Source organism: Lepidochelys olivacea (genome assembly GCF_965140295.1).
Source record: "Lepidochelys olivacea isolate rLepOli2 genome assembly, chromosome: 3".
Taxonomy (NCBI): Eukaryota; Metazoa; Chordata; order Testudines; family Cheloniidae; genus Lepidochelys; species Lepidochelys olivacea.
Window position 1 is genome coordinate 103,580,484 of NC_140413.1, and position 72,089 is coordinate 103,652,572.

At 43.3% G+C, this 72,089-nt stretch overlaps 1 long non-coding RNA gene across 3 annotated transcripts; it reads right to left on the minus strand.

The window, feature by feature from the left end:
* Positions 1 to 7,566: 7,566 nt before the first annotated feature.
* Positions 7,567 to 40,566, minus strand: LOC311518824. 3 transcript variants are annotated; one of them, XR_014711124.1, is made up of 4 exons: positions 40,483 to 40,566; positions 17,543 to 17,701; positions 14,611 to 14,664; positions 7,567 to 7,872 (listed from the first exon to the last, which is right to left on the minus strand). It is a non-coding gene; the product is annotated as an uncharacterized lncRNA (long non-coding RNA). The 3 variants fall into 3 exon arrangements; XR_014711126.1 differs by having other exon boundaries at positions 17,543 to 17,704; positions 40,483 to 40,564; XR_014711125.1 differs by lacking the exon at positions 14,611 to 14,664 and having other exon boundaries at positions 17,543 to 17,704; positions 40,483 to 40,564.
* Positions 40,567 to 72,089: the final 31,523 nt, after the last annotated feature.

Sequence of the window (72,089 nt, forward strand, 5' to 3'; positions counted from 1 at the left end):
ATCATTTTCCTAGCCCATTGCTTTAGCCATGTCACCCCTCTTATTGTATCCCTCCAGCGGCTCTCTCTCTCTATCACATCAAACATAAGCTACTTGTCTTCACTTTCATGGTCTTTCCACACCCAACATATCATCTCTCATTCACTATTGAAAGGCCAACTGCCATCTCCAATCAGTCAGTGATGCCAGCCTCCATCACACATTTGTTACATTTTCAAACAAGCACCTTCATGCCTTCTCCCATGCTGCCCTTAACTTTTCGGGGGAGCGCCCCACAAAATTCTGAAAATTTACCTCCTCCTCCTCTAAAACCCACCTCAAAACTCTCCTTTGCTGTGATGCCTACAAAAAACTTGACAATGAATAAGCTGCTGGTGTGCTGAGAACCCTGTCTTCCATGCTGACCAATACAGTCTCATTGTTTCCTGGTACTCCCCTGCCTGTCTGTATTGATCCATTGTCTCTTGTCTTCTACTTGAGATTATAGATTGGGACCAGGACCATCTTTTTATTCTATGTTTGTATATCACCATGCACAAGGGGGTCCTTGTCCATGACTAGGACTCCCAGAGACTGCGGTAACACAACTCAATCAATAATAACCATGGTTTTGAAACATTCCCCTTGCTCAGTTTAAAGAGATCAATTCCCCCTCTTGGTTTCTAATAGTGATAGAAGTTGTGTATGTGGAATGAGAAGAAAATCTATGGACTAGATTGTGCAGCAGCCCTAGTTGGTGTAGAGGCACTGAATCCTAGCTAGGCATGGTTCCCCCAGGCACACAGGAGCGGACTTGCTGCATCACAGGGAGTGAAGCCTGCTTTCTCTTCTACTTCTGGCTGGCCTGGTGGCCAGTGTGGAAATGGGGTAGAACCATGGTAATGCTTTCTGCTGTCCCTCTTCTTGGGGGAACTACAACTGTACTTGCTCATTGTTTGGCAGTGTAAGTGTGCATGGGAAGGATACTTTTGCTCTCCTTCTCCCTACACAACTGTGCAAGGAGCAGGTCGAATCTGGCCCCACATGTTTTGTTTTCTACATCAGTAACAATTCTGGCTAGGAGGCTACAAGCAGAATGTGTCCCAGGAAAATTTTAGATCAATGACTTGGCCAGTTATGTTTACATGAAAGTGAGACTAGAAGCACACCAGTTTATCCTGGTCCATCAAAAATAACCCACTGAGCCATGACCATAAAAATAAACATTGTACTTGTCTTGTGTTGGTGCCCATCTAAATAATTCAATAAACAGCACCAGCTGCAGTATCCAGAAACCCTGGATTCCTCTGAAATGGATGGTTCATGTGGCAACTTTTAAAGTATGAATCCAGTACCTGACTGCATTGAAAATTAGAACAAAAGAAACCACTGAGTTTTAGCATTTAAGGAAGTAAGCACAGGTGGGAAAGATAACTCTGAGATTTATTCTGTCTTGATGACAAAACAACAGCGATGCAAGGCATTACAATGTTTACATGCCCTTTGTTTAGTAACATCTGTATAACTCATTAATTTATGTTCCATTTTTGGCCTCTCTCCACTATTTCCTATCTGAAGTGCTATTGAGACAACTGCCCCCCCACCCACCTCAGTTTCCCTGAAAGCAGCTGGACTGTTGAGGTTCTGCAGCATAGGTAGGGAAAGAAGCCCAACCTCCAGCACCAGTGCCATATTCTCCAGGGTCTCCTTGTATTCCAGTACACAGAGGAGCTCAAGGACAGGATCTGTAATAACATAAATTGTGCGAGCCAGCAAGAGCAGATGTTAATGGGATTTTGGGGCAGCCATAGTGGCTACCAGTGCAGCTCTACTGTTGTTCCTCTGCTTAGAGATGAGGGAGAAATCCTCACGTTTGACTCCAGCAGAGTCCCCTCTCCCAAACCTATTCATTTAGCCTTGGTGCCAGAAACCATGATTTGTCCTAGTGAAAATAATGATGTCACCAATATGGCTAGAGCAACTTGTAACATTTGCAAATACATCATGTTTTCATGGCTTGACACATATATAGCCCTTCTGCCAGGTACTGTCTCCAGTAAAAAGGGCCAGGTTCAATTTTCTAGAGATTCCTTCTGAAACCCTAAACAATAATGGCTCAAGCCTCCACCCAGAAAACTGGGAAATTATAGCTACCAGCCTAGACACCATTGACAGGCAATTCTTCCCCACTTGTCAGCACTGAATCCAGGGGTTTAAAACAAAGAGAACTTGACTAGGGGGACAAAAGAGGAGACAACAGAATAAAACTTTGGAAAGCCAGCAATTAAGAAATTAATAATATCTATTAAGAACTCCTCCCATCCCCACAGTGTTTTAACAATAGTCCCAACCTAAGTCCTCCTCTGGTGTTGTGAGTGGTTAATGCACTCTAGTTACTTCCTTTCTCCTCAGCTTCCCCACTCACAGTGTGATGACCTGGGTTGGTGGTATCAAAGAATTCTGGCAGGTGAGTCTCCAGCCCCTAAGGAAAGGGTAGCCTGGGCTGCTTTCCTGGTGCTACCACCTAACCCAGATGCAGTGATTTCAGCTTTGCTTGCTGAGTAGGGAGATCCACTCTGGAGTCCTTCAAATAGGCTGTTACTCTCTGCTGCTTCAGCACAAACCACTTCAGCTCTGCTGTGTCCACTACCTCAAATCAGCCTCAGTTCAATACTGCTGCCTCAAAGCCATCTGCTGCCTTGAAGGTCCTCTCTGGAGAAGAATCACTAGTATATAGGTCCCTTAACAGGGTTCTTACTGCCAGAGAGGCACTTAATGGAAGGTAGGAGGCCCTTACCCAAGTGTGCCTGACTGTGGTTGCAATCTGGCTGACCCCTCACCTTAGGCACATTTTGTGTAGTTCCTCTATCCTTTCATTTCCCAAAAGGGACAAGAGAATGTTAATACTCCCCAACGGAAAACTTCACTGTGTTTTAACCAAAATGCCCCCAGACTGTCAGAGAACTGAAATGGGCCTGGCCCATTCAGCCATTTCCCCTCACTCACCAACAGTGGGCTCCCTCCCCTACAGAGCCCATCCTTCTGGAGTACTGAAGCAGCTCTGGGCCACTCTTCTCCAACAGGTGTCAATAATGAGCTCTCTAGTCTCTGTCTTCAGCCACAGGGCTTACACATGTACCATGGCTATTGTGCCCCTCTATATGACCTAAATAAATATAACAATGCTGGGCTTCAGTCAGCCCTGCTGGCATAAGCCAAAGCACAGGGCTGCTGCAGCAAAAAGTTTCCCTGGAGGTGGTTTGTGCTAGTGCAAGGTGTCCAGAACCCTTGTGCCCACAGCTAACCAGCATGGCACAAAGATGTGTGTGTGACACTAACTGGGGAGGGGAAGTGGCCAACGTAGCCAGAGGAGTGGGTCCATTCAGCGTGGCACTCAATTAGACTCTACCAGCAGGATTCCTATGAAACTCCTTCCACAGCTTAAAACTGTCCTCCCCCTTAAGAACAGCTCGGGGAGGCAGTCAATGCAACCAGCACCTGCCCTTCCAGAGGGTGAACCCTCTGAGGTATAGCTAGCTCCTTCCTAGAGGAGTGATTTGAAGCATAACATATAACCATGCTCTGCGACATACATCTCTGTACTTGTATTGGAGGTTTCTGATTGTGCTCTGAGGACCTGATCCTATAAACTACCCCAGGTTAGCGCTTACTACCATGGCTAATTCCATTCAAGTCAATTGGCCTAATTCTCATTTAAAATAAGGCCACTTTTACACTGCTCAGGGAGGGCAAAGAGGCCTTGATGTTGGGATAAAATTCACAGCCACTTTAAGTTTCCTTTACAGTGATGGGGTCGTGTAAAAGTGCCTTGAGTATAAATGGGAATCAGGCTCACTTGTCCAAAAACATGAACATGGTTGGTATCTTTACCTAAAAGCCTAGGTAAAAATACAGCCTTAGAACATGTACAGTTTGGGCACAGTGTATTAATTATAATACAACAAGAGACACAGACAACAAACCTCCAGTCTTTAATTCTGTGGTATGCTTTCTTCACTTTCTGATCTCAATCTATTTTCATTCTTTGATTTTCAATAAATGCTTCTTTTTGTTCTTTAAAGTTGGCAAATCTGTGTATGATGGAAAATAACTTGCAGCAGTAGAAAAACTGAAATGCTGTGACATTTTGCGGTTCACCCAGATCAGTAAAGGGTTCTGTCTCCACGTATCCTGTAACTATAGGGGCCTTTGGCTGCAAAGCTACGGTTCTCTTCCATGACACCAGTACCTAGCCTATAAGCATAAGTCTCATCCTGGCTATCACCAGCCTTGTTACTCTTGACAGAGTGATACCAACAGCACTCCCTGTCCCAGGTCTCCCTAAATACATCCTCCCTGAGTTCTTAATTACCAGACACTTGGATCATCCCCCTCTGGTTTGTCATCTCCAAAGGCATGAAACCAGCCCCTCTCCCCACCCCACCCCCATACCAGTTAGCATACACACCCCACACAGTTTGCACACCAGAGACCTGCTTGGAGTAAAAATAAACAAAAAGTTTATGTAATAGAAAAACCACAGATTCAAAGACGAAACAGTAAGGGACTGCAAACACACAAGTTATACAGAAAATAAATATAAAAACACACCCTCAGGCTTTACACTTTCATAGTAGATAAAATCCCATTTCTAATAAGTGTTACCTATTGCCTTAAAACAGCTCACCAGGTGTACTCCTTGGCTATAGGAGGGATCCAGTGTTCACAGACCGCCTTCCGCCTCTGTCCCCCAAGATCTGGATGGTCTTCAGTTTAAGATCCTCAGTCTCCATTGACATTCAAAGTGGGGAAAACTCTCTTCTTTCTCAGTTTCTGAAGACTAGAGCTTCTCTTTTCAGTTTCAAGCTGTTCCCATTTGCTTTGATGGTTCCTCATTTTTTTGTCCTGGGCAGGACAATGGCTAGGTGCTTGAAGTCAGTCTCCTCTGATTGGAGAGGTAGCCCCTTTCTTACCTTATTGATTCGCCGCTGCCCTATTATGACATGATGCTGAAGTCACACCACAGTTACAATTTTCTGCATATACACATATATATCTTCATAACAATAACCAGTATAGCTATCTCTTAAAGACTATTGAGTTTGGTGCATTAGAAGCTTTGATATACTCTTGCAGTCAAATAACATAGTATGCAATCAGTTGGGTTAATTGCTTATTTTGGGAGGTTTGAACCTTCTGTTCCCTCCTAGGAGGGTCTGGATCCTGAATGTCACAAATTCCCTCTATTTATACATACTCACTATTTATTTATTTATTATTCAGTGATTCTCCAGTCAGGATCTGGACCCCATTGTGCCAGGTGCTAGGTTACTGCATTTTATGTGACAAATTAAAGAAACCCATTACAGAAAAGTAATAGTTATGGCTTCTAATTCAATGGGTCACATTGTTACTTTCTGTGTTCACTTTGGGTCAAGTAGTGGTCTCAGTTACACTAGTAGCAACAATATGGAAAAACATCAGTTTATTTATGCTGGCATAAGTAAGAACAGAATTTGGCCTGTGTATAAATACTATAACTTAAAGAAATTATTCCTAGTTCCTACCTCCAGGGAAAAAAAAACACAACCCTATGTTGTTCTGTGGGGGAGGGTGAAAGGCAGGATACTAGTGAATCCAGTAACAATACCGTGCACCCTGATTTTTAAAAGAATTCAACCATCTTTTAGTATTAGCCAAAAGGGACATTGCTTAGCTTGGCCTCAAATGTCCTCCTGTCCCTTTTATTATATTGGTTTCTAAGCTCCATGTAACTTTTACAGGGACTGAGGGAAAGGAAGAAGAGAGGGACTGGTTAAAATTTCCTCCTTGATTAAAAATGTATCAGTGCCAGCCAGAAGTGCCACCGTAATAAGCAACTCTACAACTAAAAAGAAATATCAGGTGGAAAAAATCCATCATTGAAGAAAGATATTTTCAGACTTTCCCTATAGAAAAAAAGTTAGAAAACTATAGCTTTTTTGTCTTTTTTTTTTATTCTAACTGCAATTATTATTATTTATATTACAGCAGAGCTGAGAAGTCTCTATTAGCACTCATAACATTTTCTCAGCATTGCTGATTCTGGTGCATGCTGACTGCAGATATCAAAGGATTTCCCCGTTTATGTACAACACTGGACATTACTAAGGTGTTCTCCTTCCTCTGAAGCATATGATGTCCCATCTAGTGACACTGAGACCACTTAGAGAGAGATAAAATGAGTCTGCTCTACAGCCTTAGCTAACAGCCAGTTGGCTTTTAGCTCACGCAGTAGAGGCTCATGCACTAAGCTCCAGTGGTCCCTGCTTCGATCCTGCCCACCGACCATAGGCACCAACTCTGTGGGTGCTCCAGGGCTGGAGCACCCATGGGGAAAAATTGGTGGGTGCTCTGCACCCACCGGCAGCCAAGGTCCCCGTCCCCGCTCTCCTCCCCTCCGTGCACCGCGTCCCCACTTCTCCTCCCAGCACTTGCCACCGCGAAACAGCTGTTTTGAGGTGTAACAAGCTGTGGGAGGGAGCGGAAACATGGCGCACTCAGGGGAGGAGGTGGGGCCAGGGCAGGGATTTGGGGAAGGAGTCCAATAGGGGAAGGGAGAAGGCAGGGGCTCGAACACCCACTGGCGCCAGGAGAAGTTGGGGTCTATGTTACACATTCATGGATTCCAAGGCCAGAAGGGACCACTGTGATCATCTAGTCTGGCCTCCTGTATAACACAGGCCATGGAACTTTCCCACAATAATTCCTAGCGCAGATCTAAGGAGCTTAGCCCTGCTGGCTGTGCTAGACTATCCCAGGCCTTGTATACAAGGACTGAGATTTGTATCTGATCACTGCAGAAAAAAAAATGGTGAATGGCAAAGCTTCTTTTTCTCCCCTCCCTGCCATGAGTACAAACACAAGGACTGAAATAAGTTGGTGCACGGTGTATTACATTGTGTAACATTTCAGACACCTTTGAAGTCATCTGATAAGGCTACATATTAACACTTGGCTGATTTACGTTAGCATTTGGCTATGGCGACATGTACTCTTTGCCCCACTGTATTTGTCTACTTGCTTACAAAGTATTCATTCCAAGATTGGTGACGCTAATATGGAAGGATAGGAGAGTGGATGGAAGCCAAGCCTGAGATACTGGCAGGTATCAGACAAGCAAACAAAAGGTAGCAAACAGAAAATATTGATTGGCATTTAAAACAGGACTGTAATTCCAAGGTACGGTACTCAGCTGACTCAATTTTTTCCCACACAAATTCACTAAATCATTGTTATAGGGCTAGGCTTTTTCAAAGAAAAAATTTTATTCTTCGCCCACATCAGCATCTTGGTATTGTTTTAAAGCCTGTTTTCCCCCTTGTTTTGAACCAATACATTAGTTAGGAAATCCAAGCACAAGAAATTCTGTTAATTACAAAGAGGTTCAAAATGTAAATATTATGGTTATGAAGGCCATATAAAGAAAAAGAGGGACAGACATTTTTAAGTGGAGAGAGACATGCTTCATTATTGTTCTTAAAAGTTGATGAAAACATTGCATAAACAAACAGCTGTTTTGTTATAATTAAAACATTTCTCTCCAGTCTTCTAAATCCAAGAACAACAATACAGGAGAAACAGAGGGAGAAACAAACTTGAAACAAACATGAAACTGACCAGTCTAGTTTTATTGTGCAAACTGAGTGAAAGAATAAAAGTTAAACAAACAGTATGATTGGTGACATAGATTTGAAGAGACCGTCTTCTCATGGGTCACTTAGTTCACCTATCCATTTTCTTGAATCATGGTGGAATTGATTTCATGCTTCCGAAACTATCCATGATCAATGGGTTTTTCAAGTCTCACCTTGAATATCTCCAGCAACATTCCTTGCAGCTTGTTCAAAGATCCTGGCAATGACGATCATAAAAGTTTACGTAAGATTTAACCTTAACATCCTTGCAGCAATTTAGGCTCATCAGTTCTTTCCCCTTCGACTAATGAGAACAATTCCCCTTTTTATTGTATTCCCTTAAATATGCATACAGACAGTAATGCCTATTCAGCCTTCTTTTGTCCACATATATTCTTCTAATCTTTTCTCATGCTGCAGGTATTATTTACCAAAGTTTTCAGCATATTTGTTGTTCTCCTCTGAACACTCTTCAGTTTGTCTGCATTAAAAGACGATGCCCAAAATTGAACCCAGTGCTGTCAATTGAGGCCTAGACAATGCAGAGTATAGTGGAATAATGACCTGAACTGTTACATGTAATGCTCCTATTTCTACAACACCTACAACATTTGTCTTTTTTTTTTAACTCCCTGTAACAGCATCACATTGTTAATTCACTCAGATAATCATCCACTATAAACCCCATGTCTGTCGTTGGGGCACTTACAGACTAGCCAGGATTTCCCAGTTCCATGGGCCAAATTATTCCCTCTTACTTTCCTGGGTGAAAGAGACAAAAATCATCATGGATTCCTGGCCAGGGGACTCAAAATGTGGGTCAGCTGCCAAGGCAGCATCATTGCATCTGTCCCCAGACACTGGAGATGGTCCTCTGTGGGATGGGAATCTATGCATGGGAAAGGCAGAATGGGAGCCTGCACACAAGTGCAGTAAGCACATTGTTACCCCAAGAAACTACCAAGGAGGCCACTGACAAAACACTATAGCACAAGTCCTCCGCAAGACCACTTTTTGCACCATGGATCTTGCCTTTAGGGAAGGTTTTAGGAGTAACTGTCAGCAAAAGAAGCCCTGCCTGAACTGTGCTGACAGGGAGATGGGAGAGAGTTGCAGGGGGCTGGGATCCAAGGCACAAGGAAGCAGAGTCTCTGTGTGGTTCCTTTTCTAAGGGGATGTCTACACTGGCAAGTTTCTGTGCCACAAGTTATACCACTTTTATTCAAGCGCTGGAATTAAACCGCTGTTGCATGTCCACACTGTGCTCCTTGAGACACTGGAGCACATCCACATTAGCAACTCTTGCAATGGCAAAGAGAGCAGTGCATTGTGGTAGCTATCCCACAGTGCAACTGGCCACAGGGTGCTTTGGGAAGGGTTTGCAATGCCTCATGGGGCAGGCAAAGCATTACATGATGCAGGTTTCCCAATACCATTGTTCCATGGGCATCCTATTGGCTAACTGCTTTTCAGCTGAAGTGGGAGGTCGGGGGGGGGGAGGGGGGAGAGTGTGACAGGGCATGTGTGCGTGTGAATGGGACGGGAGACAGTGTGTTTTGGGGGACAGAGAGTGTGTCAGCATGCTGTCTTGTAAGTTCAGACAGCAGCACGAAGCAACCAGTCCTGAGGGAGGGGGAAACCCCGACATCAGCCCCCACCTCCCTCTCTGGGCTCTCTACCCAGCAATCTCTCTCTCTCTCTCACACACACACACACACACCTCTGCCTCTGCCTCTGTGTCCAACAGCATGAGCATTCCACATTAATGGTTTGCTTTGTGTCCTGGAGCAGATCAGCACAGCACACAAAGGCTGTCAGAAATGGTGCTTTGAACGGGGAGGGGCTCATGTCACCAGGGCAGCTGAGTTCAAAACAACAAGCAGAGCGGTCACTTGAGGCATGATGGGACAGCTCCAGAGGCCAATTACAGCACAGAAAGCAATCAAGCGTCTACACTGGCAGTAGAGCACTGGAGCCTCTGCGCACATAACCTTATGGCTCTTGTCGAGGTGGTTTTTTTGCTGCGCTGCAACTGAGGAGTTTCTGCACACAAAGTGGCTTGGCAGTGTGTACACGTCTGCAGTTTGAGCGCAAAAAGCTGCTTTACTACGCAGAAACTTGCCAGTGTCAACAAGCCCTGTGATTGGCACAAATCTCTGGAGATCTCCATATTATGGAAATTCTCCCTCTTCTCCCCAGTGGAAACACAATGATGAGAACGGCAAGATGTTTCATGTATTCTGTGTGGATTTTCCACATAAGAGACCAATCTAAAATCAAATCGGGTCATTCCTATGTATCCTATATGGTCATTATGATATGAAGCTTGGAGGAGCCTTTCTGAAGCAAGAAAGGCAGGAACAATGTGCCTAAGGGCTAGTCTAAACTGGCAATGCTTTAATGTGGCTTGTGTGGTCACGGCACAGTGTTGGGAGAGAGCTCTCCCAGTGCTCTCAAAAACCCACCTCCACGAGAGGCATAACGACCAGCGCTGGGAGTGCGGTTCCCAGCGTTGGTGCTCTGTCTACACTGGTGCTTTACTGCGCTGAAGTGGGCTGCGCTCAGGGGGGTGTTTTTTCACCCCCCTGAGTAAGAACGTTGCAGCGCTGTAAATGGCCAGTGTAGACGAGCCCTAAATAGGCTTCAGTTAATATTGTTGTCCCTTTGCTGAGCAGTAGCAGAATTCAGGCTCTTGCAGGTTGGTTTTCTGTGATGCAGAGCCAGGTATTTTCTTAGTGTAGTCTAAACAAACAAGTCCTGTTCCCTTGAACAGGGCGGTAACAAATGGCAGCAGAGGCAAATTCCTCTTGCAACAAGCTCAGGTCAGGCATCACTGCAGCATCTAGCCTCAGACTCTCTCCAGGGTGTCTCACAAATATCTTCTGCTTAACAAACTGTCTTTTTTCCCTCCCTTGGCCCCTACACCTTACACCTGGCAAACCACTACTCCCAGCTTGCTGACTGAGACCAAATATTTTGAACTTTCTGAGCTCACTTTGTGTTCCAGATGTCCCTATTCTATTCCATAGGTTCTTATGGCATGCTCATCACCATAACTTACACAAATACCCTTAATGACTGTTTGGGAGTGGCTAGTGCACAGAGTATTAGCTCTTTTTATAAGCTGGAGACTTATTCATCAAAGGTTCTTAACGTACAAGTCACTCATACCTTTCACTACAACATTGTCATAAAAAAAATTACTAACTCTGGTAAATTTTTAGAATCTGTTGTGCTGGAATGATTGCAAATAGGGCAGTAGAAACACAACCTAATCTCTTCCTGATAAAAGGTGTGTTATAGTATCAAAGGAATGTATGCTCTGTTACATTTTGAATAATAGCATGGTTGTGATCCATGCTGATAAATCAAAGTGAAGGTTAACATTTATCAAGAGCTCACACAGCCATACTATCTTTCCACAACTGCATGAGTTTGGAACTGTGTCATGTTAACTTGGAATTTCCTGGCCTGCATCAGAGGCTTTTTGTTATTTAAACAGGAGAGAGGGGTGTTGCATTTAATTTCCTCATTTTGTTTTGTTAAGAAAAGTAAAAGTATCTGTCCTATAAAATTTACCCAGGAGACCACAGGAGAAGATTTATATTTACAGCTGTCTGAGGTGGGAAGGGAAAAGAGATGCTGAATGGGAAAGAGAAGAAAAGGAAGAAAAAAAGTGTGAAATATGTTAGGAATGGTGAATAAGGGGATGATGGGGAAGAAGAAAAGAAGTCAAGAACACAAAAAGCAGGAGGTGGTCAGGAAAAAGAAGTGACATAAAGAAACAGGTCATTTTTGTTATAAATCTATGAAAATTTGAAGTCCAATATCAGTCAAGTTAACATGTATCTCCTACTCCCAAAACTTTGAAGTAATGAGATAAGAGGCCAGGAGATAGATCGGGATTGGTCAATTGCTTTGTGGAAGGCAGGAATGGAGTATGCAGCCTCCAGTGAGGGGATCTGGTATTGAAGCAGCGTAAAAATAGGAAGCCCATTCTCCTGAAGTGACTCCTGTCTTGAAAATCTTGCCTTTGGGAAGTTGTGGGTTCCCATTATATGGTCATGTGTAGAAAAGGTGAGACCACGCTCAGGTGTGTGGGAATCCTCACTAGCAGCAGCGGAAAAGAGAGGAGGGAGAAAAAGAGGTTAGACAAGATTAATACACCAGTCTTTCAGCACTGGTTTTGATCACAAGTGAAGATGAATTTGGAGTGCTCTCGTCCTAGACCCTACAGTTAGTATTTGCCCACATCACCTAACCAGTACATGCCTACAGTTTATATATTACTATTGTTGTTTGTACAATAGAGGTCCCAACCAGCCCATTGTGCTGGTGCTGAACAGACTCATAGTAAGAGACCGTCCCTGCCCTGAAGAGTTTAAAATCTAACCAGACAAGACAAAGGGAGGAAGAAAAGAATCCCCACTTATTAGAAGCTGGAGAACAGGGACATCTAGTCAGTGGTAACCAGGGCTTCTCAATCAGCTTCAAAGTGGCTGCTAGGAAATTTTAAGTTGGCAACCAAACTTAGAAGATACTTGAAAATGTAACCTACAGGTGACAATATCTGGTCACAAAACAAACAGGAAAAAAATAAAGTCTCTCAAAGTAAATGAATAAATCTCAGCTGTACATCTGAATACTTACTTTAAGCATCAATTATTTCAATTTAGCTGTGGCCCTTTTTAGATTTCTCAAAAGGAATCAGATGTTCTATTGTGGTACTATTGTGATTTGGCCTCGCTTCCCAAAAATCAAGAAACCTGTTTCATAACCCTTTGCAGACTAAAATAGTGGCAGACTCTAATCAGGAGTCTCATTGCAGGAAACAGGCCTTCCTACAACAGGAAGCGTAGGAGAAACTACTGGAGACAGCCGTGCAAACCAGCCAATTTGCCAAAAAAAAAAAAAAAAAAAAAAAAGACAAAATGGCTGTATACTGGCAACTCCTGTAGCAGGAAACCTCTGAATTAAGCTCTCAATCTGCACAGCAATTTAACATGTCATCTGCTTCCTGGCAACTGATATTTGGAATCATTTGTATATTGCTTTTCAACTCTGTCTCATAATCAGTGGCAAGTGATCTCTTCTGCAAAAGCAAGAAAGCCAAGGGCTTTTCCAAATTCTACCCAGAACAAATATTTCTAACCCCTTTTTTCCTCTGTTTTCATCAGTTTATCATTTCTAATTTTGGGGTTTGACATTCTTATTTCTCCTCTGATTTGGGTCCAGGGTAGATTAAGTCACAGCATGGTGCCTGCCAAGGCAAACTGTGATATCCATGAGATAATATAAAAGAACTTGATGGAAGCTAAAAATCACATTCTGCAATGAAGGCGAATAGGAGACTAATGGATTCCCTGTGATTTCTGCTTAATGAGAACATGACAGAAGACTAGGATACTTTGATTTTAAAAAAAGGTCCTTTTCATTTTTCAAGGGCATGAGTTTCAAAAGGGACTAGTAATTTGGGGTGCTTTACTTGAAATAACTTAAGGGAACTTGGTTTTCAAGGAGTCTCAAGTTAGTCAATCAAAAACCAAGGCATCCAAAACCATTAGTTACGTCTGAAATCTTGGCCCGGAACAATAAACACTACAGGCTGAGACTTGCACTATTTGGCCAAAGAGGACAGCTTTTCATGGTCAACAACTGCAATAGTGAGAAATACACTGACCCCGTGCTCTGCTACCTCTAGCTGAACTGAGGCAGAGGGTCCAAATCACCAGTCCCAGGTAACACTCTCTTATCAACCAAGCATAGCAGGGATAGATAAGAAACCAGTCCCAGAGGTTTGGGAGCCTCCAGCCAGCTCCACATACAAAGGAGAGTAAGGAATCCATTAATCCTATGCCACAAAAGAGAAAGAGCTGAGATACTCAGTCCCACCCAGCGGAAGCCCCCTGAAGCAAACGAAGAAAAGAGGAGCTACTGAATGATAGTGAGGCTTGACAGACGTGGTTACAAAGTAGGGTCACCAATTACGAGGTGTTATATGGCCACCTTGGTTATGTCTACACTGTGATAAAAAACCTTCAGCACCAATCTCAGAGCCCGGGTCAGCTGAAAATTGCAGGGTAGACATTTGGGCTCGAGCTGCAGCCTGGGCTCTGAGACCCTCCCCCTTGTGTGATCTCAAAGCCCAGAGTCCAGCCCGAGCCACAGAAGTATACACTGCAATTTTATAGCCCTGCAGCCCATGAACCAGAGTCAGCTGATCCTGAGCCAGTTGTAGCCATGCAGCAGGTCTTTTATTGCAGTGTAAACATCGAGTTTGCAACAGCCCCCTGAATGGGTGTGTAAAGGGGACATTGAGAGTGCAAGATGCCTCCTCCTGATCCTGGACAGCCAGCCAGTGCCTTAAAGCAACAATCGAGTCCAGGAGAAGGCATTCCTTTCTTATGGTTTCTGCAATATTTTTCACTGTCACTAATTGTTCAGACTGTTTGCAAACTGGTGGCCGTGCGAGTTTGCCACTTGCATTCACCCTATGCAATTGCTTGCTCACCCAAGTCCAATGATTTTGTTTCTGTTAATTCCCTAAGCTTTATAAAAGAAAAGAATACATTTGTGACTCTGAAGGTGGGCTGATGGTAGAGCAGATTGCCAGAGGAAGAAGGAGAGAGAACAGCAGATAAGCATTCCAAGAGAAAATTTTAGGCCATTTAAAATCTGTTCCCTGTCTTCCTCTGCAAAAGAAAAAGCAGCTTATTTGGCTAGATCCATGGAGCCCAGATTTAAAAACACTTGGCTCCTTCCTGACTGAAAGAGGGAGAAAGGTGTAGCTGACTTTACAGTTTCTTCTCATATTCATACAAAGCAATTGAGTTTGTATGCAGAGTTTTGCAACAGTCAGGCATGCTCCAAAACTGACTTGGGTCACAGATGCCATTGTCCCCACTGTGACTCAAGGAAATCCCTGGAATTCAAGAGATTTGAGGCAACATCCTACCTTCCAGAGATTGCCAGACCTCCTCAGACATGGCGAATGATCTGTTGGAGATGACTGAGAAGACAAGGTATTTATACAAACATTATTTTAATCCTACCAAAGGTTTGGGTTTGTTTCAATGTTTTGGTCAGAGAGCCAGTCCATTTCTTATTTTATCCAATCCACCCTTCTTTACAGGGGACACTACTGATATGATAAAAGGGACACGCCAGCCATATTAAATGAATATCAAGCAAGACAGAAGAGACTTCTTCAGAAATCCTGCTTTCTTACAAAATGAGTTTTGCCAAGTTTACAAGAATCATGAGTTGAATTATCCAATTTGATCATGAATGTTGCACATTTTGGTTCAAAGAAATGGTGAATAAAGTTTGCAATATGCCTTAGACTATGTAAACAAGTGGCATAGAGGTTGCTCTAAGTCAGGGGTGGCCAACCTGTGGCTCCGGAGCCGCATGCAGCTCTTCAGACGTTAATATGCGGCTCCTTGTCTGGAGCTACAGGCGCCAACTTTCCGATGTTCCGGAGGGTGCTCACTGCTCAACCCCTGGCTCTGCCACAGGCCCTGCCCCCACTCCACCCCTTCCTCTGAGCCTGCCGTGGCCTTGCTCCTCCCCCCAGCCCACAGCCTCCTGTACGCCATGAAACAGCTGATCAGGAGGTGCAGGGAGAGAGGGGAAGGCGCTTACTGACAGGGCTGCCAGTGGGTGGGAGGCGCTGGGAGCGGGGTCGGGGAGCTGATGGGGCGCTGCTGACGTATTACTGTGGCTCTTTGGCAATGTACATTGGTAAATTCTGGCTCCTTCTCAGACTCGGGTTGGCCACCCCTACTCTAAGTATTCACAGAACAATCTGCCTGTCTCTGGTTTGTTTTTTCCTCCTTTGATTTTCTCTTTTAGAGTGCTATTCTTTGTTTTAGTTATTTGGTTAGGTTTTAATTTTTTTCCCCCTCAACAAAGAATCGTAGAACCACTTTCTTATAGCCATGAACTTTAAACATCTGGCCAGAAGTCTGTATTGATCTTCAACTGATTGTACTTAAGCCAATACTTCTGAAACTAAAGAACTCTATAATCACCTATAATTGCTGGACACTGCCACTGAAGAAAGGACAACATGAGTGGACCTAAAGAATTAACTGGACTTGTATGTACCCTCAGTGTATGTAATAGCTGCTTCCTAAGTGGATGGCCATGAGACGATCAGGAAGAAGGTTTAATGGACAATCAGTGATTCAGCATAAAGGAACTAGATGATTCAGTTTATTTAATAGGTCCTGTTTTCCTTTTCTTTGTTTCCTTTTTCTCATGCTTGTCTATTTGTCCCAGAATTAATTGTTAGGATGGCACATAGTTTCATGGAGGAGAGTTACTCTAATTCAGAGGTTCTCAAACTGGGGATCAGGACCCCTGGGGGGTGAGGTTATTACATTGAGGGTCGCGAGCTGCCAGCCTCCACCGTAAACCCCGCTTTGCCTCCAGCATTTATAATTATGTTAAATGTACAAAAAAGTGTTTTTAATTTAAAGGGGGGGGGTCACACTCAGAGGCTTGCTATGTGAAAGGGGTCACCAGCACAAAAGTTTGAGAACCACTGCTCTAATTAAACTGTGAAACGATTACAGACTTGTGTTTTTAATTTCTCTCGTCAGTTGAAGGAACTGAGAGGTGTTAACATCAAAATATGCTATGCTCAGAGTACACTAAAAGAATACGATGCAATCCAACTTCTTATTTATTATAATATGGCCAATTAATAAATGCATGGCTCTGACCTGTAAAAAGAACAGAGAAGAAGAGAAATTTTCAGAAACAGAGCGAAGACACAGGGAGAGACTGAATAGAGTGAAATGAGATAATAAAGAGAAAGAAGAGAGGGAAATTGTGCCAAGAAAAGGGGGAACGGAAAAGAGAAAAGGCAAAGGAAATGTAAGAAAAGTCAAAAAATAAAAATGATTTTATACATGTGATGGTTTGTATTTTGCTGCATTTCTTTGGCAGATATACCACTAGTTCTGTCAATTTGCAGGATAAAGGGTGGTGCAGTAAGAGAAGTTTGTGGTGAAGGGACTGGCATCTCATTGGTCCCAGGCATGGAACTAGTTTAATGTTACTGACAATATATGTGTGCACACAACTTATTGGGTATGTAGAGTATAAATGAGCCAGGTTCTACTCTATCCGTATTGCTGACAGAGGCAGGAGGTATTTTCAAGTACTGACACTAATCTTTAGGGGACGTAGGGTTTCCAGCGATGTACTGACTATCTTCCCCTTCTGGCCATTGTATGTTCATGGTAGAGATGAACCTAAATGAAGACTAGAGAACCAAGTATCTCTGAACTTTGAGGATCTTAAGATCTGGTTGAGCTTTTTACTGCCCTACATCTTTATCACAGAGTGACACGGTGCAAACTATGAGGAAGTTCGAAAGTTGATCCAAATCAGAACTTAGTATTTTAGGAACATGTCTAATTCAGATGGACAATTTGAAGTATGCACCAAGCATTCAATAACTATGTGTGTGTTATATTAAAGATCTCCCTTAAAACAATTTAGCATAGAAACCACAGTGCAGATGGGTGGATAAAGCTATTGAGTTCAAATACAAGAGTGGATTACAATAGGTGAATAGGGAACTGAGGGCGGAATACTTGAGGCACTACCCTAAATTTCCTTTTAACTTACTTAGTCAGGCACATATCCATACAACAAAAATAAATGCAACATCCATGTCCAGATTTACTTGTCTCTTAAAAAAAATATAGAGGAAACATCTTTAATACAGTTTCAATGCATTTACTTTACTCCTGTAGACGGCTTTTAAAATGTAGGGATGATAAAGGCAAAAGAAGGAGGAAACTAACTACATGATACTAAATAATATGTACAAATATTAGAATTCACATACACATTATGAAGATGTTACTCACCCTTAGTATCAAAGCATGTTGCAGCAGAGAGGATCTTGATGATGATGTCAATATACCTCTACAGATGAGGTCCATGGGGTCTGACTCTGACCAGGTTATTTTTTGAGCAATAGAGCCAGCTATTCAAGGGTGTTCAGCTCCTCTTGGTCTCAGTGGCGGCTGCTGAGAGAGGAGCTCTTTTGAAAATCTGGACAACAATGACGGGCACAAATATCAGACACCTGACTCTGAAGAGGCCTTGTTCTTAGAAGCAGGGCACCTAACTGCCATTTGTGTCTTTGAAAATCTCCCCCTAAGTTATGAAAATTTAAGGTTTGTCTACACAGTGTTGGGATTCCCTCTGAGACCTTTTCCACTGGGCTTATCCAAAACACCTCATCCAGTTCTGGGAGAATACTTCATCTGGTTCTCTGCAACCCAAGAAATCAGTTCAACTCCAGACTCATCACTGTGGTTTCTTTTTTGGCATTCAATCAAACTACACTTGAGTTGAACAGGCTCAAGTGTAGCAGGTGGGTACAGGGTATAACCACACATCCAACATACAAAATCATGAAACAGCTTATATACACACTTACATGTAATACTATTGGTTAATACCTCATTTCACACACGTTATGATTGGTCAACTAATTTTTGTAACCAGTACCTGTACAGATCATGAACTGCCTACCAGCTGCAAAGTCTTCTAGTAAGCAAAACTGCAGCTGCAAGCTTATCATACATTACTCTTCTTTAATCTACTAACTACATGTTATTTACAAGGCCACTCATGAATTTATGCTGTGTCCATTGTTAACCTCATTTTCCTTACTTCTGTTTTCTTTCATTGTTCAGCCAAGGCCTACACACAGTGCTTGAGTCTGCACCAGAGAGGTGTAAATTTTAGTCCATAGTAGCATGGTCCTCACTAACTGACCCACGTGGACCCTGCTGGAACACATTACATGTTCCCTAGTGTGTGTTAATGTAGTTCTGTTTCAAACAGTTCTACAATAACACGCTAGGGAGCTTTTAGTGCATGCCAGCAGAGTCCATGCAAGCCAGTTAGTGCGCAACATGCTGGGGTACATCAGAATTTACACTGCAGCCAGTACAGACTAAAGCAATGTGTAGACGAGCTCTGAGATGACTTTGGTAAAGTTAATCCTGACTTACGCGGCTATACAGGAGAGGAGAATCTGACACTAGGTCTCCTCAAATTCTTCTTTTTTCCTAAGTTTACTCTCTTATTCAACCAGCTCTCCCATTATGGAATATTTAAACTGCTTGGCGATTTCAATTTCTTTTAGTTACAGCATTCACTGTCAGCAGGAACTTTTCTGTGGTCTCTTTCTGTGCGTCTGGCTCTCTAGATACCAGATACAAACACAAAGAATTTTGTGTCACTGGGATTACAGCTGCCTAATTTATTTTTTCAGCTTTTTTACTTCTTCCTGCTAGGTATGGACCACAGGTCATTGCCCTAGCATCTGTGTTAAGTTTCTCTTCTCCCTGTAGGTAGTTCCAGTTCAGTGACTGTCTGATGGTTGAGGAAGAAAGCGTTTTCTGCTGAGTGCAGATTCCTAGGTTTAAAATACTTCCACAGCTCTACTTCTCACTGGAATATAGTCCTGCTTGTAGGGAGTTACTTTCAAGGAGTCACTGAACACATTCAATCAGATTTCAAACCAACTCATTCTTCACAGGGTTGAAATTCACTCACACAATTTCTTTTTGAAGCAGCGCCTCTGTGACTTATTAGCTAGGGAGAGGGAGCAGAAGTGAAGAGAAGGCCTGGGGGCAACCGCAACACACCAGTGACTGGGACGATGGTCTTCCTCTGAGGCAGGCACATGGAACTGGGCGTTAAGAGCCTCTGTGTTCTAATCCCAACTCTGCTACTTGCTTGCTTTGTGGCCTTGACCAAGTTAACGAACCTCTCTTTGCCTCAGTTTCTCCATCTGTAAAACTGTGTCCACATATCTATTCAGGGGACACCATCATAGGGCCTAATCACACCAGCCACACTATCAGAGGCTCGTTCACCTGCACATCTACCAATGTGATGTATGCCATCCTGTGCCGGTGATGTCCCTCTGCCGTGTACATTGGTTAGGTTGGACAGTCTCTGCGAGAAGGAGTGGATGGACACGGATCAGATTTCAGGATTTATGGCATTCAAAGATCGGTTGGAGAACACTTCAATCTCTTTGGTCACTTGATTACAGACCTAAGGGTTGCAATTCTTCAACAGGAAGACTTCAGGAGGAGACTCCAACAAGAGACTGCTGAATTGGAATTAATTTGCAAACTGGATACAATTAACTTAGGCTTGAATAGAGACTGGGAGTGGATGTGTCATTACACAAAGTAAAACTATTTCCCCATGTTTATTCCCCCCCTCCACCCCCCACTGTTCCTCAGATGTTCTTATCAACTGCTGGAAATGGCCCACCTTGATTATCACTACAAAAGGTCATCCTACCCACCCACCCCTGCTCTCCTGCTGGTAATAGCTGACCTTACCTGACCACTCTTGTTACAGTGTGTACGGTAACACCCATTGTTTCATGTTCTCTATGTATATAAATCTCCCCACTGTATTTTCCACTGAATGCATCCGATGAAGTGAGCTGTAGCTCACGAAAGCTTATGCTCAAATAAATTTGTTAGTCTCTAAGGTGCCACAAGTACTCCTTTTCTTTTTGAGAATACAGACTAATATGGCTGCTACTCTGAAACCTGACTTTATGGAGGATGACTGAAATTCGGATTGCTACAGAGCTTCTAATGTTTTCCCTCCAAGCCTCAGTGAAGATACTATACTTTGGAAGTTGCAGTGTACAAAGGCACAGTATGCCTGCTGAGTAAGAAATTAGTCTGACAGTTGTTAGGATATAGATATTCAGGCCTGTCTGCAAAGGCCTATATTTTAAGAATTTAAGTTTATTCTCATCACTTAGCTAGTTATAGAAGTATAAAAGAATCAAAATCACAATCTGCCTGTTTATGGGCCTTCAATGTGATATATGCCATCATGTGCCAGCAATGCCCTTCTGCCATGTACATTGGCCAAACCAGACAGTCTCTATGCAAAAGAATAAATGGACACAAATCTGACATCAGGAATCATAACATTCAAAAACCAGTAGGAGAACACTTCAAACTCTCTGGCCACTCAGTAAAAGATTTAAGGGTGGCAATTTTGCAACAGAAAAGCTTCAAAAACAGACTCCAATGAGAAACTGCTGAGCGTGAATTAATATGCAAACTAGATACCATTAACTTGGGTTTGAATAGAGACTGGGAGTGGCTGGGTCATTACACATATTGATTCTATTTCCCTAAGTTAAGTAGCCTCACACCTTCTTGTCAACTGTCTAAATGGGCCATCTTGATTATCACTACAAAAGTTTTTTTCTCCAGCTGATAATAGCTCATCTTAACTAATTAGCCTCTCAGAGTTTGTATGGCAACTTCCAACTTATCTGTGTGTGTGTATATATATATACATAAACACATACATATATATACACACACACACACACAATATCTTCTTACTATATGTTCCATTCTATGCATCCGATGAAGTGGACTGTAGCCCACGAAAGCTTATGCTCTAATAAATTTGTTAGTCTCTAAGGTGCCACAAGTACTCCTGTTCTTTTCTCTTACAGTAACAGTCTGAGGCCCTGTTCTTAGGCTAAGATCTTTGGCTAAACAGCAAAGGCAGCCATAAGCTGGGAAGTGTATGGTCACATCCTCACATTCCAAACTAGTCATATTGAAAGAAGGCAATCTGGGGCTGTTAGAAAGGTGATCTGATCTATCACCTCCAGAGAAAGGGAAGAGCCTAGAAGATGTAAAAGGAAGTTTAGTTTGATAGTTTTCTGTTTGGTAAGAACTCACTTATCAATAGACACAGCTGGGAAACACTTATGCCTGTTTATGGACCTTCTCTTACAATGTGATATATGCCATCATGTGCCAGCAATGCCCCTCTGCCATGTACATTGGCCAAACCGGACAGTCTCCACACAAAAGAATAAAGGGACACAAATTTGACATCAGGAATCATAACATTCAAAAACCAGTAGGAGAATGCATCCGATGAAGTGAGCTGTAGCTCACCAAAGTTTATGCTCAAATAAATTGGTTAGTCTCTAAGGTGCCACAAGTCCTCCTTTTCTTTTTGCGGATACAGACTAACATGGCTGCTACTCCGAAACCTGTCACTTATGTCTTTATAGATGTAGTTGTGAAATCCTCACTTCTGTATTGTTTTGTCATTATAGTTCCCACTTTGCTATTGTTTATTTGCATGGTCTCTGTTTGGTTCTGTGATTGTTTCTGTCTGCTGTATAATTAATTTTGCTGGGTGTAAACTAATTAAGGTGGTGGGATATAATTGGTTGGCTAATCATGTTACAATATGTTAGGATTGGTTAGTTATATTTCAGTAAAATGATTGGTTAAGGTATAGCTAAGCAGAACTCAAGTTTTACTATATAGTCTGCAGTCAATCAAGAAGTAAGGGGGGGAATGGAAACAGGGAATGGGGGTGGAGAAATTGGAATCATGTTTTGCTAAGGGGGGGGATGGGAACAGGGACACAGGTAAGGCTCTGTGGTGTCAGAGCTGGAAAGGGGGACACTGAGGAAGGAAACTGGAATCATACGTGCTGGAAGTTCACCCCAATAAACATCCAATTGTTTGCACCTTTGGACTTCGGGTATTGTTGCTCTCTGTTCATGCAAGAAGGACCAGGGAAGTAAACGGGTGAAGGAATAAGCCCCTAGCAACAGTCTTGATGGAAATTACAACACATAGGGATGTCATCCTGGCTGGAACTGAAGTTGGTTATGCAATAGCTACTCGGTGAGGAGAGTTCAGGGCACAGCAAGCCTTAACTCTCCTTGACTTTTTTCAGAGTAACAGCCGTGTTAGTCTGTATTCGCAAAAAGAAAAGGAGTACTTGTGGCACCTTAGAGACTAACCAATTTATTTGAGCATAAGCTTTCGTGAAGCTCACAAAAGCTTATGCTCAAATAAATTGGTTAGTCTCTAAGGTGCCACAAGTACTCCTTTTCTTTTCTCCTTGACTTTGTGAGGCAAAGTCTGACACAGCATGCTATTGTAACCTAGCAGTTTTCTGTTTAATTTCCTTTGCTCCTTATACCAAATACTCCACTCCCTACAGAACAATAAGATGTGTTATGCTGAGAAGCACCAACCACAATTTTCTCCTCTCTGTAACTAAATAATAAAACTCACTCATTTTGTTTAGGAAGATACTGCAAAATCACTCTGAAATCAGTAGTGCAAGTGTCCTATTCATTTGAATGGAAATTTGGATATTAAAAAATTTAAAAAAATAGAAAATAAAAGGTAAGTGGAACAACAATGCACAGTGAACGTGATCCCCACAATATTCACAAAGCTATGATCTGATTCAAGATGCAGCAGCAACCTTGCAGTGTCCTTTAAACACAATATACCCCTCTTTTATACAATAGAAATATTACCATGCAATGAACAATGGGCCAAGTGTTCAGCTGGTGTAAACTGGCATAACTCCTGCTGCCACAGAGGTCTGCAAAACTGACTGAATCACTTTATACCTCACTTGTAATTTGGCACAAGATCCCACTGAGCCATTTATAGGTTTTTCTCTGTGTTCCTCATCTGGAGAGAGAGAGTGTTCTTGCAGTGAAACTTCTCACTGCTCCAGAAGTATGCTTCTAACCTAAAAACCCAATAAATTGCCTATTGAGACCTAGCTGATAATCAAACGCCGTAGCAGACCCCCTAACTGTGTTTGCAGGAAGATCAGTTCCGGAATACATGTGAATAATGCCTAGTTCAGACTATTTTTAGTAATCCATTTGAGAATATTCTTTGAGGGACAATACTTCTCAGTCAGGGCTTGATCTAATACCAGTTGAAATTAAAAGAAGTCCTTTTATTGACTTCAGCAAGCAATGGATCAAATCCTAAAACCACAATCAAGAGTCTGACAGACCAAGTATTTGATGTATCCAGGGGCCCCTCAATACTTCTTTATTTGGAACATGTATCTCATGTTATTATTCTAATAAAAACTTGATTTTGTGCACAGACACTGATTTATTGCACCCTTATTTTAGACTTTTTTAAAAAAAAAATAGTTGTTTATGCACTTCAGCTTGCTGCCCAAAAATGTCATTTCTTCCGTTTCAGGGAATGATAATTATTTAATCAATGTTTAGCAGCTTCTCCTTGTAAAAAATATAAAAATCAATCACAATAAACCTATAGGGGAGCAGTGAATGTACATATTAAATGCAATTTTAACCATATACAGTGTGTTATAAGAATGCTTGAACCTCTATAGTGCTATCAAACATTGCAAACGACGACATTACATTGTGTGGCTATTTATAGCCACCCAAGCCCATCATTTGCCTCTTGGAGTTTGGGATTTCTCTTTCAACTGTAAGCAGAGCTTCCTCTCTAGTTTTGTTTATGTGTCTGTCTGTCAGCCCAGCGCCAGTGCCTGTCTCTGCTTTGCTGCCGCTGCTCCCTCATCCTGTTTGGTCAGTGAAGATTGCCGTTGATGCAGCATTCCTGACCAGATTCTCCCACAACACTGCAGGATGTTTTAGTGACATTAACATGAGCAGCCTTTTCAGAGCCTAGCATCCATCCCTCGTGCTGGTTCCACTATTTCCTATACAAAAGTCTACTTTGGTTTCCTGGTAGGCCCAAATTTGCTGTCCCCTTTGTAAAAACACAGCTGCTACTTGCTCCCCATTCCACTCAGTTCAAAAGGCACCAGCACACAACTGAGTATTTTAGAAACTCTCCTATCAGCTATATCCAAAATGAACAATACCCTTGCCAGTCACAGAACTGTAAGAAAGGGTATACTTAGACTGAGTGGTGGCATCACATGCATGACAGTGAAGGCATATCTTGGCCCATATTGTTCTATTCACACAATACATTAGCGTTTCCCAGTGACTGGCCTTTGATTTGTTCTCCCCCGGGGTAGAGTGAATTTTATCATCAAGCATGATAGGCTGGATCCTGCAAGCTCTGAGCTTCCCCAGCTCACATTTACGACCATAAAACCGGCGGCGACTCAGCACCTCACAGGATCAAACTCTGTATCCCCATGTCCATCTTGCTCACCTTAGTGTCCAGAAAAGGGCCCAATTCCCATTTGCAGTAAGGCCATTTTACACCACTCTGGCAGTCAAAGAGACCTTAAAGTGGGTGCAAAAGAGTGGAGGCGTGTGTCTGGAAAGCTGACCCCACAGAAATCAATGGGAGGTTTGCCATTGATTTCATGCAGGCCAGGTTTTCACTTTGACTCTTTCACACCCATCTGAAGGCCCCTTCACCCTGGCAGTACTGTCTAAGCTGCCTTAGACTAAATGAGAATCAGACCCATTTTTTGGGGGGGAGGGGTGGTGAAACAAAGTAAGGAAGTGGTGAAACAAAGTAAGAAATTATAATGATTTATTCTCTGTCTCCTTGTATTGCTCCTGTGTCTGCCAGAGGGCTATAGATTCCTAGTTCTCAATTTGGTAGTGGGAAGGGGAAGGAAAAATGGGTCCTGGGTACAAATAAATAAAATAAAATAATAATAATTATTAATTATTATTATAATAAATGGAGTGTATTCTTTACACACCTGATCTACCCCAGCAGCACCCAATGGGAAAAAACAGGTCAACAACATCAATGGGGGTGAACACACACAGTATGGGTGACCATGAAGGCACATCAGCTGTTGGACACAGAACCGATTGTTGAAATGGAGCCAGCAAGACACATCAGTTTAACGCCCATCAGCATTACAAGGGTTTGGTTTGGTTTGGTTTTGGGTCTTTTGTTCCAAGACAGCCAAGCTGGAGATTAACTGACTTGAAACCTCCAATGAACAATAAAGCTTTGTGTTTTTTGAAACCTGTGGAAATTGGAGTACAGATCTTGAAGAATTTATCCCTTTCAGTAACAAACCCAAGATAACATAGAGTTGTTAGAGAACCCAGAAATTGCTGCTCTTGGATTCTTCAAAGTCTGTAGGGAATACAGAATTCCAGAACCTATGACCACCTCAGTACAACCTAACCATAATCCAGAGTTTATAGTCTCATTAATTTATGTCCAGGATGAGTGCATGAATATCCCCCTTCAAAACCTAACCTATTTAAAAAAAAAAAAAACCTGCAAAGCCCACCAGCAATATCATCTATACCTTGCTCAGTATCAATTCACAGGTTTGTAGCATTTGTGCCTATAATATCTAAATCAGTAGCTCTCAACCTTTCCAGACTACTGTACCCCTTTCAGAAGTCAGATTTGTCTTGTGTACCCCCAAGTTTCACCTCACTTAAAAACTACCTGCTTACAAAATCAGATAAAAAAATACAAAAGTGTCCCAGCAAACTATTACTGAAAAATTGTTCACTTTCTCATTTTTACCATATAATTATAAAATAAATCAATTGGAATACAAATACTGTATTTACAGTCCAGTGTATAGTATATAGAAAAAGTCATTGTCTGTGTGAAATTTTAGTTTGTACTGACGGCACTAGTGCTTTTTATGTAGCCTGTTGTAAAACTAGGCAAAAGATGAGTTGATGTATCCCCCAGAAGACCTCTGTGCACACGTATTCTTGGTTGAGAATCACTGCTCTTGCCCCTGAAGAGTTTAGGCTTGTACTCTTTGTTTAGCATAATCATCAGATTGTGAATCGGCACGTAATAAATAAAAAATAAAAAATACTACTACATAGGACTGGCCCATGCTCTATTCCACAGTGTGCAGCAAATCACTGCCCTTCACTGTATTTGGGAGATTTCATAGTAGCAGCCGTGTTGGCCTGTATCCGCAAGAAGAAAAGGAGGACTTGTGGCCCCTTAGAGACTAACAAATTTATTTGAGCATAAGCTTCCGTGAGCTACAGCTCACTTCATCGGATGTGCATCCAATCAAGTGAGCTGTAGCTCATGAAAGTTTATGCTCAAATAAATTTGTTAGTCTCTAAGGTGCCACAAGTACTCCTTGCATTTGGGAGAGATTTTCAAAGCCACAAATGGCAGGCACTTCGGCATCCAAGTCCCATTGACTTTCAATGGGAGTCAGACATTTAACTGTCATGTGTTCCTTTTATAATCTCCCTAGTCCATAGATGCATTTAGAATATTAGTTGATTGGGGAAAAAAGTCTCAATTCTACAAGTTCTGGTAATAGCTAAGATCAAACTATTCTATGTATGGTGCATGGTCTCCCTTTTCATTTGTTTTGTTTCTTAAGGTCCTGCCTCATGATTTTTGAATGTCTGGGCTTGGCAACACTGCTGTAATGTGACATGGATCTGGCTTTCAGGAGGTTGTGCCCCTGTTTATTGTTTCTACATTTAAAAAACGTGTAACAACTTTCAAATCAGTCTCACTTCAGCAATGTCTAAGGGATGAGACCCACTTTAATTTAGCGTAACATCTCATTATAACAGAGGTGCAGAGGCTCCTGTTCCTCATTGGCATAATCGCAACAAAGGGTTTCTGTGGTAGATTGCATCTGTTTTGTTCTCCCAAATTGTTCTTCTCATCATTTAGATCCATATTCATTTCACAAACAGCTTCTCTCTCACTCTCCTTTGTTCAGCTGTTAATTACCTTCATTCCCCTCATTCTTTTCATAGCCTGCCAATCCATTCACAAGGACATGAGGATCCAAAGACATATATGCACTCAATATATTTCAGATGTTAATTTACTTGTGCTTCTAGTTCAACATATTCTTATCTTCACCAAAACAAGGAAAATAAACCAGAAAAGACTGATGTGCCTAAGCAAACACCTTAACTATATATGTACCTAAGCAAGTAATTATCAAGTAATCACTGAATAATTCCAATAGATGCTGAACTTGGCTAATCTCTCTGATGAAAATCATAATTATGTACTTTGGAAAGGAAGGATGGCATTTAATTTATAGTCCATTACTTATCAGCCAGCTTTAGATGGTGATCAATGATATAACCCAATAGTGGGCCAACTTGCATTTCTATTTGAAGTATTTCTCCAAGCCCTTTCTTTGCCAAGTCACACAAATGTTCAGACGTTTCTTTCACGTGGACTGGACACTAGAATGATCTCACCCTTGCATCCAGCCCCCTGGGACACCAGAGGCTGTCAGTCCCAGCCATGTCATTCAGCCTGGGAGCAAAGATGAGGATGTGGGCCTTCATGCTTTCGCACCTTTTAGGATCATTTCTGAAGGACACAGAGGTGGATTGCCAACTCAAATGTTTGTCCAAGTGGTTAAGTGACAACACAGCTTGTGGGTCAAATAATTATTTAGAAAACCCTGGGGTGGCTAGGCTGGATAGTTCACTCTCACTGCGCCAGGCAGGGAGGAGGGTGAGTTGTGGGGAAGCACAGCTTATCCAGCCCAGAGATGTTTCAGAGTAGCAGCCATGTTTGTCTGTATTCGCAAAAAGAAAAGGAGTACTCGTGGCACCTTAGAGACTAACCAATTTATTTGAGCATAAGCTTTCGTGAGCTACAGCTCACTTCATCGAATGCACAGAGACAGAGAGGAGGGGGAACTCCCCCTTGCTTTTACCAGAGGAAGGTGATCTGTGCTGCCCCCACTGCCCCTCACATTTAATCACACACTTTCAAGCCAGTCTGAACTAGATGATGTGGAATCCATGTGGATTCAAGGCAAACTCAGCCAATCTCCCCAGGGAACCAGCATGAGCAGAACAGGAGTGATAAGTGATACTCCAGCCGGCGATGATCCAGCCAGGGATGAAATCACACAGCAAAGAATTGAAGGTGGGCTATTCCTCATTCAAAAACACACAAAAGTGAAGGAATGCACATGCGTGCACTCTCTTTCTCTCCCCCCACCTCTCCAACATTCCTATTTCCAAGTTTATTTTGGAGTCCCATCAGTTGAAAGTGACTTTCTCTTTGAAAAAATGCACCTTTAGAACTCAATTAATACACCAATCACTTCTACAGAATAGGTCCTGAATGTATAAGAAATCATGTTTTATTATCACTGGAAATGAACAGATTTCTATTATGGTGTGGCTAGATGGAGTTTTTACTTCTCTAGATGTAAATCACTTAGCGAGTGGTATTTATTGTTCCAAAAATGCAGATTTATGTATTTACTTACTTCTAGCTTTGTTTTATGCACTAGTGTAGTACCACTGGCTGCTTTGTCTTGTCAAACCTGCAGTTTAACAGGATTACTGGCCTGAGTTTTGGCTCTAGGAATCAGTTTCCCAGAAGTGGACAGTGGTGTGAGAGCGCCTTCTATAGAGGGGAAAAAGAAATGTATGACAGTAAAGAAAGGCATTGCAAGCTCAAAGGCATTAAAACTAAACTGTGACTCTCAGCTGCAAGCATTATCATTTTTAATCTGTAATAAAGAAATATACAAGAAAGAGAACAGTTATCTTTATTTAAGAATAATGGGCCAAATTCACCCTAGAGATAACAAGGATATATTTTATATTTATCTGATGATGATAACAAATACTTCATCCCAATGTAGTAAAATGACAAGTAGTTCTAGTGATCTCTATTTATAAAAACACACACATACGTCTCTGTGGTTCTCCAGGCACTTAAACATTAATTAATTTGGCTTTCCAACACTCTTAGGAGATAAGTGATATTTACCTAACCCCATTTTACAGATGGGGAAAACCAAAGAATGTGCAGTTCAGTGATTTCTCCAATACATAGATACATAGATATTAAGGTCAGAAGGGACCATTATGATCATCGAGTCTGACCTCCTGCACAAGGCAGGCCACAGAATCTCACCCACCCACTCCTACAATAAACCTCTCACCTATGTCTGAGCTATTGAAGTCCTCAAATCGTGGGTTAAAGACTTCAAGGAGCAGAGAATCCTCCAGCAAGTGACCCGTGCCCCATGCTACAGAGGAAGGCGAAAAACCTCCAGGGCCTCTTCCAATCTGCCCTGGAGGAAAATTCCTTCCTGACCCCAAATATGGCGATCAGCTGAACCCGGAGCATATGGGCAAGATTCACCAGCCAGATACCCAGGAACGAATTCTCTGTAGTAACTCAGATCCCACCCCATCTAACATCCCATCACAGGCCATTGGGCCTATTTACCATGAATATTTAAAGATCAATTAATTGGCAAAATCATGTTATCCCATCATACTATCTCCTCCATAAACTTATTGAGTTTAATCTTAAAGCCAGATAGGTCATTTGCCCCCACTGCTTCCCTTGGAAAGCTATTCCAAAACTTCACTCCTCTGATGGTTAGAAACCTTCGTCTAATTTCAAGTCCAAACTTCCCAATGACCAGTTTATATCCATTTGTTCTTGTGTCCACATTGGTACTAAGCTTAAATACTCACAATGTCACACACTCAGACCCTGATCCAGAAAGTAGCATAAGCATCTGCTTAACTGCAAGTACACGAATAACCCATGTCATTAGGACTATTCATGTGCTTAAAGTCAAACATATGCATATATGCTTTAAGAACAGGAGTACTTGTGGCACCTTAAAGACTAACAAATTTATTTGGGCATAAGCTTTCGTGGGCCTAAGGTGCCACAAGTACTCCTCTTCTTTTTGTGGATACAGACTAACACGGCTGCTACTCTGAAACCTTATATGCTTTGAATGACTGGGGCCTAAGTCTCTGGCAAAGCACAGTTTTTCCCTGACTCCTACCCAAGTCTTAAACAGCAGAGGTGAAACCTTTGCCCCTTTGAAGTCAATTGCAAAATTCCCATTTACATCAATAGATCCAGGATTACACCCCAGGTCTTCTTATCCCTATGCCTGTACCTTAACTACAAGGTTATCCTTCACAACACACTTATGCCCTTCCCTACCAGAGAAAAAAGGTTCTTTGTAAATATCAAATTGTGCTTCTTAGGTGCCAGATAATGATTTAGAAGTATATAGTGCCACGTGTCTCATTTTTAAAAGGATTTCTGACATTTTTATTCCTACACGTATATAGATTTCAGTAGAAAAAGTTTTTTTCCAAAATGCTATACATTATTATGTCTGTGTGAACAGGAAGCAATTAGGTTCAGTGCAAGTTCAGATTCTACTCCACCTTTTTCCTTCATCGTTCTCCATCATAGGTTCCAGTGCCTGGGATTTAATATACACGAAACTGGATAATTTTACAGCACGTTCTGATCAGCTGTGTAGGGGACATTAAGTAAAGTTTAAAGCTCCAGTGAATGCTCAACAGCAGTTACAAAAGCTGGCATATGAGTTCTCAGAGCATGTTACTGTTAAACTCACATATCATCTGTCTGCCCTTGCACAGCCAGAAGAGGAGCTGCCTTTCATTGGGAGACCAGTTGCCTCCATTAGGCTTTTAATAACAAGCACAAATGAAACATGACAAATCATTCCATAAGGATGGGTTACAATTCCATTTTCCAAGCCAGGGAGCCCACAACACAGCTAACACAATTGATATTTGGAATGAGGTCACTGTGTAGAATGGATATGAGTCTAAAAGGGTGCATGTGGGTGAGAGCATGTGTGACAAACCCAAAGTCAGATGAGTTACTATGGCCACGTCTATGCTACAAAGGGTTTGCTGGTATAGCTATTCTGGCAAACCCTCCTCCAGATGAGTTTATACCGAAAGAGTGCTTTTACCAATATAGCTTAAACCAGCTCCCTGAATGTACTAAAAGTGCTTCTGCTGGTATAACGTAGGTCTGTATACCTGCCTCTGCAGAAGAGCTTTTGCTGGTATAGTAATGTTTGGGTTTTTCTAAAGTGACATTACTTTACCAGCAAAAGTTTATAGTGTAGACCAGGCCTGTGTCAGGGAATGGAAGAGAAAGGAAAGGGACTACGTGCGCCAAATCCTAAAACAACCTGGTTATTTGATGAGCGAGTGAGTATTAATATAGTTTTTAAAACCATTTGGGAGAATTGAGGCCAGAAAAGAGGCAGAGAATGGACTTCAAAGATACAAACAGCATTGGACAGACTCAAAGGGGGGAAGCGGATGATCGACTGAGCAATATGAAGCACACATAGAATAATGCTTCATGTTATTTGGTCAAGTCTTTCTCCAACTTGGAGACTGACCTACCAGGGTTATCCCGATCTCCTTGAAAATGAATTATTTTTTTGTGTTTGTTCTCACATGAGGAGCTGCAAGACAGTGGATGCTGCATCACAGGGGTTCTCAAACTGCGGGTCGGGACCTCTCAGGGGGTCAAGAGGTTATTACAGGGGGCATTGTGAGCTGTCAGCCTCCACCCCAAGCCCCACTTTGCATCCAGCATTTATAATGGTGTTAAATATATTTAAAAGTGTTTTTAATTTATAAAAGGGGGGAGGGAGGTCACACTCAGAGACTTGCTATGTGAAAGGGGTCACCAGTACAAAAGTTTGAGAACTACTGCTATATCATCTCTTACTTAAAGCAGTAAAAACAAACAGAGGTAAGATCATTCAGTTCTGTTCCGGTCTCTACCATTGACCCACCATAAAATCTTGGAGGTTTTTTGTTTTGTTTAAAAACACAAACAAAAACACAAACTTCTCTTGGCTTCAGGTTCCTCATCCGTAAAAAGGAGATAATGATATTTTCCTATCTCAAAGAGTGTGGTGAAAATAAATTAGTTATTATTTGCAAAGAATAATAAAAAGTGCCATGTAAATGCTAAGTTTCATAATTCTCAGCTAAGAGGCACTATATAAATGCAAAGTGTTGACTTTTTTGGTTTTAATTTTTATTTAGGGTAGACAATAGTGTGCAAAAAAAATCTGAAAATATCTATTTGAATTTTCGACCATACTCACATGCCTTGTGTCCTTTTTTTTGTAAACTTTGAAGTAATCAATGCTACTGACAGGAATTCTCACAAAAAGTAAATTTAAAATTCACGGAAACCAAAGCTTATATTGACATATATAAAATTCTTACTAGAAATGGTGGTTCACTCCTCCAATCAGGAAACAGAAATAATATCAAGTGACTTATCTGACCAATCATAATTAAGCCACACAGATTGATATGCAATACTGAAAACCAATCAATATGGCATAAATATTTTAAAAATTTATTCCCAGGTCACTGACCAATTAACCTGCTATTGGGCAAATCATATTACCTCTCTGATCCTTTGTTTTTCCTCTCAATCTTTGTCTATTTTATCTAGTGGCACTGCAAGTTCCTTGGGGCAGGGACCCCTTTCTACTGTGTGTTTAACAGTGCCTAGCCTGCTGGGGTCCTGATCTCAACTGGGATCCTTAAGCACTACTGTAAAATTAAAATATAATAAATACATTTGAAAAAGTATGATCTGTGAACAGGATAAGGTGCTAAATTAATCTAGTTAATGATTAGGTGGTTACAAATTATTCTCTGAGCTCTACTTCAGAGTCAGCAAAACTCATGACTTGTGCTTTTACCACAGTAGGGCATTACCTAAGTTGAAATGACCTTGCAGAAAGGTATAACTGAGTGGCTGCAACTGAGTATACCCTACCCAAATGCAACATTTTGAAGGAGGGTATGAGAGCCAGTGGCTGCATCCTCTTTTTAAGAAGAATTTCCATGGGCGGAGGGGGCCTAAATTTTTATATTAATATTATATATCCCTCATGGAAATATTTGTGTGTGTGCATGTGTACATAGATTTCAAATGAGTTGTGGGGCAGTTATGTTAAATTTTGTATGTAACAAACTTTCAAACAGATGATTACATAATTAGCATATAAGAAATCTGCTATATTTTGATCTTATAAAGTTTTAATTGGCATCATTTTCTTCAGATTGTCATTGTAATTAGAGAGAGGGTCAAGATACAAAATCCATAGCTGGGTTGAGATTTTCCAACACTGGCAGAGTCCAGGGTTGAGATCCAGGGTTTTGCTTTGGGCCCATCTTATTTTCATACCTGTCATCCTGACAAATCTTGCTGCAACTTGAGAAGGAGAATGATCCATTGCTTGGAGCACTAGCCTGGGACTTGGGAGACCAGTGTTCAATTTATTAGTCTGCCACGGACTTCTTGTGAGACCTTTTGTGAATCAATTAGTCTCTCTGCGCCTCAGTTCCCCATCTGTAAAATGGGACTAATAGAGGTATTGTGAGGATAAAGATTATGAAGTGCTCAGTGCGACGTATCAGACTAGTGAGTAGCTGTGTCACCCCTGCCCTATAACTTGGGCAGCCCTTTCAATGCTTTGCTCCTGTAGCCTCCAGCTGGACTGCTCACAAACAGCCACCAGCATACAAGTCACTCCTAGCTATGCCTCGGTGTGTGTTGCAGCCAGCCAGCCATACCTTGGCTCTTACCAGCCATGGTTATACTGCACAGTGACCCCAACACACACCCAGTCTTAAATTTCCCCCCAGAAATGTATGTCCTGTGCTGCCCAGTCCTCTCCTGGACAGTACAAGTTTATATAATGTCTGTTATTTCTCTAATAGAAATAATATGCACACAACTTGCCACCTCAAATGGAGTGTCCCCAGACACTTCAGTGTAAATGCACTGGATTAGATAAACAATAAAACAAGTTTATTCACCACAAGGAGAGATTTTAAGTGAATACAAGTAATGAGGCATAAAAGTCAGAAATGGTTACAAGAAAAATAAAGATAAAACACAATGGGTGCCTAATTTAACAAACTGTGTTAAATTCGAAGCAAAGTTTTCTCACCACATGCTCTCAGCAGCCCTACTGACCAAACTTCTTAGGTCAGAACCCCTTCTCCCAGAATCCAAATGCTTCCTTTGTTGCTTCAGGGGCTGTGTATACAATGGGCGCTGGGGTCGGGGGAAGGACCAACCTTGGGGTGTTGGTCCTTCCTTTTTTATAGTTTGTCCCCCTCTTGAAAAACACTTCCAGCTGGGTACCAGGAGACAAAAAGTCTATGGGGCAGGATGTTCTCTGATGCTTCCCCACCACCCCCACCCCACCTATTTGAGCTCCCTTTGTTTCCCTTCCTGCTTGATGACTCTGTTTACTGCTTAAACGGAGATTAAGCAGAACACATATTCTTTTGTTTAGGACAGATCTGTTTGCCAACTTCTGTTTGGAACATGTGTTAATAGCACCAGACAGTGTAATCTTATAACTTCACATACAATGTTGCCACACATTTTATCAGAATGATACTGACCAGCAAGTTATGAGTTTTCAAATGACACTTTCCAAGGCATACTCTGTACAAAGATTATTACAATAGTGTGTAGGGTGTGGACACGGGTACATTCAGTTACTGTGGTCATGGGAAAGAGAGAAATTGTGCTTCCCTGTCCCGGCTGGAGACGATTGGCAATTTTTATGGAGGTTTTGGTGATGAATCTCTCCCAGCCCAAAACGGACATGGGAGGAGAAGGGAACATTTCGCATACACAGTCTAAGGCCCTCACCTTGCAAAGACTTATGCATGCACTTACGTTAAGCACGTGCTTAAGTCTTTTCAGGATGAGGGCCCAAGATTTTATGGGTATGTCCAGTGGTGGATTAGCCACTGGGGCCCATGCCCAGGGGCCCCAGCCAACTGGGGGGCCCCCCGCACTCTGCCCAGCGCTCCTGCCAAGGAGTGGGGTCAGGACGCAGGGGCTTGTCCCACTCCACCCACCTGGTGCTCCTGCCGGGGAGTGGGGCAAGCCCTCGCACCCCAACCCCACTCCCTGGCAAGAGTACCAGGAGGGGGGCGAAGGGGGTGGGAGGAACTGCAGGCAAAAGGGGTGGGGAGGGGCCCCCCACTTGCTCTGGCCCAGAGCCCCTAATCCGCCTCTGGGTATGTATACATTTCAATTAGGTCTGGCCTGTGCTAGCTGACTTGGGCTCAAGGGGCTCAGGCTAAGGGGCTGTTTAACTTCAGTGTAGATTTTCAGGCTTGGGCTTAGAGTCCGGGCTCCAGCCCAAGCCCAGAAGTCCACACTGTAGTTAAATATTCCTTTAGCCTGAACCCCGCGAGACCTAGTCTGCTGGCACAGGCCAGCTGTGCGTTTTTAATTGCAGTGTAGACATACCCTATATCCCCATTGTCACTCAGCTAATTCACAGGGAGAGCAGCATCTCAAGTTTCAGACTCCAATAATGTTATACAGATTTTCCACACAGACTGGAACTCCCTCCAACAAAAGAGAAGCCAGGACCTTAATGTAAAAAGCAAGCAAAGAAAAAAGAAAAAGAGAAAAAAAACCTTCCAGGAGGCCATAATTACTGTACATTATAAAGGGGAAGTAAAGGACATATGCACATTTGTTTTTGAAGTTCACCTTTAATGACTGTTTTAAATTTCCCACTACCTTTTCAGATCCCAAGTAACTTATGACCTCTTTAATGCCAAGTTATTTTTTAACTACATGGGAGGAATTATTTGTCTGGTTGGTTTGTGTTTCTTTGAATTGGTAGCATGGAATGTACTAGGACACAAAGCCAAAATATATTCTTAACATTTTATTGATATGCTTTAGGCTGTGGCTGTCAAATATTCTAATTATCATACAGGTATCTGATGGAGAGACACACCCGTCCATGCAGTCTAGTCAACCAAACAATTCAAATCAGCCACAATGTGTTGAATATGATTAGTATACACACCCAGGAGAGCACACCAACTAGATTACCTAGTAATTACCTAGATTTGGATACATCTCTTTTATTATTAATCTAACTGGCTGTCAGTAAACTCATTAGCACTCCATATTCTTAGATTTTAAAATGAGAAAGGACCACTAGATCATTTATTCTGACCGCCCATATAATCACAGGCCATTAAATTTCACCCAGTTATCCCTGTACTGATCCCAATAATTTTTGTTTGGCTAAAGCATGTCTTCCAAAAAGGCATCCCCTCATGATTTGAAATGTTAGGAGATGGAGGCTCTACCAATCCCTTGGTAGTTTTGTTCCAATGGTTAATCACCCTCAAGGTTAAAAAATTGTGCCTAGACTCACTTTAGAATTTATCTGCTTCAGCTTTGGGCCATTTGGTTCTTGGTACCTTTGTTATGCCGAGATTAAAGAGCCCTTTAATACCAGGTATTGTCTCCCTGTGAAGATATTTAGACACGATAATCAAGTCACCCATGAATCTTTTTTTTTTGGTGGGGGGTGGGGTGGGGGGAAAGATAAGCTAAAAACAGACTTGAGCTCTGATAGAAAGGCATTTTCTCCAGACTATCATTTTTTGTGGCTCTTCTCTGTAGCCTCTCCAATTTTTCAACATCCCTTTTAAAATGTTGACACCATAACTGTACACAGTATTCTAGTATCAGTCTCACCAATGTCATACACTGTCATAAAATCACCTACCTACATTTACTTGCTACTCACCTGTTTATACATCCAAGGATTGCATTAGTCCTTTTTGTCACACTATTGCCCTGGGAGCTTATGTTGAGTTGTTTGTCCACTATAACTCCACATCCTTTTCAGAGTCACTGCTTTCCAGGACAGTCCCTCACTCTATAGTATGGCCTGCATTCCTTGTTCCTAGATATAGGACTCTGCATTTGGCTGTACTAAAACATATTTTGTTTACAGGGGCTCAATTTACTACATATGAGGACTGCCCTGTCCTCACCATTATTTACCACTCTGCCAATCTTTACGTCAGCTGTAACTTTAACTGGAAATTTTATGTTTACTTCCAGATCAGTGATAGAAATATTGAATATTGTTAGATTTAATATTGAATAGCAGCAATCCTAGTACTGCTCTCTGCAGATCCCCACCAGAAAAAAACCCCATTCAATGATGATTCCTAATTGACAACTACTTTTTGAGACCTCTGTTAGCCAGTTCTTAATCATGTGCTTCATTAATATTGTATAGTATTAATATTTTAATCAGAATGTTGTGCAGTATTAACTCAAACACCTTACAAAAGTCTCAGGGTATTACATTTATGCAGTTACCTTTATCACTCAAATATGCAATCTTACCAAAAATGAGATCAGGTTGTGTGACAAACCTATTTTCCAGAAAAGCATGTTGACTGGCAGTAATTGTATTCCTATCCTCCCAGCCCAGAGTACTTTAAACTAAGATCCCCTTCTTTGAGGGGGTATTATTTATTAAGTGTCGTACAGCATATCAAATTTGTCCTTTGCCCCTCAAGTCCAACCCTTGATCCCAGAGGCCATTCAGTACAATCTGCCACCCTAGGCAATATTTCAGTGTGCCCCAACCTGCCTCTCAAATTTGGCCCGGCCACCTTTCTGTCAGAACAGATGGGTGACCGGGCCAAATCTATCCCCTTGGCAACTGCCCGGCAATCTGTTGCCCTACGCAGCTGCCTAGCTTGCCTATAGTTAGAGAGGCCTCTTCTTGCTCCCCTTGATTCAGGGATCCCACAACCCTCCTTTTGGGTCTATACATACTTCATGTAGATTTCCCCTCCGTGGGGTCAGGAGTCCCTTCGCCCTGCTTCTGTGGGGGTCTAGCCTGCTAACTTAAAGGTTTTTCCTCTTTAGGTCAGCATTCCCTCCTTCTGAGGCCCACACCTCAGACTGCTGGCCCCTTTCAACGCTTTCTTTTCCTTCTGCACTAGGAGAAGACTGCACACAGGCACGTACCACCTCCTCTCTCCTGTAAGTATCTCCAGAGGCTTCTCATCACCACACTGAACTGGCAATCTCATTACCTACCTATCATGTATCTACAGGAAGGCTTACGGGGGCTATAGCCACCCCACAGTTTGCCTTAGCGGCCCCCGACATCCCTCCGGGCACACAGGTCCAACGTCACACAGATATTTCACCGCTGCTGCTGGTGTTGGTGCTGCCTTCAGAGCTGGGCGTCCAGCCAGCAGCTGCTCTCCAGCCACCCAGCTCTGAAGGCAGCACCGCCGCCAGCAGCAGCACAGAAGTAAACCCAGGCATGGGGGCCCCCCACAACAACAGCCCCTGGCCCTGCCCACTGTGGCGCATCACCCAGGGCAGGTGGAGGGTGTGGGGCTCCCCACAGCAGCCAGATTGACTCACTCTGGCTTGGGCTCCTAGGCCCACCCACCATGGCTGCTGCTCCCCAAGGGCACTGCCAGCCCCAGAGCCGGGTCCCCCGCCCAGGTGGCTCTCATGGGCTTTGAGCAGTCGAAGGGCAGCAAGGGGCTGAGGAGAATCCACAGCCCTGGGGCCCCAGGCATGAGGAGTTAGGAGGAGATGGGGGATCTCTGCAGCTGCCTGCACCATGGTAGAAGCTAGCACAGCAGCTGCCCCACTGTGCCCAGCTCCAGCTTCTGGCCTCTGACCTGGCCAGGGCCTCAGGACGGGGAGGAAGTGGGGCCAGCTCTTAACTGAGGAGCAGGGACAGGGCCATGGAGGAGGGTGGGGCCTTGTGGTGATGGGGGGCACAGCCCCCCAATTTTATTTCCAGCTCACTTCAGCCCCCTCACCACCACCGGGAAGAGGCTGGTACCACCCCTGCGTGTCTAGTCTAGTTTTTCCCCACTTGGGGAGGATGGCCTAACGAGTCACAGGTGGAGCTGGAACCATTACCCTTAAAGGGCTAGCGACCCTGTGACATTCTCTTAATCAATTTTCTACATTTCATAAATTCTAATCTATACTGATTGCTATCTAGTTCCCCTTTTCCCATTTGTTTTATATATTACACACACACAACTTCTAAGTGCTGCCTTTACTTCCCCATTGAACCAGGATGGGCACTGAGCCAAAAATTGTCCTGTTTTTTTGATTGTGGAATTGTGGTATTTTGGCCATGTAATAAACTAATATCCCACTTCTTTTGCTAGCTATGTGGCAGAACAAAGAGCATAAAAAGAGGTGCTATGCAAGCAGAGGAGCCTCTAATGATTCATTATTACAAATTGCCGATGGCACCATTGCCTTAAAAAGAGTGTTGTTGAACATATGAATTCATAACACACTAGTTCTGAGCAGAGTATATAAAACTGCTTAGAAGTATATTATGCCCAGTCCTGCCTGCACGGACAAGGTAGAAGGTAGCAGGGCAAAGAGCCATTTTCTTCCTTGTGTTCTTGAGCAGATGCCATCCAAACCCCCAGTCCCTGCACTCAAGGAATACAAGTACTGTACTGTGCCAGGCTACTGGCTCCAAATAAGAGCCATGCTATACCCTTCCCCCGCCCACATACACAGCAGTGGAGCTGGCCCCACACACAAAGGTTTCAGTGCTGCATTTTTCCTATGATTTTATCTACTTGGATAATTCTAGGGATATCTTCCACTTTTGCTGCAGCACCCGTGCAGCTCCATCAGTTACAGTAGGAGTCTCTAATGCAGACTAGCTGACGGTGTTTTAGCCACCATATTGCCCAGACCTGAGCAGTGTTAGACGACATGACAATGGTACTGCTGCAGCCACTCTGCACTAGCATCCTCACGATTGCTTAGAACAGATAGAGATGTCCCTAAAATTCTCAGTATCGATGCAGAAGCAGCCAAAGTTGAAGTGGGTTTTAGCTCATGAAAGCCTAGGCCCAAATAAATGTGTTAGTCTCTAAGGTGCCACAAGGACTCCTCGTTGTTTTTGCTGATACACGGCTACCCCTCTGAAAATTTATTGGGGTCGTCGTGACACCCTATCCTTCCAGAGGCATTATGCCTCCTGGAACGCCTGCTGGGCAGCGCAGTGACACCGCAACCGTGTCTAAGGACTGCAGCTTAAAGCCTCACCCCAGTCCATGAGTTATCAGTTTAATACGGAGCTGCCATTAGTCAGTTAGTGTAGCAATAATCGGCCACTGCTTGCCACAGCCATGACTGCTAGTCATTTCCAGTAACATGCAAAAGCATTCTTCATGGGATTAGCTCTGCAAGGTACCAAGTATCCTAGCCCAGGCTAGCAGAGCACTCAAATGAGTACCTAGTGCTCAGAAATGTGCAGGATCAAGCTCTATTTCAAGTGAAAATGCATGGGATGCAGGAGAGGTGTAATTTGGCATGCATACCTCCACAGATCCAAAGTTCTCTAGCTGTTGCGGGTAGAGTGTCCTTTTGCCTCTCTGAAGCAGTTTATCATTTGTGGAGTGAATATTTGGAGCTGTGCTCTCTTTTGTATTAAGGGAAGGAGGGATAAAAAGGCACTTTTGAAGCATTATTTGAGTTGATGAAAATGCTGGTAACAAAGATAATGGCTCCGAACTAGTGAGTCCCAGCTGTGGTCGGTCAGAACTGGAGCCAACAACAGCAACAAAGCTTGCTGTGCTGAGATTGAAAGAAGGTCAAAAGAGACTGTGCCACTAAAGTAGAGGCTGTACCCAATGTTTTAAATGTAAGCAGAGAGGTTTTTTAAAGTTACATAAATCAGAAGAATGGGCCACATTCTGCTCTCAGTCAAACGGGTGCTGTTCTGTGCTGAAACCACGTAACAGAAAGCAGAACAGGGCCCAATGTTTAAAAATGGGGGGGGGGTCACAAAAGCCTAAATTTTCTAGGTAACAAAGATGTGCTGAAAGCTTTGAGAAGGGACAGCAGCATTTACAGGAAAATATTGCCACCCTCCCCCCAGATTCCACACAATCATTGGCCACTGATTTTGCAAAGTATTTCTATCACCAAAATAAATAATAATAATAACAATAATAAAAAAGTCACCCACTGCAGGGGAGGAGGGTGTCTTATGATGCTTTTCATGTCCAGTTTGTAGATATTATAGTCTTTGGGGGGAGAGGAGGGCTCTGGGATTAATCATGGAGTTTGGAGTATTATGTGAATTCCAAAACAGCTAAAAGACATTAAAAAAATAATCAGGGTTTAGAAAAAGATGTGTGCTGAGTCTGTGAAGTCCCATCTTGATTACTGCAATAGCTTTCTCTCTGGCCTTGACAAAGGCAATCTTGCCCCACTCATATCCATTCAGCTGCTTCAAAGATCATTTTCCTAGCCCATTGCTTTGACCTTGTCATCCTTCTCTTTGCATCCCACCAGCTACTTAAACCTCTCTATTGCATTGAATAAACTGCTTGTCTTCAATTTTGAGGCTCTTCACTGTCAGTCCTCACTCTATCTTCTCATTGGGTATTGAGCTGTCAATTCTCACCTCCAATTGGCCTACTGCCCACTTGTTAAATTTTCAATCAAGGACCTTTGTGCTTTCTCCCGGGCTGTCCCTCATACTTGGGAGGAGCTCCCCAGAAACATCTGCTAATCTACCTCATTATCCTCCTTCAAATCCCTCCTCAAAACCCTCCTTCGCTATGAGGCCTACAAAAACTGGACAACAGTTAGGCTTCTCATGTGCCAAGACCACTGCCTATCATGCTGACCAACATTGTCTCACTGTTTCCTTGTAATCATCTGTCTGTCTGGCTGTCTCCATCTATAGTATCATTTTAGGCTGTAAGCTTCTTGGGGCAGGGACTATCTTTTTGTTCTGTGTTTGTACAGCACCCAGCACAATGGGGTCCTGGGTCATGACTAGGGCCCCAAGGCACTATGGTGATACAAATAAGTAATTATTATTATTTGGCCAAATCACAAAGGTCTCAGGGCCAGATTCTGGTCTCTATGTGACATAGTGGAATCACTCCTAATTTACACATAAATCAGGAACATCAGCTCCACCTTTTCACAAACCTAAGCTAGTTCCTCTCCCTATCCCTCAGACTCTGAGAAGATTTGATTCGGACCTGAATCCAAATTTGGCTTTCACGTCTCAAACAGGTTTAAGGAATGTTGACCATTATTTATTTTAGTCATGTAGGCAAATGCTTTCATTCTTTTGGTGTCCTATTACAGGAAACAGGGCATTAGAAGGATAATAAATTCCTTCTCACTCCTCTGTCCCACTCTCCCACCAGAGTAAGCGAGCTTCACAATGCAAACAATGATTTGAACATGTGGGGGAACAACAGATAAGCTGAAGAAAAGCTAGGTGCAGCTGCAACCTCTTGTTTCCTTGTCTGTTTTTCATAAACAGCAAATATTGTGGAAGATTCATTCCAGCAGCATTGCCAACAAATTCCTTTGCAAATGGCCTCTCTGTTCATTGGTTTGTTTATTTATTTTTACTCACATAAAAATGAACTGAGCCAACAGAATGGCTCAGAGGATTGGTAAGCTTTATTTTCATGTGTCTTGAGGAAGGATGATTTAAGGGAAAAATTAAGGCCATATTAAAGGGCAAAAAAATATTAAGTTTCAGACAAGAGCAGCTGAACAAATTTGGATTCCTTGCAGAGACCTTTAGCTCTGAACCCATGGTTTTAGCACCAGCAATAATTACTAAAACAGTCATTCTGCCCACAAGTCCTTTCCTGCCTCTCTGATGGCAAAATCCACTTTCTAATTCTAAAAGATAATCACTGACCAGACTGCTCCGACCTTCCAGAGTGTCAAATACACAGTCAAAGTCTATCCACAAGCTCAAGCTAACTCACTAGCCAGGAATGAAGTATTATTGTTAACTAGAACGACTGCTTGGAGGCCTATTTCCCTTATTGAGTTTTGTTTGATGTGTACTATGGAAGGAGCAGTGTATCACTTTGCATCGGGCTCTCTCAAGGAATTACAGTCTCCGATCACAGATGATGCAACCAGGCAAAGTAATATGACTTTAAAATGATCCCCCGACACACTCTTTTAACTGCTGACTTTAGGAAATGAGAGCTTGCCACACACCACTAAGCTGCTTTAGAAAAATACTTTGGGAACGTGGAAGATTTAACTACAAGCTTTCCAGCCTTCCCTCACAACCTTAGCAATAGCCAGATGCTGAATAAGAGAGACAGAGAAACGAGCCAGCATTTCTAGTGATTAGTTGTGCTGCAGCAATTGTCATACCAACAATATGCATATGCTTCACCTAGAAAAGGAGAATTATACATCTGGAGGGAGAAGGAGAAAATATTTTTCTGTTGAGTTTATTTTTTTCTTTTTTAATCAAGGTAGTTTTTAATCTTAGACTATGTCCTGGTGGGGATGGATTAGTGGACAGAGACAAGGGAGAAGGTCAAAGCTCTTGTAAATTAACTTTGCACATGGCTCTACTATTTCATACATGGATATCAACGTCACATATGATTACAGAGGGAGAGAGAGTCACGTGGCCGCTCTGTGCTTCAGTGTCCCCATCTGTAAAATGTGAATACATGATATTTACCACCTTTGTAAAGCACTTTGACATCTATGGCTGAAAAAAAACTTGTATAAGAGCTAGGCATTATTATTACTAGCCTGTGGAAGCTGCTAATTTCTCCATGCCCACAAATCATAGGAATCATATTGGAGAGTGCTAAGTATTAGCACTAATACAAACTTCAAACATTATGCTAAGCACTTTAACAAATATCCTGGAAACAAGGTTCCTGCCCTTAAATCTAGATAGGATAATGAAGCCTTGTGGGATACCCCAAGCTATAGGTCTTTAACCACTGGAGTATTTTGCCTATAGGCATACATAACCTAGTTTTCTAAGGTGCTAGATACCTAGAAGGGCCACTGAAGTGTAGGAGTTGCAGATACTCAGCACCTCCAAGGAGTAGGCCTTTTCAGTCTAACAAACCAGCTCTAATTTTGATTGTGTTCAGTTCACCAAAGACACATATTTGCTTTGCACTTGTACTTCCATTTGCAAACTTGAGTCTCAGTCTCTCAATACCAGACTGCTGTGCTGCAGGAATGCCCTGCATCCCATATAAACATTTCCCAATGTACAGCCCTACAGTTAGGCGACTATGTCCATATTGAGGCACCTACCTAACTTCTGATTTTCAGAGCACTGAGCCTCTCTGGAGGGAGCTTGGCTCCCCTAAAAGACCACTGATTACACTGATCCTGTGTATTTTGATTCATTGGATGCACGGTTTCAATCAATTTCCCCCTCCCCCAATCACTCATATACTCCATTAATCAAGATTCTTCCTGCCACACTCACTGTATTTTATATTTACCATGTTTTATACTCAGTGGGTACTATTTTCATTCTCGAAGCTTCTGCTATTTGTAAATAATTACTCTGCCTCTAGCCTTAACTGCTCTCAATAAAGAGCTGTCGATTGGAGTGATTGCAGGACTAAAATTGCAGGCCAGGTGCTTGTTTGGGTACATTGAAAAAGTCTTTAGTTGATAAGGAGTGATGTAATTTACCTTTTCGGCTCTGAAGTGATCTAGTAGGAACCAGTGCTATCCAAACCAAGCCTCACATGGTATTTGACATTCCACTTAAGTTTCCTATTAATCTGTTAGAGTGTTCCCATGTTGTTTGCAGTCCTCTTTCTGGAGTAGGTGACATCTGATAAACAGTGTCCAAGCAACAGCACATCCAATATACTAAGCTTGATCAAACTTCACGTGCTCTTGGCTCAATTTATGATCTGAAATATCAGACCAGGTTAAAGCTGCACTTTTCCTGTAGACCAGGTACATTCTAAAAAGCTTATTCAGCAGTTTGCATGGACTATTCCGGTTTGGTATCTGATTGAAATGCTTAATAGAACCAAAAGTGTTTCTCTGTCTGGGTAGACAAACCATAGCAGTCTCTGAAAGTCTGGTTAATTATCCATTAGATCCTATTTAATGCCCCTGTGAAGGAAAAGCTATGCTGTTGTCAATGTCATACAGAGTCGCTGCACTGCAACATGAAAACAAACTAAAATATTTCCTTTCACAGTTCAAAAGGGGAGGAATAATAAGCAAAACTTCACAGATCCTTCCTGTCTACAGACTAATTCTTCTGTTGACGTGAGTACAAATTAAAAGTATGGTTTGGTCAATTATTTGACTTTGCCACTGTCAAGGCATCGTTAAGATTCACCATCAAAACCATCATGCACTGAAGTTACATTTTTGGTAAAAATTTAAGACACCAAAGCACTGCATTGATATTTTTGGTATGAATACGTTCTTATACTAGGTGATCGTCTCCATGCACAAGCTGGTTGTATACCAAATATTCTAGGGGCAAGGTCAACCTATTTAAATTAGAAAAGTACCTCCTTAAAGGAAAGCTAACTTTAGGCTATAGCCCTTGGAGAATGTCCTATATATATAGAAAAAAAAACAAACCAACAAAGGACTAGAGCAGCCCCTCCAGGCATATGCCTAATGGGATGTGGTCTTAAAGCAGACTTCAATTATAGGCATAAGAAGTGGGAGTCACCTCCATGGCACCACAATCCCACCACCACCACCACTTGGAAGCTGGTAGATGTCCTTTCCCAGGGCTGAGCTCCATGGAGTTTGACAGAGGGGGCAAGAAAAGAAGAGAGTAGGGACTGGCCATCTTCTGAAGCACCAAACTCACAAGCAGCTAAAATTCTTTAGCATTACCCAGATAGCAGTCATTTCAGCTTGGAGTTGCATAAACTCCTCCTAGGTCTGCTTTGTTGTTGCTACTGAGCAGTCAAATGGGGAGCTAGCCCATAGTAGCACAGCTTCAGCGGGAGTGGAGTGGCCAGCGGGGAGGAGAAAACACTGGAGGGGGCCTCCATCCAGGCAGATGGTTCTGGCCTTCACAGATCTAGGAAATCTGTGGATCCGTGGGTTTGCAAAGGCCTCACACCATGCAAACTCCACAACAATCCAAACTTCTCTCAATGGAAGAACTACTATACAAGAAACTTGATAAAAGGAACCACATGGAGTTTTCCTGCCCCCAAGGACTCTGGGAAGGATCAACTTGGCTCACTGTTCAGTTTGCCAAGAACCCAATATTATTATTTAAAAAATTCTGTGTATTAAAGAGACATACCCTTATATGCTTACTACACAAGAGACTCCTCCCTTTAAAGAAAGGAGGCGTGTGTACTAAACAGCTGGTCATGCTCCCTTTACACTCTAGCTATGCACAACAATGTAAGCGATCCGTTCAGAACTGCCACAGCTACATATTCAAATTGTCATTTGATATGTAAATTTATTTACAAGAACACAAACTTAAAAGCATCAGCTCCTAAACTTGATTTAATTACCAATTAAAGCCCCGGGGACTGCACAGATCTTGGGATGGGAGTGAGAAACAGAACCCTTCAGTTCTAGGTCACGGGTTTGAATCCATTCTGTAATGATCCAAAGTCATTCGTGTATGAGGGTGGGTCACTTGTCCATGTGAAAGGAACTGGCAGTCTCAGTAGGCAGGTGTCTGTATCGCAAAACACACCATGTTGCCGCTAAATGACACGTGCTAGAAAGCCCAGCAGAGAATCATAGAATATCAGGGTTGGAAGGGACCTCAGGAGGTCATCTGGTCCAACCCCCTGCTCAAAGCAGGACCAATCCCCAACTAAATCATCCCAGCCAGGGCTTTGTCAAGCCTGACCTTAAAAACTTCTAAGGAAGGAGATTCTACCACCTCCCTAGGTAACGCATTCCAGTGTTTCACCACCCTCCTACTGAAAAAGTTTTTCCTAATATCCAACCTAAACCTCCCCCACTGCAACTTGAGACCATTACTCCTTGTCCTGTCCTCTTCTACCACTGAGAATAGTCTAGAACCATCCTCTCTGGAACCACCTCTCAGGTAGTTGAAAGCAGCTATCAAATCCCCCCTCATTCTTCTCTTCCGCAGACTAAGCAATCCCAGTTCCCTCAGCCTCTCCTCATAAGTCATGTGTTCCAGACCCCGAATCATTTTTGTTGCCCTTCGCTGGACTCTTTCCAATTTATCCACATCCTTCTTGTAGTGTGGGGCCCAAAACTGGACACAGTACTCCAGATGAGGCCTCACCAATGTCGAATAGAGGGGAACGATCACGTCCCTCGATCTGCTCGCTATGCCCCTACTTATACATCACAAAATGCCATTGGCCTTCTTGGCAACAAAGGCACACTGCTGACTCATATCCAGCTTCTCGTCCACTGTCACCCCTAGGTCCTTTTCCGCAGAACTGCTGCCTAGCCATTCGGTCCCTAGTCTGTAGCTGTGCATTGGGTTCTTCCGTCCAAAGTGCAGGACCCTGCACTTATCCTTATTGAACCTCATCAGATTTCTTTTGGCCCAATCCTCCAATTTGTTTAGGTCCCTCTGTATCCTATCCCTGCCCTCCAGCATATCTACCACTCCTCCCAGTTTAGTATCATCCGCAAATTTGCTGAGAGTGCAATCCACACCATCCTCCAGATCATTTATGAAGATATTGAACAAAACCGGCCCCAGGACCGACCCCTAGGGCACTCCACTTGACACCGGCTGCCAACTAGACATGGAGCCATTGATCACTACCCGTTGAGCCCGACAATCTAGCCAACTTTCTACCCACCTTATAGTGCATTCATCCAGCCCATACTTCTTTAACTTGCTGACAAGAATACTGTGGGAGACCGTGTCAAAAGCTTTGCTAAAGTCAAGAAACAATACATCCACTGCTTTCCCTTCATCCACAGAACCAGTAATCTCATCATAGAAGGCGATTAGATTAGTCAGGCATGACCTTCCCTTGGTGAATCCATGCTGACTGTTCCTGATCACTTTCCTCTCATGTAAGTGCTTCAGGATTGATTCTTTGAGGACCTGCTCCATGATTTGTCCGGGGACTGAGGTGAGGCTGACTGGCCTGTAGTTCCCAGGATCCTCCTTCTTCCCTTTTTTAAAGACTGGCACTACATTAGCCTTTTTCCAGTCATCTGGGACTTCCCCCGTTCGCCACGAGTTTTCAAAGATAATGGCCAATGGCTCTGCAATCACAGCCGCCAATTCCTTTAGCACTCTCGGATGCAACTCGTCCGGCCCCATGGACTTGTGCTTGTCCAGCTTTTCTAAATAATCCCTAACCACCTCTTTCTCCACAGAGGGCTGGCCGTCTACTCCCCATGTTGTGATGCCCAGCGCAGCAGTCTGGGAGCTGACCTTGTTAGTGAAGACAGAGGCAAAAAAAGCATTGAGTACATTAGCTTTTTCCACATCCTCTGTCACTAGGTTGCCTCCCTCATTCAGTAAGGGGCCCACACTTTCCTTGGCTTTCTTCTTGTTGCCAACATACCTGAAGAAACCCTTCTTGTTACTCTTGACATCTCTGGCTAGCTGCAGCTCCAGGTGCGATTTGGCCCTCCTGATTTCATTCCTACATGCCCGAGCAATATTTTTATACTCTTCCCTGGTCATATGTCCAACCTTCCACTTCTTGTGAGCTTCTTTTTTATGTTTAAGATCCGCTAGGATTTCACCGTTAAGCCAAGCTGGTTGCCTGCCATATTGACTATTCTTTTGACTCATCGGGATGGTTTGTCCCTGTAACCTCAACAGGGATTCCTTGAAATACAGCCAGCTCTCCTGGACTCCTTTCCTCTTCATGTTAGTCCCCCAGGGGATCATACCCATCCGTTCCCTGAGGGAGTCGAAGTCTGCTTTCCTGAAGTCCAGGGTCCGTATCCTGCTGCTTACCTTTCTTCCCTGCGTCAGGATCCTGAACTCAACCAGCTCATGGTCACTGCCTCCCAGATTCCCATCCACTTTTGCTTCCCCCACTAATTCTTCCCGGTTTGTGAGCAGCAGGTCAAGAAAAGCTCTCCCCCTAGTTGGCTCCTCCAGCACTCCAGGAAATTGTCCCCTACGCTTTCCAAAAACTTCCTGGATTGTCTATGCACCACTGTATTGCTCTCCCAGCAGATATCAGGAAAATTAAAGTCACCCATGAGAACCAGGGCGTGCGATTTAGTAGCTTCTGCGAGTTGCCGGAAGAAAGCCTCATCCACCTCATCCCCCTGGTCCAGTGGTCTATAGCAGACTCCCACCACTACATCACTCTTGTTGCTCACACTTCTAAACTTAATCCAGAGACACTCAGGTTTTTCTGCAGTTTCGTACCGGAGCTCTGAGTCAGTCATACTGCTCCCTTACGTACAGTGCTACTCCCCCACCTTTTCTGCCCTGCCTGTCCTTCCTGAACAGTTTATAACCATCCATGACAGTACTCCAGTCATGTGAGTTATCCCACCAAGTCTCTGTTATTCCAATCACATCATAATTCCTTGCCTTCACCAGGACCTCCAGTTCTCCCTACTTGTTTCCAAGGCTTTGTGCATTCGTATATAAGCACGAAGCCAAGGATGGAACTGACACAGAGTATGAATTATCCCTCTCATCCTTTCAGGCAGTCCCTCCAAATCCGGCTTGAGCAATGTTAATGAGGCAGCAGGGGTAAGACTGGGCTACCACTGCCTTTACCAAGCCTGTGCTGTGGATAAACAAGCATCAGTTTACATGGTTGTCAATCGGGCAATTTTAGGCATGTGTTTTTCTACAACTGAACAACCATCCAGTTTTACCAGGAAAAACAATCCCATATGACTGGGCAGGCAGGTAACATGACCTGTTAGTCAATGGAAGAGGATGACTGTTGATACAAACAATTCTTTAAGGATGTGCATTTTGAAATTCCTGTGCTGCCATCGGAGGAGTTGTGCATCAATCCTGTATCTATCTGGTCTTCCAGCTCCCCAGGCAGAAATCAGATCACTGGGAAAAAAGTGTGTTTGAAAAGTTCCCAGGGTGTAGATGGGGTGAAAAAGTTGACGTCAATTCAACTTTACTACTGACCCAACTTAAGGGAAGTGCTGTATCACTGCGCAACATGAGGCACGCCAGAGACAAGGGCAGGGTTTTAGGTGATGGAACTAGACTGATCAGGAAGTCGATCAGGTGCTTGCTGCCACCCCCCACTACATAGATGTCCAGTTCTCTGAAAAGTTGTGCTTGTGTGTGCAGGGCAGGGCATCTGTGAGAGCTGGACTTTGTGGAGATGGGACTGGGGTTGCCCTTAAGCACAGGCAATGCAAGCAGTAGAAGGCTATTGAGGGCCCATGCACCAACTCCACAGCTCCCATGCCAACCGGGGCTCTCCCCTCTGGCAACAGGACTGCAGGGAAGGCAATTTTCCTCCCTCTCAAAACAGTAGGAGATTAAATATCCCAACCCTGTCTTCCTCCCCGCAGCAGGCTAGAACCCTGAAAATCATGAGACACAAAGCCCTGGTTTGGGGTGGGATGCCTCAGGCAGAATGGGAAACTGCCAAAAGGTAAATTACTAGGGAGAAAAAGATTAGTATATTTTGAAACATGTAGAATTGCCCACAGTCTCTAACTTGCTGCTGGAACAGCTATAGGTAATAAACTTGCTAATCACCTTTCCACCATAAAACTTATCTAGGCTAGGCCATAATTCATGTAAATGAGCTCCAGAGCAATATCACTGCATCCAAACTTACTGTCCCAAGCTTCATTAATTATCATTTTTATTGCTGTACGTTCAAAGTTTTTTTGTACGGAAGAGAAAAGCCTTTTAACAAAGCATATGGGGCATTTTGGTTGGGATAATTGCAGGCAGTAGAATAAAAGCCTCGTTACTTTGCATCTCTGGCTGGTGAACAGTTGAGCTCAAGGTATCTTCTCATAACAGGAAGCTGAACAGGAGCCAGTACTCTTTCTAAGCAAATAAATATTAGGGCTGGTTTCCTCCTGTTTGGTTTGGTTTCGGGTAAGCTTCTGGCTTTTCAATGGCCCAGTACCTCAAGTGAAATGAAAATCTAAGCATTCCAGGAAGAAATACCACGTGACCATAAAGACCTGCAAGAGGAGCCATTCACAGAAGGGCACAATCCTACAGGCTGCTGAGCAGTCTCCATTCAGAATAGTATCCTCAGCACCACACAGGATCAAGCCTGTGTTCCCAAGAGAGAACACATTCCAGATAGTTAACAGCTACTGCACTTGAATTTAGCCAAAGGCCAAGTTACTCATGTGACCACAGCTTTATTTGGCTGTTTAAAGGCGGATGCAGGAAAATCCATTTATTTCATATATGCAAATGAGAGTCAGCAGTTACTGTACAACAGGCTGAGACAATATCACAGTCAGGCGTGTATGTGACAGCATTAAACTTATTGGATTGGGTGGAGGGCAGAGACATACCTGTGTCCTCCCCTCAGGTGTACCGAGTGCTGCACAGGAGGACCTGGTCCATAATTTTGTTCAAAAACTTTAGAACAGTGCTAATCCAGAAAGCTTGCAGGACTTCCATTCATTTTACAGAGAAAAATAATCAGAAAATCAACCCAGTTTGCAAGATTACACCAGTAAAAACCTGAAATATACACATTTCATATTTGTTAGCATTCTTTCTTCCCCACAGCACTGTCCTGATGGTTTTTTTTTGTTCACCAGGAACATGTGAAGTGTGGACACTCAGGTATTCACTTATGCCTTAGAATCATGTATCCATGAAAACAAAACAATCCAGAACTGCTGCCAGAAGGATTTGTCTGGGTAAGTGCCGCTCGAGGGCAGCGGCTAGTCATACAATTACAGTACCTTTATGAATATTTTACATACCTGTCTCCTGTACTATTCATTAAAACATGTTAGAGTTGCCTTAGCAATTACCACATTTGCAGTACGCATACAATAGTCTGGTGCTCAGGGGACTTTGCTACCACAACCCAGGATTGTGAGCCCATGCAAACTTGTATGAACCTTATAAAATGTTCAAAAAAGAACACACAATTTGTATTGGAATCAAAGTGTGCTTAAAGCAGTGTGGGGGGAAAAAAGCATGGGGGGGGGAAGCGGTGGAGGGATCTTTCATTTTTTACAGAAATTGAAGTGACATCACATCTACCTGTCCCCCAGCCCTCCATCACTTCTGCCTTCCTATCTGTTCTGCCCCTAAACGTAGGGATGTTTGCCAAAACTGACCTTGCTAACATTTGTTAAATGCTTAGAGATCCTCAGGTGGAATGCACTAGATTTATGCAAAGTGCTATTGATGGCGTAGATGCTATGGGGAGCGTTGCATTGGAAATGTCTAGGATAGACATTACTTCCGACGCCAGGATTGGTTTTCCTTTACAGGATAGGGAAGATACAGCCTTTGATCTCTCACTTCCCCCCGGCCAATATAGTCTCTTATCAAATAATAAAATGAACGGAAATTTAAGTCACAATGCTTGATTCAGCCCATGCTTGCCTTGCTTCTATCCATGTAAAATGTGGTGCAGGTTCCCAGTTGACAGTGATCTGTCAAGGAGATGGCAGCAACAGAAAGCCGATAAAAGCTCATGTCTCCAAGGGTAACTGTAGGAAGCCGACACCCAAGACATGGGTGGTGCTGCCCAGGAAGAGGGCATGGCCAGGGGACTGTTACCATCTGTCTGCCCTCCCACCTGTTGAATCCAGCCTGCCATGCTAGGACCCAAGCAAAGACATGGAGGAGTAGTCTACACCCTGCACCAGCATTAATCAATCTGTTCCTTCATACTTAGAGAAAGTAGAACACATTGGCTGAGGGAATACAAGCGTCACTGTTTTGAAGACAACGTTGGTTGCTGAGTTTATAGCACATTTTTTCCAGCATTGTGATACATGATCTGCTTCAAAGAAGTTGCGCTGTAACACACAGATCTGCTATCTAATGTACAATGCCGGTGAAATTAAATTCTTGTAAATGGTTAGCTAATTGTAATAGCTCTGTGGAAAGCAGTACCAACAATACAGAAAGTGAATTCAGAGTTTGATATCTGGCGCCTTTTCTTGTAGCTATGAATCAGGTCCCAGTCCTGCTGTAAGATTTGCATGGGTGGCCCTCTGTACCCTTGCAGAGATCCATTGACTTGAGTCTGCCCACATAGATCTAAATTCAGGACTGAGGCCTTTGATTTAAGCATTTGGGGCCAGGGACCATGTCTCTCTGTGAAGTGCAGTGGCATATGGTGTAGTGCTTATTGTTTTCATTTAATATTTATTTAGCACCATATCAGTAAAGTTAATACCTACACACTTTACTGAATTGCCAGGAGATTCAGAGTGACATTCATTCTTCTAGCTGCAAGCTGGACACCAAGAACTTGGGTCTCTACCACCTTGCCCCTTTTGCAGCCACATAAACTTTTGTCAAGTGAGGGAAGACCTGGCCATTTGCAGAGTTTGTCTTGCCTAGGATTTAAAGGTGTGAGGTTAGGAGACATAGCTAGTGTAACCCACACACCTTCTGGGTATGATGTTCTGTCACCTCTAGGGGCACAAAGACCACTTAAAAAGAGAGAGAGAGAGAGAGAAATGAGTCTGCTCTAAACCTTAGCTAAAAAGCAGTTCGCTTTTAGCTCATGCAGTAGATGCTCATGCACTAAGCTCCAGAGGTCCCAGGTTCAATCCCGACAACCGGGGTCTGTCAGTTTTACACTAGCACTTTCTAACCAATCCCTTCTAACACTCATCTGAAGACAAGGCAAGCTGCACTTCAGCATATGCTAACTTGGATGAGTTGAAGCCTAGCTGGGAGCCTAGGTTCCAACTGGACCAGCTCATCACAGGTTAAAACCTTCAGTACCTTGTCTACAGTGTAGTGATCAGCTAACTTCTAACAAACCTCTAATGTAAAGGTGTGTTGTTAGGTAAGTCAAACCCTGATTCAATAGTGTAACACCAATTTTGTGTTATCTTGGACAACACACTGGGTATTGAACGATGGACCTCCAGAGCTAAAAGCATGAGCTGCTCCCCCTGAAACACACACTCACCCAAGGAAAATGACTACGCAAGGCAACTGAAAAATCAGCCCCCTTTACCTCAGCCCAACAGCGAAAGGTTCAGAACAGACCCCAATCTGAAAACAAAAAAATAACCTGACATTTTCAAGTGTAGGCCTGGGGCAAGCCTCCACTCTAGTCATGTGATCAGACCCAAGTAAAAGTATATCACTAGAGCAGGTGTGATCTACTTTTGGGCCATTCCAAGTGCTTCCTGCTTTTCAAATTTTCTGAATGTTGGGCTGAGCAAAATGGGTGCAGTTGCTATTCAAGTACTGTTGCCTGGGGGAAGACTTAACTCACATTTATATCCAGCTTCAGAATGTTAAGAGTGGACAGATTGGGTCGCTACGGTGCAGGCAGCCTGAACAAGCTATTGTTAGCGACAGTAAGTATAGGCACTTTATGTAAATTCTGGAATTTGTGGCAACCTTCTTGAAGTGCTGATGGAAATATGTCAGCATAAGTCACTGCTGGTGACTTCTAGCTTGCAGCTGTGTGGTCATCTTCCTAGATTGCTACAAAATGAGATCAACTCATCCCTGAAGTTGCATGCAAGATGAAAGTTTGGGCCCCGGATTGAGAAGGGGAGAGAGACTGCAATGGAACTGGAAGCAAAAAAGAAAAGAGCTGGTTCTCTCCTTATGCTTCAGTGACATTTTTTTGAACCCTGTATTTCTCTGTGCTCCTAGGACTACTCCCCCTCTAAGAACCCAGTCCTGAAAATCATGTGATGAAGGCTTTACATTTGGTATTTGCATGAGTAAATGAGTGCAGGAACTGGCTCTAAACTACACAGTGAATTTATGTAGTGCTGAAATATTTGGTCTAAGGAGTCACATTGGTTGCCAGGTTTATCAATTAGAAAAAGCATCCAATCAGGGTCTGTTACAGGCCTCTTTTTTCACATGTTCTGCCTAGTTCATCTGGCAACTCTAATGCACTGCTGAGGTACAGCTTCCACTTTAAGTGATGTGAAATATTCCTATGGTCCTAATGGGTTTTGGAAAATAGCCCCCCCAGTTTACTGCACCAGAGCCTCTCCCTGTTTCTTGAAGAATTTATAGCATACCTGTCATGCACTATTTTTTCCAGCAATAGTCAATAGGGTAACCAACCAAAATACTGGGGCAAGCTAAAGATGTAGGTGTATGGAAATCAGCTTTAAAAGAAAAAAAAAAAGATACTGAAAGACAAAACCTGTTGAAAACAGGGGAAAGGAAGCAGACTGGGGGGCAGGAAAGGAGACAGCTAGGTAGAAAGTGGGGAGGAAGATGACCAGGAAGAAGCAGCAGGAGGACAAACAGAATGGAGTGGGAAGGTGACTGGTGGGAGGGAACCAAAGGAGGGCACCAGCTAAAGGGGGGCACATGACCCCTCCACATGACTCATCCCCACCCTGCCCCCAGCTTGGGGGCCCCTTGCTTTCCCCATCCCATATTACCTGGCAGGGGGAGGGGACACTGCTCCAGTCCCCCTGGTATCTCCCAGGCAGCTTCCGGCCACGCTGCCTTCCTGAGCTGTCCCAGGTAAGCAGCGCGGCCAGAGGATGCCTAGGAGAGTGCAGCTGCTGCATGCCAACCAGGCAGCACAGCCAGAAGAGGAGGCGGGAAGAGGAGAGGTTCTGGCCTCACCTCTTCCCTTCCAGCTCTGGCCCAACCCCTTCATCTCCCCAGCTGCTGGCCTTGCCCCCTCCTCCCAAGCATTTTGGGGAGGATCATGTGACTCTTCAGGCCCCCCGCCACAGGTCGCTATTGGAGTGCGGGAGAGGCATCACCTAAACACAAAGTGAAGGGGGCAGCTAACATGCGGTTAGGAAGCCAATGCAGTTAAACATAATTGCTGGTGGGAAAAGCCAAGCTAAAATAATCAGGGAGGCAACCAGACCTCCAATTTAAAGATATAAAGATGGGAGGAGAGAGACTAGAGTAGATGTCAGAACAGCCGGCAGGAACTAGACCAGCTAAAACAATGGGGACAAGAAGAACTACCTGGGGGGCAGCGGTGGGAGCAAGCCAAAAAACACTGAAGCCAACCTGGAGGGAGTGGGGAGAAGAAGGTTTCCACATCTTGCCCTGCGTTCTGTAACTCCTGGCTGTGACCCTGTAAGAGTCATCCTTTTTTGTTGTTAGGTGAAAGCCTTTTTCAGGTACAGTGAGTCACCAAGTGACTTTTGTTGGTTCAGGTACAGTGAGTCACCAAGTAAGTGATAAGAGATAAAGTAATGCCTGATTCAGAGCTCACTGGGTGAAAGGAAAGGAAGTGCCTATGTTTAGGACAGGGGAAAATAAATGGAGGAGAACATACAATGTAATTTACAAAACAATCTTTTTCTATTTCTAACTGAACTATACATGCATTATTTCAATTATTTGCATTACTCTAACATCTAGGACCCCCACTAATGGACCAGAACCCCATTGTACAAACACACACAAAAATGTCCCTGCCCCTTTGACTTCAGTGGGACTATTGGGTATACATGGAATGTAGGACTGGGCCCTCAGATTGTGTTCCAAATAGATTTTAATGCTCCTCCTCCCATATCTCAACCATCAATCTTCCTTTCTAGGTTTTACATTATGCCCATCACCAGGACATTTGAGAGCCTCACATAAAGTAAGCCTCTAAATTCTGTTCCCTGAAACTCAGGAAAGGCCTACAGTCAAGTGTGCCAAGAAGTTCCAACATCAGCACTGTTCTTGGGCAGGTGCTCTGGGAAAACAAGCTCCCCTACAAAGTAAAAGCATGTCATCTCTCACCCTTAGAGCTGCTGCCCCATTCCCGCTACAAAATCACAGAGTGCTGCATCCCAAACACCAGTAACTCTTAAATTACTGTGCTATTTATTAGAATTAAAGGTAGAGAACCTTAGAAATCCATTTCATCTAGCTAGGCTGGAGGCCTTCATAGCATAACACTGACCAAAGAGGCTGAAAAGCACCCTGTCTCAGTATTCATTGGGTCTTGCGTAAAACCATGGATGGATTTTTCAAACCCTCTTTGATTGGTCAAGAGTTTAGTTCAGAAGTACAGAAGGGATCTTCCTCTTAAATTCAGGGCCTGGTTCTCCACCACTCTGCCCTTTCCCATCCATACAAGTGCGTGCAGCATGCTACCAGTGCAGAATAGTAGCATTTTATACCTACTTAGCACAAGAGTAATTAACTACAGAAGGTGCAAGGCAATGAAGAGTGAAGCCATCAGAGCCAAAGCACAACACAGTGCAGTAGGACCACACCCAGGCCAATTGTGTAAAGACCTTCGGAATCTTCTTTCTTTTTAAGAGAATGACGCAACATCTGAAGAATTATCACACAACTTGTTACGAGACGAAAATTTCCCTTTGGTTTATTTCCCAGGAAGAGGTGTTTATTTACTGCAGTTATCAGTGTGTTCTGGAACCATGTTGAAACAGGTACTGATGGTTAACAGTAGGCTCATTGATTCACTCCCTTTGCTGCCACACTAGGTTTCTGAAGTTGTGCAGTGGACAGTTTCAGGAAACACTACCCCCACAGTATTAGCAGAGAAGCATTTACAGGAAACTTTCATCATCATCAATGCTCACAGGAGATAGGTTAAAAAAAAAAATTAAAGATGAGCCTGAACTAAACCCAGGGATTACAGCTCTTTGAAAACAAATTTTGTTAAAAAATGACTTTCCACAAGAAATCGAAATGTTCATGAAAAATGCATTTTAATTTAGTTTCAGATCACAAAGGTTTGTTCCATTTTGATTCAAATAATTGGTTTTTGTTTCAATTTTAAGCCCCCCCCCCCCTTCTTCCTTTCACTGGATTTTAACTAAATTGACTTAAGCCATTTTTATATGGAAGCAGACTTGTAACAAAATCACTAAACCAATTTTAATTAAAATCTTTTGTTATTTCAATGCATGCGTGTGTGTGTAGACTAGCTTGAACATGAGCAGGTAAGGAGGAGCCATCACTAGCAAATAAACTTAAAAAAGCTATACCTTCTGGAGAAAATTATATACTTTCTTCCTGCTAAATATATTGGGCCTAACAGTTATACCAGTGTGATTCCAGTCACTCCAATGAAACATAGTGGAGAGTCAGAGTCTTCCTAAGACCTGGTCTACACACAACAGTTCCACTGATAGAAATCATCTTTGTAGATGAAGGCAGGCATGTGTGCACAGTCATGTCTATCTCCTTCAGTTAATAGCCTTCAGTTAATTCAGGATAGTTATTCCCTTTATGGAGTGGCACAAGTCTATTGATATTGCAACAGTATTCAACTGGTGTCATCTGAATGGGATGGAGAAGCAGACATCTTTTAAGAGACAGAGACCTACCTTCCTGTGATTACCAGGGCATTTCAAACCCTTATAAAACTGCTCTTTAGAAGCATATTTTTAAAATGAACACAAGGAATAAAAATAATCTGCAGCAAGGATAGTTTATTAGCATCCATAGAGGAGACAGCTCCCCCAGAGGCAGGGAATCATCCCAGCTCTTCCTCCAGTTTACTGGTAGACTTAACAGAAGGCCTCCCTGGAACTCCTTCCAGCACATCACTGAAGAAAGTGCTCTTCACCTTGTGGGCCTACCAGAAATACTAAGTGCATATTTTGGAGGGAAACTAATGCCCATCCAGCACATGTGCTGAACTTATTTTCAAGTCAAGTAATCTGTACAAAGAAACTTTCAATTTTGCTTGCTTTTTTCCCTTGCAGTTGAAAGAACCAAGCATCAATGCCCTCAAGGGACTGAAAGCAAAAAGCAGAAACATTTGAAACCTTGCGTCTCTCATTACACATTTCTAATTCACTTTGGGTATGCTCCTTTACACCTCATTACCCAGAATTCTCTCCCAGCTCACAGAAATTTCATAGCAGCACTGGTGTCTGAGTTGGGGGAGCAAGCTGCATTCAGGCTTCGGTGCTGTTTATGGACAGTCTTAATTCTTTGCTACATGAGTCTCTTTTTGAAGCAGACTCTTCACCAAAGCACTGCCAGCCAGAGAATCCAGGCTTTGGTTATTTTTCCTGCAATAACAGCAACCTCCCCTTTCTCTGAGCTCCCAGACTCAAATTTTGCCCTTATTCAATTGTGCAAAAGACAACCACTAGACTCATTTACTGTGTCTTCCACTCTCTCCTTTCCAGGCTCTCTCCAGATCCTTATTCTGGCTTCCCTTCCCCATCACCTTCAGCCCCCAACAAAAACCTCTCCAGCGCATCATCAAGGATCTACAACCTATCCTGAAGGACGATCCCTCACTCTCAGAGATCTTGGGAGACAGGCCAGTCCTCACTTACAGACAGCCCCCCCAACCTGAAACAAATATTCACCAGCAACCACACACCATGCAACAAAAACACTAACCCAGGAATCTATCCTTGCAACAAAGCCCGTTGCCAACTCTGTCCACATATCTATCCAAGGGACACCATCATAGGACCTAATCACATCAGCCACACCATCAGAGGCTCATTCACTTGCACATCTACCAAAGTGATATATGCCAACAATGCCCCTCTGCCACGTACATTGGCCAAACCGGACAGTCTCTGTGCAAAAGAATAAATGGACACAAATCAGATGTCAAGAATTATAACATTCAAAATCAGTTGGAAAACATTTCAACCTCCCCGGACACTCAATTTCAGACCTAAAAGTCACAATTCTTCAACAAAAACTTCAAAAAAAACAGACTCCAGTGAGAAACTGCAGAACTGGAATTAATTTGCAAACTGGACACCATCAAATTAGGCTTGAATAAAGACTGGGAGTGGATAAGTCATTACACAAACTAAAAACTACTTCCCCATGCTAATTTTTCCCTTACTGTTACACCTTCTTGTCAACGGCCATCCTGATTATCACTACAAGAGTTCCCCCCCCAGCCTGCTGATAACAGCGCACCTTGATTGATTATTCTCGTTAGAGTTGGTATAGCAACCCCTATTTTTCCATGTTCTCTGTATATATCTATCTTCCTACTGTATTTTCCACTACATGCATCTGATGAAGTGGGTTTAGCCCATGAAAGCTTATGCCCAAATAAATTTGTTAGTCTCTAAGGTGCCACAAGTACTCCTTGTTCTTTTTGCTGATACAGACTAACACGGCTGCTACTCTGAAACCTAAAACAAAGTAGGCTCAGCAGGGTTTCATTTGTTGTTCCCAAGGCGTTATTTTATTGACAGGCCTATTCAACTGACGCTACCTAACTATGGAATTCACATCAAATACTAAATAAATTCTTTGTGATCTGTGCCATATCCCAGTAAATAAACACAAAATAATTAACAAACACAGGATACTACATGAATGTGTTGTAAGACTATGAATCCTAATGAGTTTATTTGCCATCCTGGAGGGCTCAAGTAAACAGTAGATAGGTGGTGAACGCAATAATAGCAGGCAGCTTTAAAATCTCCCCGGGGAAAACGAAGGGGAGATAACGAGGGCAGATAATGAAGAGCACACCTAGAGTGGAGCTGCAGGAGAGGCTCGCATCATTAAAGTGTTACTGAGCCTGTATGCAAGATGATTATATCACAGACCTTCTTATAACCCAGTTACAAATAGTGGGCCAGACCTTCCGAGGATGTAAATCAGCATCGCTTCACTGACTTCATCTTCCACATTGGGATCTGTCCCAATAATTAAAAAGTCATGCTCAGTTCCAGGAGACTGATCATCTCTCACAGTCTTTGCAGGTTCACCTTAGGGAAAAATCACAAGTCTCTTACTCAGGTTGTGAAATGTGACCAGAATTGAGCTTTTCTCTCCCCTTCTTGGTCCCTGGTGGGGAATTTCTATTGGATCAATTTGCTGCTGATCACAAATCATCTAGTCCGTAAGTATTTTGATAATACAAAATCAAATAAAAAAAAATTAGGGATGGGCAAATTGTCTCAGATAAAGAATTCATTAGATTACAATACAAAATTCAATCCAAATCTTTCCTGTGGTTCTCAAAAGTTTGGAACAAAGATCGTTTTTATTCTCCCTACACTTCCCTATTTCAGCTAAACTAGTAGTGAAGTGCCAGAATACCCAGAGAATGGCTATTCTAATGGCATTTCTGGCTCAAATGGACCTAGCATATAATCGGGCATCTCAAGAAAAGCAGCTCAAAATTTTTAGCCACATTTTCTCAGATCAAGATGTTTGGATATGCATCCTCATCTAAAGTTTCACAGGTGAATAATTTCAGTTCCCATCCTGAAGCACCTTAAATGGCTCTGATTTTCAGAGAGTGGGTGCTCAATGCTTTCTGAAAACGTTATCCCATTTAAGAGGTCTCAGGCATTGACTAAGATTAAGACACCCCAAATCACTACTCACATCAATCCAATGGATACCCAAGGAGGTTGTAACTTCCAATATAAGTAGTGGGGGCAGACACCATAAGTAGGTTTTAACATGGAGCTTGATAAATTTATGAATATGATGAAGTTGCTTGCAATAGAAGGGACTGGACTCAATGACCCAGGAGGTCTAGTCCAGTATTCCTAACTTGGAAATCCATGGCCAATTTTCAAGCTTTAGCTGCCTAGAAATGAATGCTTATAAATTCCAGCAACTGATGAGGTATAGGTAAATGAGAAGGAGTGTGATGGGATCCCTGGGGTCCTTAACTCTCCAGTCTGGGCTGTCTCTCACAATGCTTTGCTAGTGACAAGCAGCAAACCCCTGCAGGCACTGTTATCACTCAGCCACAACCGCATGTGGAGCCCCACACGCAGTTAGATTGCATAAATGCTCCCAGAGCCACTCATGAATCACACAGAGAAAGGCATCAGCCAAATCCCCCCAGCTCCCAGCCTTGTACCTCAGGAATATACTGTCTTGCACTGCTCAAAACAAGCAGTGCAGGCTTATTAATTGATTCACCACTTCACTTTCCATTGATGGACAATACACCAGCCTTTGTAAAGCTGAGCAGATTTACCAAACACTTCAGGCAAACTCACTGGTAAAGATAAACAGTAAAATAAGTTTACTGACTACAAAAGATAGATTTTAAGTGATTATAAATGATAGGCAAAAAGTTTGAGTGGTTACCAAAAGAAAATATAAGCATGCAGTCTAAACTGTCCACCCTATTAGACTGGGCAACATCTAGATTAAGCAGCTTCTCTCACCCCACTGGATATTGCAATTCATAGCACACAGATGTCACCCTTGAAACCTGGGCCAATCTCCTCTGTTGGAGTCTCCAGTCTTCTGCACATCCTTGTTGCTTGGAGCATAGGTTGGGGCAGAAGAAATGGCCAAGCATGTGGTCACTGCATTCTGTTTTATACCCTTAGTCTATGTGCTTGGAGAACACAAGTCCAGGCATGCCCGGGTGCATTGCTGAGTCCCCAGGTAAGGTTGAGCAAGTCCCCTGGTGCAGCCTTACGCAGGTGAGTCATTGAATTGTAACTCCCTTGCCTGAACAATGGCTGTTGATGATTGTTTAAGACATGCCCGGGCGTTGGTTACTTTCCTTGCTATTGTCTCTGGGGAGCTAATATCTGGCTGATTCCCCAACTTACAGCATGTTTTACTGACAACTATACATCATAAACTTATAACTTCATATGCACTAAATGATATACACATTTAGATAGAACAGTGACTTTCAGCAGATCATAATCTTTCCCCTGATCCTTTATATGCAAGATCACAATTATATATAAATGAGGAATATGGGGATTACAGGGCCCTCCCCCGAGGTATAGAGCGTCACAAGGAGATTCCAATGCAATCTCTATTTTTACAATCAAAGATTTTCCATTGTGGATTAACATCCCCCACCCAAAAAAACCCAAACACATAATCGAGCATACTTCAGTATAAAGGGAAGGTTCTTCAATCCATTTCTTCAGCAGCAGAGAAATTAAGTATTCTTCAAACTTCTGCTGCTTTAACTCTAGAAAGGCCTCCCTTCTATCTCCTGCTCCAAGCCTAAGGGAGTCTTCCCATAGTTCATGGCATTGATCCTAAATCCGTCTCCAACATCTAAAACCTGTCTTAAAATCATCTGCTTCTAGACAGCAATGAACCCAGGCATTCTGTGACCTCTACCAGCAAAATACATTTTTTTCAGATGTCAAGTGCCAAGTATGCACCCAGACTGGGATGGTCAGTGTCCTTTGCTACACTGGTGATCTTCACTGGCACAGTAGAATGCAGGGCTTTCCCTGTGAAAAAGTCCCAAAGCTTTGCATATGGCAGCAAATAGATTTTCTCTGCATGTTTCTCAACCAGTTTAATTGTTAGTTTTCATTGCTTCTGTTCAGGATTCAATTGTGAAATGTAGATAAGCCCTAGTTACTTTCAATAGATAATTCAAGCAAGACAAAAAAACTTTTTGGCAAGCTCTTGTCTAAATACAGATATAGCATGCTTTTCCTCTTTTGTAGTTGGTATACAATATTAAATGCTACAAAGTTCATTCAAACAATATTAAGGTTAAGACAAAACCCCAGGACAACAAGGATAATTTTCTGAGTTAATGTAGCCCAAACCCTCTTGATTCAGCCTCATTCTTCCTAGGTAGCATATGCACTGCCTGCATTTTGATTCACTTGCACAGACGACTAGTGCATCTTGCATATCCCAGATGAGTCTAGGGCAGTGGTTTTCAAACTGCGGGTCGCGACCCAGTACTGGGTCGTGGAATGGAAGGCACTGGATCGCGGCGGCTCTGGTCAGCAACGTCAACCGGGCTGTTAAAAGTCCCGTCAATGGTGCTGCCCAGCTAAGGTAGGCTAGTTCCTACCTGTTCTAACATCACGCTGTGCCCCGGAAGCAGCCAGCAGCAGGTCCGGCTCCTAGGCCGGGGGCCACAGGGTTCCATGCACTGACCCCACCCTGAGCATCAGCTCCACACTCCCATTGGTCAGGAATCAGCCAATGGGAGCTGGGGCCGGGGGGGAGGGTCAATACCTGCAGTCGACAGCCGTACGGAGCCACTTGCGCGCCTCTGCCTAGGAGCAGACCTGCTGCTGGTTGCCTCTGGGGCGCAGCATAGCCTGTGGTGCCAGGACAGCCAGAAAGCCTGCCTTAGCACTGCCGCTGCACCGCTGACCGGGAGCCGCCCACAGTAAACCTGCGCCCCAATCCCCAGCCCAGAGCCCCGAGCCCTGAGCACCTCCTGCACCCCAAAACCATCATCCCCAGCTCTGTTGGGCTGCAGACTTTAACAATTTTCTTCAACTGTCTCGCCAGAAAAAAAGTTTGAAAACCACTGGTCTAGGGGGACAAAGGACTTCTGGGGTTGAAAGCTGGAAGACTGAGTGGATTATAGAGCCTTTTACTGCTAGGCCACAAATTCAAATCCAGCTGAATGCAGTAGTGACTGATATTTTGTTTACCTGCTGATTCAGCAGTTTATGTAAAATGAGGTGGTGGTCCAAATCCTGGTTGCAGGGACAACTGACCGTAGTACAGAAAGCACTGCCACAAAGGCTACCGGTTGGTGGTCTTGCTGGAAGTCTCAAAGGAGAGGGAAGGACTGAATGGGTTTGACACCAGAGCTGTCCTCTCACATTTAAAGGTGGTGTTTCTGGGTGAGGGGGGAATTTGAGGTAAAAAGTTTCGAAGTAAATTGGTAGTGCAGTGTGGGGAAACACATTGCTGCCCGTGCTCTTTCTGTTCCATAGCTAAATGAACTTCTCCAGCAAGCATTAAAATCACTTTCTTTTTTTTTTTAAAGAGAACAACAACAAAATGTTACATCTGTAACATTACAAAATAGAGATGGGCCTTATCCAAACCCCCAAACACTTTGTTAGGTGTGTGGTTTCTGATTCAAATTTCATGGTTGGCCCAATGTCTAGAATACGCTGAACAAAAACTCTGGATGTTTGTATCCTGAAACCATTCCTCCCCTCAAAAAATCTGGATCCCTATACAAGTTGTGTGGCCCAGACCAATCTCTTTTGCCAAAGATTATGGGGTTAATCCCAGCTCCTCTCCTGAACCAATGTGCTCTTTCTATTCAATGAATATTGGAGCTCTTGGATACCTCCCCAACCATTTTAGATCTAACGTCTAAAGTTTCTTGACATTCTTTGGTTTGTGGCCTGATCCAAATTCACTGAAGTTAATGGGAAGATATCCATTGGCTTCAGGACTCTTTGGGTCAGTCCCTTGATTCCAGCACTGTGTTTACACTGGACAGCATTAAAAAGAAAAAGTCAATGAAGTCCATGGGAGCTTGACAAAATAAGGTTTGTGTAAAAAAAAAAAAAAAGTGAACAAGGATATCAGCTTTTGACCCATACAGTGAGAAAGCGTGGTTGATATTATAGTGAATTACATCAGGGAAACTTAAATGCATTAGTCCTTTACTAATTAAGACCTTTACTTTTGTCTTCTTTATGACCATAAATTAGCTTAGCATATAAAAATGAAAACAGAAATCAAGATCCTATTCTACCACCACTGGTAATTGCTATAAGAGTAAAAGGAACTTTCACACACTATAGCTGGTGTGCTCAAACCACTGCCTATCATGCAAACCAGTATTGTTTCATTGTTCTCTCATCTGTGTTGTATTAACCTGTTGCGTTTGTATTTGATTAGATTATATTTATTAGATTGCAAGCTCTCTGGGGCAGAGATCATCTTTTTGTTCTATGTTTGTACAGCACTTAGCGCAACGGAGCCCTGGTCCATGACCGGGTCTCCTCTGTGAGACCACAATACAAACAGTCATAATCAGCCAAGTATGACAACCAGAAACAAACAGAAGAAAAGGGTGAGTGTCATCCTGACTCTTGTCTCTTTGGGATTCTGGAAGATCTTCCCTCCCAAGTGTTCTCTTTAACTCCCTCTTAGAAGGCCCGGTGTTCAGCTGACCACAACTTTCTACCTTCAGTGTTCACCAATAGCATGTGACAATCAGAGGGGTCACTCAAGAGAGACATGAGACAATTCCTCCCCAGGTACTTCACAGCACTACCTGTTGTCTGAGAGCTAGTTGTCTTCTGCAGCACTGCCAGTCCCCCGCAAACTTTTCATATTAACAGCGAATAGAGCACCCATTCTAAGATGCTAATTTTTCAGTCCCAAATATATTAATAAAGATAAAAATCTTATGGATGAAACGGATTCCGTGACTTTCCAAGACCACTGTGACTTTTTCTACTTCAGCTCCCGGCCATCGCCATGGGGGCCCTGCAGCTCGCAGCCACTGCCCCAGGAGGTGGAGGGGGGTGGTGTGTGGCAGCCCCCTTCACTACCCATTATTTTGAGTAAAAGTCATAGACAGGTCGCAGGCAACAAACAACAATTCATGGAAGCTGTGACCTGTCTGTGACTTAAAAGTCACCAGGACAAAACAGTAACCTTAAATTATTAAATCCCATGTCTCTAATATTGTAAAAGAAACTTCTGATCATGACTACATATTGATTTATAAAAAAAATATTTTTAGATCCCTTTGATATTTCTTTTGGGGTGTTTTTAAATAAAAATAAAAATTAAATTGCTAAAAAGTTTGAGTTTTGCTTCAAGTTTTCATGAGCGAAGTCTTTAGGTGTCTAGAATTTGCAGCAGAATCAAGTGCTCACTTTGTGACTTTTTAAACCCTAGGTTCTCTCTGAGGATTGCAATTAAAGATGAATGCATATGATAAGCGTTCAGACAGATTGTGCGAACAGAAGATGTGTAACATCTTGAGTATTTCCAAAACTTTCCTTGATAAAAGAAAAAACAGCAACTCCAGAATCATGTATGTAGTGCCCCATCTCCACTAGGTTACCTTCTTGAATACCAATCTGCTTACCGGTTTTGATGGACAGGTCTGGGTTCTTCTGGATCCTGCCACCCACTCAGCAGGGTATACCTTCTTTATTTTTCCCTATGAATTTATTTGGCGGAGCCACCACCCTGCCCTTGCCCCTTCCTGGCAGGGTCACCAGGGCACCTTGAGAGGAAAATTCTAACCACAGGGTAACCTCCACTTACTTGCCAGATAGTTGGAGACTCCCAAGAAATAACACAAACACACTGAACATATTCAACACAGTAATTATAGTAAACAGGAGACAAACATAACGTAACAGGATAAAACACTATTCTTAGGGTCACAGGTGCCCACACTGATAATACCTGTGACTTTCCCCAGTCAAGGAACCTGATGTAGCAAATGTAAGATCAGTTTTCCATTGGTATGCGTACTTTGTTGGGGCCCTTGATGACCTATGACCACGATATCTTCTCCGCAGTGGTTTAGCAGTGTGGCTCACTGGGTTCAGTACAGCCCAAAGAACTCACAAGTGGGAGAAGGGGGTAAATCCCTCCACAGGTTTAATATACAGTGGGTTATAAAATCCCCAAACCCTTACTCCCTGGCTTGAGGACACAGTTCAGGGAGTAGGGGGTCCCCAAAACAATTTCCTTAACTAAAAGATGGTGCACTCACAAACTCCATGTATGATCCTCAGGTTCAGAGATGACTCTGGACTCCTCGGTCACTGCAGAGGAGCTGATCTCTGCCGGCAAGGATCCCCTTCAGGCAGGAGTCAGGCTGCTTCTGGTCCCAGGATTTCCCCTCACCACAAAGGGGTGCAGGGCTCAAGGTGCAGATTACACAACTACACTAAAGTCCAAACTGTCATCTCCTAGCCCAGCATCCAACCAGACTCACAGCAGGCAGCAGCCCTGGACTAGCAGCCAGAGCAGAGCTGACCATGTGGTGACTAGTTTCACCTAGAGAGCTGGAGAGCTAACTCAGCCTGGCTGGGGAAAGTTTCCCAGCAAAACTCTACAAACTGGGAGTCATCAGTGGAGAGGGAAAAGCCCAGCTGAGGGAATCTTGCTTTCAGGTCCCTAAAGGCCAGTTCTCAGGGGGAACCCTGCATGCAGGCCTGGGACCCACCAGCTCCCCACACAGCCAGTCCCACCCTTGCCCTGACTTGCTGCAGACTGATTCAAAAATGGCTTCTCCCCTTTCCTGAGCTCCCTATTGGTTGCCAGGCAGACTCCGAGTCTGCCTTGGCTCCCCCTCCCTACCAGAGACAGTGTGCCTCTCCCTGAGCTGCCAGCAGACCGAGCCCCAAGAATTTAGGTAGTCTCCTTGGGGATTGTGCAGCTATTGTCCAAGAACACCGCGCCTCAGCCTGTGAAGTACTGATAGCCCACTTGGAAGTTCAGGGCACTCAGCACTTTGCAGGAGCAGGCCCACCAGTAGGGAGCAGCCATTTAAAAACCATTAAGCTTTAACCTCCTACCATCAGTATCATCAGTGAAACTACCCTTCACTTGAAATAGCAGCAGGATCGAGTGATTTGTCTGTGATCAGTACTGCGCTAATGCCTCTCATAAACTGCTAGTTTAAAAACAAATACCTAACGCTACCTGTATTAAGAGGTATGCATTAAGGACTCAAAGCCAGCATCACCCTTCCTCCTCACAGTCAGCCACATTAAGGCTAGCTGCTTCCATAGCATGCCCACGTCAGGCTAAAAGCACTTTGCAGCAGCATGAGGAAAGCTTGCAGGTTAAATATAACCTGTTGCCTTTGTTTCCTGATGTCAGATTCATCCCTGGCTGTTGTTTGCTCTTACAAATTTTTAGGCTAGTGTATTTGGTAGACATGCTTTGTTATTCTGGGGTTATATTATTTTATTTTTTGCTATAAATAGATGAGATGCACAAACAGTTCAAAAGCGGTTTGTCTCAACACTAACAAAGGAACTTTCTGGTAAGGTTCAAAGGAGTCAGGGTGCACAGAACAGCTGTTCTAACTCCAGGGGAGATTTTCAGCAGAAATCCTTGCAGAATACTTCATTCATTAATAAATCTATCAGCATTTAATTGGTACCACTGGAAATTCAAAAATACAGACAGCTCTTTCTGGGAGGAAAGACTGTTTTAGGCAGATTTTCTGAGGACTGTTCACAGAACTTTTTGAACGCGGCTTTGTCAACAGAGCTATCATACTCCCTCCCCCGATGGCATAGAGGCAACTCCATTTACTTCAATGTGTCCTGCAGGCTATGGAGCAAGAAGAGGGACAATAAAGACATGAAAAAAACAAAAACAAAAAACAGGAGTACTTGTGGCACCTTAGAGACTAACAAATTTATTAGAGCATAAGCCTTCGTGGGCCATTTCATCGGATGCACTGAATGGAACATATAGTAAGAAGATATATATAATACACACATACAGAGAAGGTGGAATTTGCCATACAAACTGTAAGAGACTAATTTAGATAAGTTATTATCAGCAGGAGAAAAAAAACTTTTGTAGTGATCATCAAGATCGCCCATTTAGACAGTTAACAAGCAGGTGTGAGGATACTTAACATGTGGAAATAGATTAAATAGAGACACAGACACTATAAGGGTTGGCAAACTGTTCAAAGAGGCCATTGAAACCAGTAGAAAAGCTCCCTTCGGAGGGCTTTGAGCTCTGAGTAACCCGCAGTGAGCAAAGTGGAGGGGAATTAAACCTTCATAAGATGTTTGGTGTGTCCACCCCAAATGCACATTTTGATTGCACTGAAAAGCTCATCCGATTTGAAGGCCATATATTTGCTCTTCAGAAGTACCTTTACATGGTAGGGATAAAAAAGTCTCCCTTGGCAGGGACTGTTTAACAGTGTCCAGAGAGCAGGGTGCGTCCCAACAGATACAACACATTCATCCCACCCCTCCCTTCAAGTTGAGCATTGACAACACAGGAGGAGGAGCGTACCCCTGGCTCCACACACTTTGAAAAGACTCCAGTACTCAGGCCACAGCTGGGCTGGCTGAGGTTTAAAAGAAACCAGTCGTCAGGAAGTAGCTGATAGACCAGAGGTGGGCAAACTACAGCCTGCTCGGCCCCTAGCTCCCGGCCCCTCCCCCGCTGTTCCTCCGCCCCCGGAGCCTCAGTGTGCTGCACCGCCAGCACTCTCGCCCGCCACGCCTGCCAGACAGCGTGGCGGCGTGGCTGGCTCCGGCATGATAAGGGGGTGGGGAGCGGGAGGTCCCGGGGGGGGCCATCAGGGGACAGGGAATGGTTGGATGGGGCGGAGGTTCGGGGGGGGGGCACGGTTAGAGAACGGGGGGCGTTGGAGTCCCAGTGGGCCTGTCAGGGGGCGGGGTCCCAGGGGGGTTGTGAGAGGCAGGGACAGATAGGGGGTGGGGGCCAGGCTGTTTGGAGAGACACAGCCTTCCCTACCCAGCCCTCCATAGTGTTTTGCAACCCCGATGTGGCCCTCGGGCCAAAAAAAGTTTGCCCATCCCTGTGATAAACAGACTGACTATCTTTCTTTCTTTCTGGTTCAAGCTGGAGAAGAGGAATGACGATTAGTTTACACATCCCTTCAGGAGCTTAAGAAGAATTAAATTTCCTCTTACATTGCGGGGTGGGGGGGGCACTCTAATCTCTCCTCCCAGCTTTGCTGTGCTGTATCTACAACATTTGCTCATCGAGTTAACCCTCGAACACAGAAACGTACATCCCAATTCAATGAGGTAAGCACATGCCAAACTTTAAGCATGCAAATAGCCGTATTAACTTCAATAGACTACTTATGTGTTAAAAATTAGGCACATGCTTCACTGAATCGGGGCCTTAACTAATCTTCTTTCTGCTCTGGGTAGTGTGACCAGATGTCCTGATTTTATAGGGACAGTCACAATTTTTGGGTCTTTTGCTTATATAGGCTCCTATTACCTCCCACTCCCTGTCCCGATTTTTCACACTTGCTGTCTGGTCACCCTAGCTCTGGGAAAGGATTAGCAAGACCAAATGGTGCCCCAAGAAAAGAAGAGATGGAGGGGTCATTAAATGGTTTGCATATATACTAGTCAGCATATTCTCCCATTCACGCACAACGTACAAAAGAAGGCAATCCCAGCGTAGAGAAGGAATTAACGTTTAGAGGGGAACATCACCCTGGGACACAGAAAGGTATGGTGTGCCCATGCTATGTCTTTAAGAGTTCTGCTCTCAGGATCCCTTTAAAAAAAAAAACAAACAAACATGGAGACAGATTTGGAATTGCCCTGTAATAATTTCTGAATACTATATGTTGGCCAGGTTACTAGAGGCATATTATATGAATATATTGGTTAATTCAATAGAGGGCTGTTTGGGAACACAGGCAGGAAGGAAAAGAATGGCTCAAGATAGCCACTCCTCAGCAAACACTTGAAAGTTGTTAGCAGACAGTACTAGAAGATTAGCTTTGATGATTTTGCCTGATCTCTTGCTGAGCCTATAGGACTGGTTTTAACCAGAAGGGTCAAAGCCCAGAAACACAGAAGAACTATAACAGGGTTTAAAAGAGACCCTCTTCAAGGCAGGGGAGGTAATTGTTTGGGAAAACCAAGTCCCACTGGGAATGTCTGAAGAAGTTAGGCCTGCCTACTTTCCCATCAGCCATTATATATAGTCTACATGCATGTAGATGTTTGTCGTTTTTAAAATCCTTCTCTCTCTCTAATCCTTTGTTCCTACTGCAAAGCAAACAAAACAATGGTTTAGGAGGGCTGTCTGGTCACAGACTCCCGAAGGAAGAACTGCCAGTACCTAAATTCAGCCAAACCTGCGGGCTAAGAACAGTAGTTGATACACAGGGTACTGTATCCCAGGCCCTGGTCTAAGAGTGGGAAAATTATAAATTCCACCCCAGGATAGGTAAAGGCCAGGCGGATGACACCTGAGGAGATGCTTGCAGATACCAGGAAGGGGACAGAGGTGCAGTTAGCCCTGTAACTATGACAATGAGATTTAAAGGGGAGGGGAGGGTGAGAAATGGCTAGGTCCACTGAGAGTTCTTCTTACCTAGCAAACTCAGAGATATCACTTTTCCAAATGGGCTGTTGTGAGGCTTCCCAGAGACAAAAAGCTCCCACAGTCTGAAGAACTTATTGCCCACTAAGGGAAACAATAAATAAATCCGTTTCCACGGGAGACAGTCAGTCAAAGAGTTTAAGGCCAGAAAGGACCATCAGATCATCTAGTCTGACCTCCTGTGGATCACAGGCCACCAAAACCATCCAGCACTTACACACTAAACCCAACACCCAAGTACACCCAAGTACACAGTACAGTGCTGCCACCTGGGATTGACTTGCAGCAGCATCCCTGCCACACACAATCGTTACTTTGACAGGTGCAGTGTAC